This window comes from Prunus mume, linkage group LG4 (assembly GCF_029339155.1).
Source record: "Prunus mume cultivar Tortuosa linkage group LG4, ASM2933915v1, whole genome shotgun sequence".
Lineage (NCBI taxonomy): Eukaryota > Viridiplantae > Streptophyta > Magnoliopsida > Rosales > Rosaceae > Prunus > Prunus mume.
This window is the reverse complement of record NC_142701.1, coordinates 8633059-8704359: the sequence shown is the minus strand read 5'-3', so window position 1 is coordinate 8704359 and position 71301 is coordinate 8633059. Positions and strand designations below refer to the sequence as shown.

The 71301-nt window shown below is 35.8% G+C and overlaps 8 protein-coding genes across 18 annotated transcripts in view; 3 read left to right on the top strand and 5 right to left on the bottom strand.

Annotated features, from left to right (window-relative positions):
• Window positions 1-688: 688 nt before the first annotated feature.
• Window positions 689-3259, bottom strand: PLMT (phospholipid N-methyltransferase). The gene is made up of 2 exons (XM_008230575.3): window positions 2957-3259; window positions 689-1207 (listed from the first exon to the last, which is right to left on the bottom strand). The coding sequence occupies exons 1-2, from the start codon at window positions 3199-3201 to the stop codon at window positions 958-960; spliced, it is 495 nt and encodes a 164-aa protein (XP_008228797.2). The 5' UTR covers window positions 3202-3259; the 3' UTR covers window positions 689-957.
• A 4781-nt stretch (window positions 3260-8040) lies between these two features.
• On the top strand, window positions 8041-10627 carry LOC103328201 (putative N-acetyltransferase HLS1). Its single transcript, XM_008230597.2, has 3 exons — window positions 8041-8257; window positions 8542-8669; window positions 9589-10627. The coding sequence occupies exons 1-3, from the start codon at window positions 8042-8044 to the stop codon at window positions 10475-10477; spliced, it is 1233 nt and encodes a 410-aa protein (XP_008228819.2). The 5' UTR covers window position 8041; the 3' UTR covers window positions 10478-10627.
• Window positions 10628-12203: 1576 nt separating this feature from the next.
• On the bottom strand, window positions 12204-37715 carry ABCC13 (multidrug resistance-associated protein 11). Of its 10 annotated transcripts, none has more exons than XR_016126064.1 (36): window positions 37556-37715; window positions 36797-36837; window positions 36614-36701; window positions 35071-35226; window positions 34827-34958; window positions 34265-34365; window positions 33776-33839; window positions 31713-31961; window positions 31031-31100; window positions 27919-27979; window positions 27624-27711; window positions 26627-26745; window positions 25200-25297; window positions 24704-24770; window positions 23877-23994; window positions 23638-23754; window positions 23458-23538; window positions 23108-23362; window positions 22470-22571; window positions 22316-22383; window positions 20544-20675; window positions 20282-20429; window positions 19224-19513; window positions 18814-18970; window positions 17794-17969; window positions 17599-17710; window positions 17449-17502; window positions 16569-16691; window positions 15463-15561; window positions 14822-14914; window positions 14568-14678; window positions 14337-14498; window positions 14066-14253; window positions 13707-13896; window positions 12927-13180; window positions 12204-12546 (listed from the first exon to the last, which is right to left on the bottom strand). XR_016126064.1 is itself a non-coding variant. In XM_089050257.1 (36 exons), exons 1-36 carry the CDS (start codon window positions 37595-37597, stop codon window positions 12466-12468), a joined length of 4401 nt encoding a protein of 1466 aa, XP_088906383.1. In that variant the 5' UTR covers window positions 37598-37715; the 3' UTR covers window positions 12204-12465. The 10 variants fall into 10 exon arrangements, 9 of the variants coding, with proteins under 9 accessions (XP_088906383.1, XP_088906384.1, XP_088906385.1 ...); XM_089050257.1 differs by having other exon boundaries at window positions 12927-13094; XM_089050258.1 differs by having other exon boundaries at window positions 12927-13094; window positions 31713-31949; window positions 37556-37693.
• Window positions 37716-38637: 922 nt separating this feature from the next.
• Window positions 38638-39847, bottom strand: LOC103328203 (mitogen-activated protein kinase kinase kinase 20-like). Its single transcript, XM_008230599.2, has one exon. It carries the CDS (start codon window positions 39766-39768, stop codon window positions 38677-38679), a length of 1092 nt encoding a protein of 363 aa, XP_008228821.2. The 5' UTR covers window positions 39769-39847; the 3' UTR covers window positions 38638-38676.
• Window positions 39848-43494: 3647 nt separating this feature from the next.
• Window positions 43495-50550, top strand: LPA3 (Low PSII Accumulation 3). Its single transcript, XM_008230578.2, has 12 exons — window positions 43495-43901; window positions 44558-44588; window positions 44951-45043; window positions 45122-45184; window positions 45538-45649; window positions 45922-46007; window positions 47008-47066; window positions 47156-47258; window positions 47346-47406; window positions 48661-48743; window positions 48832-48912; window positions 50170-50550. Exons 1-12 carry the CDS (start codon window positions 43558-43560, stop codon window positions 50227-50229), a joined length of 1176 nt encoding a protein of 391 aa, XP_008228800.2. The 5' UTR covers window positions 43495-43557; the 3' UTR covers window positions 50230-50550.
• A 1603-nt stretch (window positions 50551-52153) lies between these two features.
• LOC103328204 (mitogen-activated protein kinase kinase kinase 20-like) lies at window positions 52154-53419 on the top strand. Its single transcript, XM_008230600.2, has one exon. The coding sequence runs from the start codon at window positions 52231-52233 to the stop codon at window positions 53308-53310; it is 1080 nt and encodes a 359-aa protein (XP_008228822.2). The 5' UTR covers window positions 52154-52230; the 3' UTR covers window positions 53311-53419.
• Window positions 53420-57477: 4058 nt separating this feature from the next.
• On the bottom strand, window positions 57478-58823 carry LOC103328206 (mitogen-activated protein kinase kinase kinase 20-like). Its single transcript, XM_008230601.2, has one exon. The coding sequence runs from the start codon at window positions 58687-58689 to the stop codon at window positions 57610-57612; it is 1080 nt and encodes a 359-aa protein (XP_008228823.2). The 5' UTR covers window positions 58690-58823; the 3' UTR covers window positions 57478-57609.
• Window positions 58824-70378: 11555 nt separating this feature from the next.
• Window positions 70379-71301, bottom strand: part of LOC103328178 (putative cyclic nucleotide-gated ion channel 8) — a 6014-nt gene continuing 5091 nt past the window's right edge. For both annotated transcript variants that reach the window (XM_008230577.3, XM_016794086.2), the window contains exon 8: window positions 70379-71284. In XM_008230577.3, coding sequence (XP_008228799.2) covers window positions 70535-71284 — 750 coding nt within the window. In that variant the 3' untranslated portion in view covers window positions 70379-70534. The remainder of the gene's footprint in view (window positions 71285-71301) is intronic.

The following is a 71301-nucleotide window of genomic DNA, read 5'->3' as shown; positions in this document are numbered from 1 at the left end:
GGTTTACCCACGGATTGGTTCAATCGTCTCGTTTCCAAACTTGTCACGTCCCCGGAGTCAAGTTTGCGGGGGAGTGTTAGGTAGTTACATGAGTTACCACCAAATCAATGAGATCAATTCAATGATTTGTAACAGTGTTCAGTTATTAGAAATCCCTGTATAAATATTGTATTCTTGTATCCTTCTCAAATCAGTAAAGATAAACATTTTCTACACTAATCACTGTGACCTTGATTGAATCATAAGAGACGTCTCAGACTCCATGCGACAGCGATCCACAACTCAAACTGCCACTCTGTATTTGCAGAGACAAAACCCAGAAATTAAAATAACTGAGAATCAACATAAGCTTCTTCTCTCCACCCTAACCAAAACACTTCATCTTCTTCTAATATTTATTTATCGTGTATGCTTTTTAGTTGACAATAGGAATTGGCTAGCCATACACTTTTATAAGCCTTGCTCCTACAAGAATATGCTTTCTTTTGTACCTATATTCAGAAACAGCGATGAGAAAGGGAAGGGGGAGAAAGATGACTGGGGAGGAAGGGACAGGGATAAACATGTAACCCTAGTTTATTATTATTAAGTTTTTGTTTTTTGGGTTAGAATGGTTAGAAGGATTGTATGAGTATGAGTAGAACAAGGAGTATGAATGAGGGTTTAAACTACTAACAACATCTGCCGCTAGATTAATCCAGAGGTTTTTATTAAATAGTTGCTCATAGGACTTTATTTTTAGGTCCTTAGGTGAGCTTGACCTCAATAGATAGTACCTTACGCAGGATTAATGAATTAATGTCATTACATAAGATGTTATGGCAGAAGACAACGAAAACCCAAATTCGACATGGATGATGCAGGACAAAAGAGAAGAAAAACCTACTGCAATCTCAACTCAACAACTTTTGGTGTTCTAAACATGACTGATTCTCTGGTCTAATTCAAAATGTTGAATTATGATGTTGGCTTTGCACGAGTTGCAGGATCTTCCTTTGACTCCACTAGTATCATTACAACATAGCCCAACGTCCACAACAAAATGTATCGAAATGGTACCCACCACAGGCATGCGAGAAGACTTAAAATACTTCCCACATACTGAGGATCTTTTATGTACCCAAATGGAAATTCTGTCACCCAGGGAATGTTCTTCCCAAAACGTACTCCATAATAAGTACCAGATTCGCCGAGCAACTGATAGACCCTAAAAATTGACAGGAAAATAATCAGATATACATATTTGGAACAATCAATTGACCAAAGAGAAACAGAAATAATTAATCTTTACTTGGCAGCTTAAAATCCCTGCTGCTGAACTCTTGGATAGACATAAATTACAGGCTACATTTAATGATTAAGAGATTTCATAGTTCTTTTATACATTCCATGCTATAGCCTCTTACGGTTGAGACAAACTGAGCTTCAAAGAGAGATTTCAAATCAAGGACATTTTCATGGTACTTTAACAACCAACGGAATTAATGAGTCCTTCCTCTCTTTAGGCCTATCTTACTATCAAGGACCCTTGCGCTATTCTCAATATGCTTCCCATTATGCACAGTTCATCTATTTCAACTGTTGCAGATAAATTTCAATTTACTGAACAAACTAGTTTATTAAGAGTAGTAAATGCAGTAATGCCTTAGTATAGCTACCGAGTGGAGTAGGCTGATAGGGGTCACCACTCCCCGTCCAAACTCTTCATCCTCTGTGTTGTCTTGAGCAGCGGGGCAGAATGGATCATCGGAGGGTGGAAATTTCCTCCAATCAGATTTATTCTTCATGGGCAAGATTCTTGCCGCAAGAATAACTTCACAAGATGCTACTCAGTACTCACTTCTCCTTATCTCCCTCTTTCTTGCATTACCCTACAAGTCTAAACCCGTTTTCTTTGGGATGGGAACATAAACTTTACCTTAAAAAGTTTAACTGACAGGGATAACACACAAAATTTGTAATGTGTTCAAGCAGATGTTCATCATGAAGGAACATAATGGTGCATCAACCAAACACCAGTTCTAGCATGTTGATTCTTCTAACCGATGCCTACTAAGGAGAATCATTACACCATCAAGGAAAATCATTTCCCAACCCTCATGAAAATCACTATATTTAACTAGCCATACCAGAACATTTCATTCACATGAATTATATGATTTCACAAATTCAATGAATCTTTCTTCTCTCAGTCAGGATTTTTACACAAAAAGGCCTCCTTTCCCATTAACTAGGATTAGCTGTCTATAGAAGCACAAGAAGAAAGAATGGCCTGTAATGTGCCATAACCTTCAAGAAGCATTTGAAAAGGGATGTTGGTAGAAATGATGACGGATCTCACATCACTTTATCTATTCTAGGATCACAAATACGAGCTGAACCACGGTTGGTGTGGACTAAAATGCACCCTGCCCTCCACATCAGACATGAAAAATATAGGCATCACCAGTACCCATCAAGGGAATTCATTTTAAAAGCAAACAACCTGCCATAGGCTGCAGCTGTGCAGCATGACACATAACAATGGCCAACATGAAAACCATTTGCCCTGAACCATCAGCTCTAGAACAAGAACTAATTAAAGATGATTAAAAGGAATTTTCTCAATCCTATATGTTTGACAAAAAGAAGATGGGCAAGAACCTCAGTGCCCAAACAACAGTAAAGACCTCTGCAAGTTTCATAAAGATTCAATTCAGGTAAATTAATTCCTGCCATTAAAAGACAGAGCTTCACAAACTGCCTAATCAATGAACCCATATATAAGTAGCACATGGGTCAGTGAACAAACAACTCCTCTCCAATCTTTCCACATCAACACATCCAAATTAAACTGAAAACTACCCATGTCCCAAAATCTTGTCAGTGGCAAAATGAACATATGATATAGTGAGCTTCCGATCACACAACAATTAAAAACACCTGAATATGTGTAAATGAATATAGCTGGACTGACCTGAAGTTGAGGAACTGGCCGAAGGCAATGAGGGGCCAGAAGTAAAGAAGGGGAGGCCAAGTGAAGGTGGAGACTGAGAAGAGAGAGAGGAACTGAATCAGCTTGAGGAAATGAGACACATAAGCCATCACTGTGCATGGGTCACGCCCTTTCCCACACAGGTCAACCCATGTTTGTGGGTAAGTCCATAGCCAATAGTAGAATGGGAAAGGTGAAAGCACTCCTAGTGCAGCTGCTATCCCCATTTCTTTTCACCTGATTTTCTCTCACTTTCTCGCGAAAATCTGTGGTGCAGCGAATCTGAGCTGAGGTATTGTGTGTGTTTGTGTGAATTTCGAAATGGGACAAGGGCCGTACCATGGTCGGGTACAGAGGCCCATTCTTTATAGCCCAATGTTTAGCAGGCTTCGGGTTATCTCATCTTCGGGAACCACACGTAAAGGGCCCGGCTATGGATGATGCAGTCAAGGGACATTGCTTAAGGAGACCTAAGATTACAAGTGGACAAGGTATTAGAATGTGAGGATCTAACGCATCAACAGTAATGATGAGTAAAGAGACTCAAAATCATTTAACTATTATGTAAGTCTATAATTTCCTGATGTGGGATTCACTCTCGACACAGAAAATCGAATGAATTGTTCAAACCAATCAAGCCAAACCAATTTGTTATTTGATTCAGTTTTCACATTAAAATACTTAATCTTGGATTCTACCCAACCAAACTATAATTTTTTTTTTTTGGTTCGATTTTGCCTATTCTGAACCGCCTAAACCAAACCAAACCAAACCAAACCATCTATGTTTTATCCTACACATCAATATCAATCATTAAATATATATATGTATATTTTAAAAAAATTAAATTAAACTTACAATATGATGCTCCCTTTGGTATATGTAAGAGAATAGAAACTATTTGCATAATTGCTTATATGATAGGGAAATAATCAAACCAAACCAAATTGAAACCTCACTCCCTCATGATGTTGCATTTGTTCATTGTACGATTTGAGGTATAAATCAAACCACGTCGGGCCACCCCTATCCCTAAAAATCATCTAAATAAAAAATTAGTTACTCATCTATAATTGCAATGAAATAAATAGAGAAAACACTTTTGTTTTCATAGAAATAATCCTTGAAGTATCACAATAAAATAGACGGTTTTAATTATGAAACCACGCACTACTGAACGAGGGAGAAAGATAAGAAGATAAAAGATAAAAGGAGAAGGTAGTAGCTAGTCTCTTATTTCTTTTAGCAGATGATGAGTACCACATACACGCACCCTTTCAAATTAAGTTTGAACTACCAGCTTTCTCAGGAAACCTAAAACTTTTTAAAAAGTGGAGGATGCCAAATGCCTACAAGGTCATGGTGCTAGTCAATGAGAGCAACTTCACATAGTTTTCCATCTTCTTTCCGATTCATATAGGCGGCGCCACAAATTTTTATTTTTAGGTGATGATCATGGACCACTTGTCCCATGTGATGCCAGGTGCCAAGAGAAAAAGCCTACCCCTTTTTTGGATGATTATAAATACTAATTGCTTTGTTGAATTAATATTAACCAAAGCAGGACATGCATGTACCTTGCATTGCATACATATATTCATTTGAAAAGTTTGAAAACGTGTTATGGATATCTGCATGATTTCACACTGCTATGGCGATGTGATCAAGTGGAAACCCAACAACAAGTTTTCTCTTTTGAGGCTCTACCTATAAAGAATATATTATCTAAATCTTGTCAAGAATTTATGAGCAACTCGGTATGAATAATTTTTGTGCTTTTCATGACGTTTAACAGATAAAGAAGAAAATATACGTCTAGACGTCGATATAGGAGAAAATATATATATGTTTTTAACAAATAAAGAAGAAAATGAGAAGTTATGAAAATGACAGGAGACTTGTATAATTTAGAGTTCTAGGAATTCTAAATTATATATGATGCATTGAAAACTAACCATACCTATTAGATCTCTTGGAATTTTTTTTCTAAACCATACGTATACATACCGTTTGGAACCAAGGACTTAAACCGCGCGATTGCATAATGTAAAGCAGCTTTATAAAGCAAGGGACTTGAATCGATTCCATGGCATTTCCTTTGTATGTTCATTTATATATATATATATATATATATATATATATATATCAAATTTCATTCTCAACTTTTTAGGATTTAATATATGTTAGAACCAAATTTCCTATAAACCATTTGTTTCACTTTGCTTCTAGCTAATCTGGAATATTATTGTGAACTTTTACCGTCAATATAGTCAACCCAAATTGCCAATAAATCTTAGACCAAAACGTTTAGTTCGTTATTACAATTATTCAACCAATCATGTGAAAATTAATCAACAAATTGGTGGTAGTAATAATTGGATCACTTTAAAATAAATATTTCTCGGATTATGTCAATTACATATTTCCTTTAGTACAAAGGACCCACTAGTATAGTGGTTTGGAGTAAATGCTCCCTCTAGAAAAGGTCTTGGTTCGAGTCCTAACATCTGTGTTGTGTGTGTATGAATTTAATATGTTATCGCTCATCTCAATAGGAATGATCTTTTAAATAAATAAAAAATATTTAGTAGTAAAAAGGAGCATGAGGATAAGATAATGCAAAGCATGGTCATTTTGATCATGTTTGTAAAATGAGGGCATATTCTCAAAACAAGAAAGAGGGCAGATACATACAACACTTCTTTTTTCTTTGTTTTTGCCATACCAATAGTGAACAAGAATAAAACTTGCATGCACCTTTATGCAACTAGAAAGAGTGCCACATATTGCGGAGATAATGGTTCGATAATTGATCAACAATGCTCTTTGGTGAACATCTCCAATACAAGGCAAATGGGCAATACAAATTTACCTTGTCAAAGGCTCTCGGCTTAATGCTAATTTAATCCACTGGAGAGGGTAGGATCTGTCATTCACGAAACCCAATTATATAGATAAGTTTCACATGCGCATGCATTCCATCTTTATAAAAACAATGTTTTAAACACTGGATTTAAATTAAAATTTAAAAGCTTCTTAAAAATATGCTAACAATATTGTATATCAAGTTAACATACTCCCTCATGTGCAGTCACATCGTGAACTCAGTTGGACTTGTATGATGACATGTTAGACAATTATTTGAACCCCGAAGGCATTTTTTATTATATGAGCGATATTAAAAAAAAGAGGAATCGAATTTAAGACCTCAAGTGTAAAAATAAACGCTCTTAACCGCTTTAACTACAAATCCCTTATCCACCTTAAAGACATTAATTGTTAAAGAATTAACCAAGAATGCATAAGTGGAAGTGTGGTACACATGGATGGTCATAATCTATCCAGTTGGATATTTTTTTGGCCTTTTTGTTGACAATGACATCCTCTCTTTCTTTTTTCCCCGAGTGTGCTGATGATGTCTCATTACAATTTCGTATTACAATCCTAGTAAATACGTCAAACATCAAACGACCATATATAGTTGAGACTTGAGATAAAACATTAATTCTTTCCTAAGATAGGCTTTTGTTTAGGAAAATTGAATCACACAGGTACACAACATGTCTCTCGCCAAGTGCTCTTGAAAGAAAGACCCAGTTAATAAAACTTACCAAATAAAGAAGGCTAAGAAAGCAACACTTGTTTACAAATTACAATATATGCGCTGAGAAGCAAGCATCATTCCTTTTGGTGGTGATGATGTACTCACAGGACCATTTCACATGCTTAACAATTACGTGGTGCTCGCATGCTTCCCTCTCTCTCTCTCTCTCTCTCTCTCTCTACCTGCACCAATAATTGGTGAAACAAAATTAGTATATTATGTTTATATTTATATGATTTGGGAATGGTTCCTATGTGGTCATAATATATAGGCTTTTAATTTTATGCATTTTGGTAATCTTAATGCTAGCACACAAAAATTTGGGGGAAGGAGAAAAAGGAGAAGAATATGATAATTGGATTAAATTGTTATCCAATTAACTATTGAAAAACAAGGATTACATATGGATTTTGGGTGATTAAAAGCGTTCATTTTTGTTTCGTACGACAAGATATTGCGTTAAAATTTCCCCTTCCAATTATTACTTGTCTCGAGAAAAAAGATTACCTAATAAAATATTTTTATTTATTTATCCAACTAGCTAGATTACATTTGAGTATACCACATCAATTATATTCATGTTGCATTTGATTACATTTTTCACAAAGATGAAATAGACATAGGCATATGAATCTCAAATCTGCAATGGATGTGTGATCCACATAATTTTATTTTATTGACTGATTTTGTTGAATTTTACTATACTTACAAAACAAAACCATACCCTCACTATATATTTTGCCTATATAAAAAGTGCAATGATCGATGTATGACCACAGAGAATCCTCTGTCATAAAATAGTACGTAGGTACCTATGTCATAAATATGATAATCATTAGTCATATAGTTATATCATAAAAATCCCCAGTTGACACACTCCTCCACATGATAAATCCTATCTCTCTCTCTCTCTCTCTCTCTCTCAATTTTCTATTATATGTTGTGTGCTTCATAGATATCATGTACCTTATTTGGTGTCCATTATTGGACTGAATTTGATAACTTACTAAATTTAAAGTATGTTGAAGGAGAAAAGTAAGAAATGTTGTCCAAATTGAAGATAGATGGTTTATTTATGAAGGAAACTTATCCAATGAAATCCTCACAAAATGGTAGAATATCAACATCTTATAAGGTATCGCTAATAACCCCCTTTAAAATGAAAAATATTTAGCATCTACCTTCATTTTTTTGGTTCGACATATACCTTAAATTGAATAGTGAATTATCAAAGCCAGTCAAATCCTAACACCAAATCAACCTTATGAGCCAATAATTGAAACAACATCCAGTCAATTCCCCAATGGAATGGTACATATCCTACGGCAATGTGCACTGGTGGGGTGCCACATCAGCACACCTCTAGTTATAAATAAGAAGAGAGATTGAGGCACAGAGAAACACACTAGAAAGATAATACCAACTATACTTTGAGCATCATAGTTCTAATTTCTTTCTCTACTATGGTGCCAACTAAGGTAGCTGCTGAAAATTCGCCATCTCTGGTGCTGCCGCTTGAAGTGGTGGTGAGAGAATATGACAAAGAAAGAGATAAGGCGGCGGTGGAGGAGATGGAGAGGCGGTGTGAGCTTGGGCAGCGGGGAAAACCTTCTCTAGTCACTGATCTCATGGGTGACCCTATATGTCGCATTCGCCATTTACCAACACACGTTATGCTGGTAATTAACCTCTTCATCTCCATGCATGCCTAATCACAAAATTAAATGCATGATATATTTTGATTTGGAGGGCTCATAGGGTTTTTTGCTTCTTGTCTAAAAGCCATTTTGTTTAATATTCTAATAATGACTGACTTGTTTGTGAAGAAAGAAAAACGTTAGGCACGACATATATTAATATTATATATAGTAAAAATACTTTATTTATTTTTAATTTGAGTGTTTTTCCTGGAATTAACGAAATGTAATTGGTAACCCCAAAAAAATATTGTAATTGTGAACAGGTTGCAGAGTATGGAGAAAATGAGATTGTGGGTGTCATAAGAGGTTGTGTAAAAGAGGCCACAAGAGGAAATTCAGTTTTTGTAAAGCTGGCTTATATTTTGGGACTAAGGGTCTCTCCCACGCACTGGTCTCTCTCTCTCTCTCTCTCTCTCTCTCTCTCTCTCTCATTTCTTGTACTTTATTTGTCGCGCATTAATTCATTATTTTGTTCTACCTGCATTAGCTTGCAGATCATGTATATTTATAGCTCTAAAATATGTTAGGAAGATAATTTTCACTGAATGGTTAAGTAATTCTTATGCATGAAACTGTTTTGTTTTTTCTGGATGGTAATAGTGAAAGCAAGAAACACAGTAATTAATTTTCACTTCTTTATTCTTTTTGGCTTCTCTTGCGCTTTTGTACTCCAAGTTTGCTTCTTGTACTACTGAGAACCTGTTTTCTTGCTTTTGTACTTCCATCTCTACATTTCTTAACACAAACTCTCTCCTCTCTCTCTCTCTCTCTCTCAGGTGAATAATCTTAGCTTGATTCTAATCCCACTCCCACCCCACATACAGAGAGAGAGAGAGAGAGAGAGAGAGAGAGAGAAATTAGATTCTAGCATAAAGAGAAACGTAATGTTCCTGGTATCATGGAAAGGAGCAAAAGCATGCAAGTAGCTAGCCTGTCATCGACACATGTATCCACCAGCCGCTACTTTTGCTAAAGAAAAAAAAAGATCAAATCTCTTTTTAATGGAATGTACTCCTCCCCATCCCATTCTCTCATCATATTGTATGCACGATTTGCTACTAAATTGCCTCATCCACACAGTGTGCTCCATGATCCAACCCCCACTTTTCTTTATTTTATTATTCTTATGTTTTCATCCTTTTCCTTCGTCGCTATGTATCTAGACAAAACCTCCATGGATGCATGTTAAAGAAGCATGCAAGAATAAATTGTTACTTGTGTATATTAGCGCTTGGAAGATCTAGGGTATACTTACGTAATATTAACTAGTTATACATTTTGATTGTAATTGCTGTGAATTTTCCATGCAGGAGGCTAGGCATTGGCACGAAACTAGTGAGACATTTAGAAGAATGGTGCAAGGAAAAGGGAGCCGAGTATGCATATATGGCCACAGACTGCACCAACGAGGCCTCAATCAATCTGTTCACTATAAAATGTGCATACAAAAAGTTTCGTACACCCACCATTTTGGTCCAACCAGTCCACGCCCACTACAAGCCAATATCTTCATCAGCCAATAATAATATTGCAATTGTTCAGCTCCCCACAACCCTAGCAGCCTCAATCTACCGCCAACTCTTTTCCCAATCATCAGAATTCTTCCCCAAAGACATAGACTCCATTTTAGCCTGCAACCTCAGCTTGGGTACTTTCATGGCCCTACCAGAGAAGTCCCTCGCAAAATGGGACCCAAAAAAGTGGACCCTACCCCCAAACTTTGCCATCCTTAGTGTTTGGAACACCAAAGAAGTGTTCAGGTTACAAGTGAAGGGAGTTTCAAGCCTAACATATGCATGCTGTGTAGGCACAAGGCTTGTAGATGCATGGCTTCCATGGCTCAGATTACCTTCGTTTCCTAATTTCTTTAAGCAATTTGGGGTTTATTTCATGTATGGGCTGCACATGGAAGGGGAGCATGGAAATCGGCTGATGAAGGGTTTGTGCAACTTCGTGCATAACATGGCTAGGGATGATCTTGGATGTGCTGCTGTGGTGGCTGAGGTGGGCCAGAGGGACCCAGTTAGAGAGTCGGTCCCACATTGGAGAAAGTTTTCATGGGCAGAAGACACGTGGTGCGTCAAGAAGCTTGATGAAGCAAAGCAAGGAGGAGAGAGATCACCATCAGATCAGTTTGATTGGACCAACACTCCATCTTCTTCTTCGTCTCATATTTTTGTTGACCCTCGTCACTTTTAGGCATGTACTCACTTGTGTCGAGAAGAGAAGGGGAAAAAAAAAACATGTTCATAGTTACATCTTATAGAATTGCAAGTGTAGTACGTATAACCCTATATCCAATCCACTGAAATTACATGTTCTCAGAAATAAAAAGAAAAAAGAAGCATGTTACCAATGAAAAGCAAGAACCTTCTACATTTTAGGTGACTATAAAATAATCAGAAATAAAGAGATCAATTGCCATTCCCACCATGGGCGCAATTGCGGTCCCAGAATCTTTGTTCAACAAAAGCTGGGGACTTCGACATTTGTTGTGAGGGACCAAAGCAGATATGCAGCTAAATTCTGGGTATTATTTTTCTCGTGATTTTTTGTTTTAAGTACTTTTATGTTAAAATTCATACTCTTTTTTTTTTTTTTTTTTTTTTGGAGATTCACTATCATACCCAATACCATAATTATTTTTAAAAATAAAAAAAAACTTACATGAAATGGACTTTAGAAACATACCCGAACCCTATTTACAACATAACAAAGAGACTTTTAACTTCTTATAAATTACAAAACTACCATCAATTTCTTAAAACAAGCCCAGCCTCAAAACCTCATGAAAAAAAACACTCAAAACACTCAACAAGGCATCAAAGTAATTTAATATTCAAAATTAAATTCGAAAAGGTCAACTGTCATTTTTTGAGTTTTTTTTATAAAAATTAAATTGTGTAGAATTTATTTATATCATTAGTACTAAGAATTGATATATGACTAAATATCTTTTTTTTTTTTCATTATATTTTATGATTCTTACGTAACTTTTTTAAAGTTGGTCCTTTCAAATGGTTGGAGACATTTTCTTCCCCGTGTCCAGTGGGGACCAAAGATTGCATTATACTGTAATAGCACGTTAATGATGGGTTAAAAGGTTTTTAAAGGTGCATCAACACAATCTTATAATTTAATTACAAATGGTAATTAGGCCCTTGATTCTGTTGCTTTAGTCAGTGGACCTAGTTTTAGAGGTGTGGTGTGACTACAGGCCTACAAATATATGGTCCTTAATTATATTTAATTGCCAACAAAAGAACCTCTTCTTTCTCTTTCTGCTTCTTTGCTTTTTTTTTTTGGGACTCTTATGTTATAATGTTAGACGTTTTCTATTTCTTGATACCCTCATAGATCTTCAATTGTTTAGAGGAAGGTGAAGTCTTGCCACACCCGCTTCAATCAGTTATTTTGTCGGAAAGCCAGACCATAAAGAAAGGGAGGAGCTTGTATATCACGAGGATAGCCATGTTTTACTATCCCCAACTAATCACCAAAGCACAAAAACCCAAAAACACTAATCACCTATCACGTTTCATCATGTCAAAAAGTTATCACGCTTGGCAGAACATGATTAGTTTGGATGACTGAACAATTATATCCCCGTGATATACAAGTTTTTCTGTAAAGAAATGTGTTTTAAAATATAGCTAAAATGCAACTTCAGCAGTTTTCTACTTCTTTTCTTCCTTTTTTAATGGAAAGGCTCTGTTTGTAAGATAATTTTATCCGTAGTCTCACATTTGGCCAACTGATAGTTCACCCAAATAACTATTCCCTGGTATGATCTACATCAGCTCAGGATCCTTGGTTCCTACGCAGTTGAAAGCATTCAATATGAATAACTCAGATGACCATGGAAATCTTTATACCACTGTAGATGTTATTACTAAGAGAACTTCATGCTTCTTCTAGACCTCTGTGAAGGGAAAGTCTGGATTTTAACATAACTTTAATGGGTGGCTTTCGGTCTTACCTTTCCCAGGCAGCCGACCAGTTAAGGTCAATTAGAGATTCATTATCGCATGTTAAACACTACTTGGCTATATAGCTTGTATTTAACAGTGACCTTACGGTATTGACAACTTAGGCTACAAACTTACAATAAACTATGACCTCTATTGCACATCAAACTTGCAGATTGCGAGAAGTCAGCGATGAGCACAGCAATACTGGTTTGGAAATCACATTGTAGAAGCTTTAGCAAAACTTGAAAATCTGGAGGACTCATTTTCTAGGAGAGCCTGCGGATTTCCTTGTTCAACCTACATAGGTGCAAAGAACAAGATAATCGATTTTATCAAGTCGGTGATTTCAGAAGGCAAGGAAACATTTTAGCCACTCAGTCAGTACTGCAACTGTAGATGACAATCTAGTAATGTAATGACAATGAGGTTGACATTTAATCAGCAATCTGGAAGACAGAAGGCAGCCGATTTATTCTGTTGAAGCTATATTTAATCTTTATAGGTGCTGTGATATTGGCCTTTGCAACCAATATAATCTAACATTTTAAAGATGTCTTCACTTTTCTTACAAACAAACGTTATTTCTGGATGCAAATCATAGAAATCAAATAATAACAAAAAAGATATAAGGAACACAGGAAAACACACAGGTAGATACACGGGAAAGCATGACATACCAGGATACCATGGTCAAGGACCAAGACACTGTCCATATTTAAGACAGTGGAAATACGGTGAGCAATTGTGATAACTGTCATCCCTCTGCATTCACTAGATATAGTTTTTTGTATTATTGATGCTGTTTGCGTATCAACATTAGCCGTGCATTCATCCAAACACAGGACCTGAAGGTTTTCAATATGATCAGTCTTTATCTGTTAATAACGTAAAACACCCCTTCCCCAAATGATCCATGCAATGCAACAAATTCCTGTATAGAACAGCCATACACATGTACACTTAATTTTAATTTCAAGGTGGAAATGTTTACTTTTCCATCTATTTCTTGTTTTTTATTTATTAATTGTAAATTGACTAAATAGATCATATAGAATTTTGAAATTGTACTGGAAGCATAATCCATTAAATTTCTCAGAAATAACAGGAGAGACATATAGACATAAATAGAGGTACATATTACCAAAGAATTTGATCAAAAAAGAAAAAGAAACGAACATAATTTGAGTTTGACAAGAACATGGCTGAAAACTTGAAAAAAGTGGAATAAAAGGAATATAGCCGAAATCCAGTAATTCATCCAAAGCAATCACTTTAACCAGATTGAAATGGTTGCAAACACAACTGGCACGTTCTGTTGAGTGATGTTAAATGGATCCTTGGAAATTTTTATACAATTGAATAATCAAGAAACTTACAGAAGTTCATATTTCACAAATATTGCAATTTCGGCAAATGGTTAGTTCATTGAGCTGTCCCTGAAGTATTTATCACTGTACCTTTGAAGACTTTAGAAGTGCACGTGCAAGGCAAAGAAGCTGTCGTTGCCCAACAGAAAATGACATCCCTGATTCCTTCAGGTGAATATCTAGCCCTCCTGCTGCTTCTACTTCCTCTTTGACATGGCATCTCTCCAAAGCCTTCCAAATTTTTAAGTCATCACTCAGCAGGAATGGATCTAGATTGTCCCTAGAAATTTGGAAGAAATGCATGAAAATCTACTTAATAATTAAAGTAGGTCATCTGACCAATATTAAAGGTTACAGGGGTAATAGAAAGTATGAGATCTAAAAAGTTAACATCAAAAGAATATACCATAAAGAAAATATACCACAACTATGAGGACTTAATAGAGCACCTTAATGATCCTTCAAATAAAAAAGGAGTCTGAGGAACAACAGAGAAATGTCCACGAAGATCTCTGATTGGAGCACTAGCTATGTTTATGCTATCCACAAGAATACATCCTTTACAGATTGGTGTGAGGCGGAAAAGGGCATTCAAGACACTAGACTTTCCAGCTCCTGTCCTTCCAATAAATCCGACCTAATTAACAATAAAGGGGAAATAATAAATGAGCATTATCACATAAGTTCTAACCTTTAACATCAGGCTGAGTATGTACCAACCTGCATCCCTCCCTCGATAGTAAAACTAATATCACGGAGTGCAGCTGGTAAAGATGGCTTATATCTCAAGGTTACATTCTGGAATTCAATCTGTCCTTGATGGGGCCAACTCGGATGTAAGGATTGGGATCCATGCAGTTCTTCTTGTGGAACGTCCATATACTGTGAAGCATAAAATCAGACATAAGTAATTTGTAGCAATCTATATCAGACAAAGATCCATCTTTGTACCTCAAGAGCTCTTTCAACAGAAACCATTTCCTTCTCCGTTTCAGTGAAACTTGTCAAAAAGCTTCCCAGAAAAGACACAACTGGAGCTGCATAAGACAGAGCCAATCCTACCTGTAAAAGAATGCACATCCTTTAACTCTATCTCTAAATTGACAACACATGGAAATGGATAAAGACTTCAACTTTGACTCAAATCTCAAAAATGAAATTTAATTGTAATAGGTTGAAGATAGATGAAGTTCTACAGAACTTACCAACCCTGGAGTACTAAAATTGATTGGTAAACTGCCATGAGATCCAATAACAGCCATGACAGCAACAAATGAGATGATAAACGCTGCTAACAACTGAAAGAAGATCATTGCCAGATTGTCAGAGCAGGCTATGAAAAACTTTTCTGGTTTGCCATAACTTCTAGCAGTTATTTATATTCTAAAACACTCTGCCTTACATGGAGCTCTACTACTAGATCTAGATCCCAACCGACAAAACTCAACTAATACTAAAAGGCTTCAATTGCAAGGATTTGAACTTAGGATTGCCAGTTCTGATAACCATGATAAGAACTTGTGGGATTAACTGCAATTTGCAAAATATTAAGCTGTTAGGATGCGGGCTTACAAGTATTTTATATTCTAACAGGTTATACTTTTTTCTCCTAAACTATAAAACTTATGTTCCCTCCTTCTAACCATACAATTTAAAGCCTTAAAATCCAAGCATATAGTCTTACTGTTAAGAAGAAATTATGCTTAGAAAGTTCACTTCACGATTAACTTGTACCCCACTTGCTTCAGATTATTTTGTTCTTATGATGAACAAGGCTCCAGAGTATAAATGTGTACTAGTAACTAAAATTGACTAAAAAGGGTGGTTGTTAAATACTGAGATATACCTGAAGACGCAGGGAAAGCCACAAACTTGCTGTTAACTCTGTGTAAGAAGTTTGTTGATACAATTTGACCTGGTCAGTGAATCTGGCGAAAAAAAGTTCCTGTCCACAACCAGAATTGATTGGTTGCAATATGTCTATCAATTTTAGTATAAGCAAAAATCATCATCAAGACCAGTGAGAATAAATGCAACAAACAAGCCAGCTTGTACATACAATAATACCAATAAACAAATAAATAAAAGCAGATATGTACTATTTCACTCTATTTCACTCAAGCTATTTTTACTAAAGCACTAAAATAAACTCTATCATCCTGATGGGTAACTATAATTTCAATGATACTAAGCTATGTTTCTTGTTTAGTTGGGCTTCATTTCTTCTGGTTGGAGTGATCCTGATTGTAATTGTCCTAATAAGAGTCTCCAATAAAGGATACTAAGCTATGAATCCAAGAAATCAGAACACAATAATACTTAAATCTCGTGCACCTCATACCACTTCCACTAAGCCCATTATGAGCTGTCTCAACATTTTTTTCCTGAACTATCCCTTTAAATATGTCCCTAAAGAATTTCAAAATTTATAACCACGCTCATTTTTTGCTTCATCCTATGATCCAAACAGATTCATTTGTTATATGAAATTATGAATGTTCTTTTGATTTTTACCAATTGGATAAATGAGAGCAATCCTCTAATAACATCTTTCACAAGTTATTTAATGTGACTGGTGCAACTGGGAAAAGTGATGCTACTACAGAACATAAGTATTCCCAATATACACTCGCTTTGAAAGGGGAATGGAACATTTAAAAGTAGCAGTAGTTTCTAAACTTCATTTAACAATTTGAGGAGCAACATACCACCTATTAACTGCAGAAAAAAGAGGAAGCAGATATTTTCATACATTTTTAAAATTTTGAGGCTGTATACTATTTTGACTGCACATACAACTCATTTACGAATGTCATGGTGCACCTTTGTTCATGCATATGTATCCCATGAGTATCAAGGACCTTTGAAGCAATTATACATTCTTCCCCATGATATCATCATATAAATAATGATCGTCATCACTTGGCAGTCAATCTTTTACAAAATATGTACCTCAGACTTGAATGCTCGAATAGTTGATGAGCCATCAAGTGTCTCTGTGAAGGATGTATAGATGGGAGATCGAGAAACACTGTCCAGCCTTCGCAATTCCCGAGATGTTGATCTGTAGAAGAACTGTATAATTCTTCACCAATCAGATTATTCTTCTTTTTTTATATATAAAATAAATTTTCTAAGCAATGGATAGACCATAACGTTGAAAGATATCATCTGCCACATTCTTAGAATCAAATCACATTCTGTTTTGATGTGATCCCAAATTATGTTGTATTCTAACCATCTCCTCCCATATTTGGTGTACACTATCCCTGAAGAGTTGTGCAGGTCTAACACGTGGCAGTTTCAATGTAATATAAAGGCTTTGTCCCATATTTCTTTAAAATTCTAGGTTCCAATGGTGTTTGAACTTTGAAGTATCATGAGTCCTCCACTTGCTTTGTTTAAAAATCACACTTACATTTTCATGAAAACAAGATATTCAGTCCTAAATTCCTTTGTTAAGATATGCTTGAAAATGATCCAAAACATGGAAATATTTTACATCTTTGTTAGACAGGGAAAAAAAGGTAATATTACAAGTAAAATTTCAGATGAAAAAAGAACCAGCTTACCCTATAAAAAGGGGGAAATCTATCGTAACTCTATGTAGAATTAACAATTTGCCCTAGTCTCTTAGAACATTGCATTTTCCATAACTCGATTTCCCAACCTATTTTATGAAAAAACAAGTATAATACAACTTTCCATGCGCCCAGTCGCAAGTTTCATATATTAATTGAACATTCCCAAAGTTCTCAGTGGTTTGAACAGTTCATATCTGAACTATGGCTCAGACAGAAAAAAAAAATGAAAAAAAGGGCACAAAGAATACCTGAAGTTTGCTGTAGATATACCAGAATGGCAATAGCAAAAGCAAGAAGAAGACCTAGAGACAAGCATAAACCTTTAGAACAACATTTCAATGAATGAGGATGGCCAAAAGTTTGGAATTCCAGAAAAATGCCTCACAAACTTTGGATACCTGTACGTATGACAAAACTATTGCAATTCCTAGCAGGCCAACAAAATTGGCTAGGAGAATGTTAAGAATGAAGGGGAGAGAATCATCAATTGTATATAGATCTGAAGAAAACCTACAGGGAAAACAAATACGTAGAATTTAACAAATTATAGCTAATAAAATCAGGAAGATATTGGGAAGGAATCTTATAATAACCTGTTTAGTATTCTTCCGCCAGGTGTCTGATCAAAGAATTGTACTGGTGCATTGATAAGCCTTTTCAGCAGTGTATCATGCACCTTAACAGCAGCTCGTAAGCCACCAAATGCAAATGAGAAAGCCCTCACTAATGTAAGAATTGAATTTACAATGCAAAAGATGCAGAGTATAACCTGCACTAATCCAACAAAAACAGAAACAAACGTCTTAATAAAAACTAAGGCCATTTCCTTTTCTTTTCTTTTTTTGGAAAAAATAAAATATCATTGACCTTCTTACAACATGAAGCTGTCTATAAGCTAAATTCATAATTTCAGCAACAAGAGTAAAAGATTCATAAGCTGGTATGTTTATCGATTGCAGTACACAGTATGGATAGATCACTTCAAAGTTCAAACCAAATTTATAACCCCCAAAAAAAACACGAATGACAACTTTTCCCTTCTTATATTTTAACCGTACAAGGGATTCTAAAATTAGTGTTAGAAAATATTGACAGAATAGTAAATAATTAGGATTCCAATTCTTGGAATCCCTTGTTTAAGGGCGTGCTCTATATTTTGTTGTTTCCTAATTTGGTTGTATATCATAAAGTAGTTTCCTATTCTGAATAGGGCTGTAAGGTTTATGATAGGGTACAACTTACAACCCTAGAACCAAATCCGAAAACCGGATCACAGCCCTGATTCAACCCAAATCTTCCTGGAATCATAATCATAATGTAATTTTATTCCAACTATCAGAACTCAAAAATAAACAAATAGAGTATGAAGAACTATCTATTTATGACATATTACATTTAAGTCTTCATATTTTGACGATCTGATTATCAAATTTGAATGCATAATTTGGAGCTACCATACTGTAAACCTCTTGTAAAAATCTGCAATTTTTGGGCTTTCTGAAGGCTTCTACCATTTGAGAGAATCAGGACTCTAGGTAACCTTTTAATTCATCAAAGTTTATTTTAAAACAAAAAATCATGCCATAATATGGAAAACTGTGGAAGTTGTTTACCAGATAAAAGGATGTGGAATATTCTTTCCGACTGCTTCTTGTTGCATCAACCCAATTTGACAGCCACAGATCATTCCCATTACGAGAAGCTTGCATTAGGATTGCTGACAGGCATATTACAACTGAAATGAACCAACCAGAAAATGTGGCATAATTCCTGCAATCATAATTAATATTAATCCTACAGAATAGATAATGGAAACCCCAACTATATCCACAGCCAATACAAAATTCTTGTCTCTTGCATGCAGTGAAATGTTAAATCATAAACTTTCCTGTAAAAGATATGAACTATGAAGTCAGCAATTTTTTTTTGAAGAGAAACGATATATTAAACTATGAAGTCAGCAAAATAAATCAACGGAACAAAATTGATATCGGTTTTCAATGCAGTGGAGTGTGATACTCACTTGTAGATGGTAAGTTCTACTCTGCCCTCTTTTCGTGCCTCAACTTCAATGATCTCTTGTGTTCTATCTGAAGCAGGCACAGTATCTTTTTCTGGCACAAGATTTTGTTGGCTTTCAACATGAATATCTTCGACTGCACTGCATTCTTGGCTTTCATTGTTTAAACATATATCAATTTCATTCAGTGGAGAGAATGTTGAATACGAAGAAACAGGGCAATCAGCTGATCTTCCTACCCACTTGACATGTCCTTTGTCCATAACAACAATTGTATCGGCTGAAGATATTGCCTGTGCAGTAACAGATGGAATCATTTGCAAAAGAACTGGAGATTGGAATTATATGTGGAACAGTTTTCTATGACTTGAAGTGCTTTATAGTTTTTCATAAACCAGAAAATTTTGCAACTAAGATGATAACAACTTCGCCAACTGAAACAAAATATATTTTAATAATACGAAAAAAAATTGTATGATGACAAGCAATCATGCATCAAAATCCATTCAATGTAAGAAATTCCAAACAAATTCATAGAAAATGTTGTTCTGGTGTTTAAGTCAAAATTGATGTAGGATATGGGTGAATTGAGTATTTGGGTAATTTAGAGGAAGCGAAAACGATGGAAAAACAGAAAATAGGTGGTAAAAGACGCCTTGGCTTCACACCAAGGATTCTCCAATCTCTGGAATCTAGACTTTTCTTAATATCTCAAATCTCAACTCCATAATGAATTACATGAGAGAGGTATTTATAGCAAACGAAAACCTAGAGACAATAGGATAAAAAAATCCCTAGCTAAAACAGAAAATCTAACCTAAATAAAATAGGAAACTTAGAAATCCTAGTAAAATCTGGAAAACTTAAAAATCTTACTAAAATCTGGAAAACTTAAAGAACAAGTTAGAAACGAATCGCAGGAATAAAAAATTGCCAGATTTAAAGACCAAATTAAATGACTTCCTCTTCCATCTCTTTCTTTTGTAAACCCTAATGGGTTTGACAAAGATGTCCTCAACAAAATAAATAAATAAATAAAACTCTGGGGAAACAGGTATAACCTGAACATTGTGGGTACAAAGTACACGAGTCTGTTGTTTCATAAGCGGACCCAAAATGGCGTTATACAAAATACACCGAGCAACTTGTGCATCAACTGCACTTAGGACATCATCAAGAATAAACATATCGGAGCCATTATACATGGCCCTGCAATTGCACAAAGTTACAAGAAATTTGATCAGATTCAAGGAAAAAAAAATAGAAGAAAGAATTGAGGCCCATTCATAGCTAGCCATGGTGGGTATAGAGAGAAGATGTAACCTTGCCAAAGCAATTCTAGCTCTCTGTCCACCTGACAAGTTGATTCCTTTTTCTCCAATGTAAGCCATGTCACCTCCAACCATTAATGAAATATCAAGGTCTAGAGCACTTGCCTCCAAAGTATCCGAGTATCTACCAACAAAAAGGAAAATCACAATAAGAAAATTGGGGAGAACATTCCCCTCCAAGATAAGAAAAGGATCCACTTGCACAAAAACTGGAGAAAACTCGTTCATAACCAGGGTCAGCCCAAAGTAAGGACACAGTGAGTAACCTCTTTACGCCCCCACATCAGAGGGCTGGAAAAAATTAATCTATATGTATGGTAAAAAAATATATATATACAAGCACCCCAAAAAATTGTATACGTACAGGGGCCCTTTTTCTTTCTTTTAGAGAGAGGCCAAAAACGTATAATATGTATAGAGATATCATACAACCAAACTCAAACTTTTGGAATTACTCTAGTTACATTGGGTCATTCGAAAATTTGAATTTCGAATATACTTCTTAAACTTATTTCATATCATGATAGATGCCATAAGCCTGCATATGCTACATTATTTTATGGGCACTAAGATATAGTTTTTCCTTTAAATAAGGTTTGAAACATTGAACTACAATGCAGAGTGGGGCCCATAATGTGTCTCTTAAATAATCCTATTTAAGGGATCCCTCAACTGAAGCTGACTATGTACATATGCACATGTGTCTGAAAAGATGAGGTTCTTCAGAACCCTCCACCTGACTGCCCTGTCAGTACTCATGGAGTGGTTACTTTCTAAGTTCAAACTCATGATAATAGTTGGCTGGACTTCGGGTGCTATCCACCATCCAATCAACGGCATCTACTGTAAAACCCGTGAGCCCTAAGAGCTGTGTATTTATATTTCAAGCATTAAACTAAACCAGGGCTGCCTTAAGCTTATTATATATTATATATGAAACGTCTTCTAACCATTAGGGAAAATAATTCTTGTGTGAGACCGTGGATATGTACTAAAGAACCCCATTGCTTGTTGTGGCCCTAGGCCCAAAAAACTCAGGTTCAGTCCTGTTCTCAATTCTAAACTATCCAGAAACGGGCCTGATGCAAGACGCGTAGGACCTAAATTTATTAGTTTCCTAATATATTTTTTAGTTTCCTAGATTCTCTAGTTTTCCAAATTCTAGTAGGATTTCTACTTTTCCAAATTTCCAGATTTCTAGTTTTAAGTTTCCTATTTCATTGAGGTTAGGATTTCTGTTTAAGCAAGGGATTTTTATCCTATTATGTCTGGGTTTTAGTTTGCTATAAATAACCCCATGTAGTTCTTTAAAATTCAGATTTGGATATTGAGTAAACCTTCTCTTAAAACTATGTGATTTCTGTCCTTCCTTCTCAGTTCTCTGATTTCGGTCCTTTCTTTCGTCCCTTCGATCTATATTTTCGTCTCCTCGACCTCCGATATTCTTCTTGTTCTGCTGTTCTGCCCTTTCTTTCATCTTTTCGATCTATATTTTCGTCTCCTCGATCTCTTATATTCTTCTATGTTCTATTGTTTGAGTGCTTAATCTAATACCTACGGGCTGTACTACATCAGGGCCCCTTATATTGGGAGCAGCTCAGGCAGTCCTGACATGCAATATATGATCTCTTTGTAACTGGCCGCCTTCATTTCATAAAGAGGAGCAGGATGTGTTTACTATGAAACTAGCACATTCACAGTAAAACACAAAATTGAAAAATTAATATTAAATCAGACTACTTCATCATTGGAAAAGGACCACACCTTTTGGGATCATAATGCTTTCCAAACAGTATGTTGTCACGTATTGTTCCAGATAGAATCCAGGGGACCTAACATTTCAAAATGCGAAGGACAGTCGATAAATTTTATTTCATAAGAGCGTAACTATAGAAACCACACTAAACTAATCACAAACCTGTGGTACATATGCTATAGAACCACATGAATATACTGATCCATGGACAAGTCGCATTTCCCCCAAAATTGAATTCAACAAGGATGATTTACCTGAACCAACCTGAGAGAATTCAACAAACACACTGAATGGTGAATGCAGCAGATGTCAAATTAATTCCCCCATCACGAAAAAGAACTATATCACATATTCTAGTAGTAAACCAAATTTGATATATCTAGTTACAAAACTCTTGCTTATAATAACATTCTTGAAAAACTTTACATGGAATTTTATTGGCTTCACCAAAGCCCCAATTTCATGCACTACAGAGTCCCTCATCGCCCAACAGTAATATTTAAATCCATTACAGATTGCAATCTTCTTCTTCTTCCTTTTTTTTTTTTTTTTTTTTTGGGAGAACTACAATGTTAAATTGTTTTGCTTTGATAACATCTAACAAATGATGGGAAGAAAATCTGAACAGCATTAGAAATAATCATGTCTTGCTCAAAATAGGGAACTTTTGTGAAACTATTTTCCATTCATAAACAATCTAACAAATAAGCTAAGAAATTCGGTTCTGCATCCAAAATTGCAGATAAAAGGTATCAGATATGAAATGATAATGAGGATATTTTAATCTTCACATAACTGACCTCTCCAATCACTGCAATGAAGGAACCCTTTGGAATGCCTAGAGTTACATGTTTCAGCACCAAATCCAAGTCTTTTTCATCGCTGCTTGACCAAGCACAACATGAATCATCGAATACAACAGCCTTATCTTCATGGAAAATTTCAGATTTGTCATTTGAGAAATATGGTGAAGATGAACCAGCTGTTGTTTCCAGTTTTGATTTGGACTGAGAGCAAGATAGAAACCTGCTCAACCGCTTGATAGATATGATGGCCTGGGATAGAGTAAGGAGAGTACATGCATTTCAATCAATAATTAGAGAAGTATGAAAAGACTGTACTTCAAACCCACGGAACAAGGAAAACTTACATCAATTAATCCATTAATGACCCATGGAAATGAATTTAGAGGAGATATCAAAGTATTAAACAGAGCAAGACAAGTGAAGACCTGCATTTGGGGTTTTAGAGAGGTAAGTTTTTCTTGGAAATTGCTTCATTGTCTGAACAATATGAATTAAAATCATTATGCTCAGGGAACAGTGGGTACCGTTGCAGCATCAAGTTGATGCCCCATCAATGTGAAAAGTCCAAATGTGAACAGGGAAAAAAGAGTTGGTGTTGTAGCCCAAAAAAATACACACCAGGCATCCAAGTATTTCCGCGTCTAATCAATGTAGATAAATCAAACATTATTCTATGCAGCTAACTGGAGCACTGGAAGAAAAGTAAAGATATCTAATCAATTGATTGCTCTTGGGTATGCCAAGAATAAAAGTAGAGTCGTACAGTTAAGTGCATAACTTCTAATGATCTTGTCTCCATCAACCAGCTAGAAAACAGAAGCTCCCACCCATGCATCTTCAAAGTGCGGATATATGTCAACAGTTCTCCTGTTCTCCTTATCCTGCCGAGGAGCACAGTTACTGACTATAAATATTGAGAAAACATAACACTACTCTGCAGTTTTTTTTGGGTATTAATATAGCACTTACTACTACTGTTAAAATACCGATTTCCAAAATAAATCATTAGTGTGGAGAAATACACCAGTAAATAGACATGAAATAAATAATAATAATAAAAATTGCTGATCCAGACAAAAATAAGAGTCACATGGCTAGAGTAACGATTTTAAACAGAGAAATCTGTCATTTCATGACAGAAAATAATTTTTAGATTTAAATAAACATATAACCGAAACTATAGTCATTCTTGTTATCTCCTAAATTCCCACAGTAGAATACCCTATACTTGAATTTTCGAGCAGTACATGGCCTGTTGGCTCTGTTTTAAGTTATTAATTGGATTATTTCCAATATTTGTTGGGTCCGGGTGTGACCTGTTGGCACTCAATGGAGCTATTTCAAACAGATGTGGAAGAGTTTCAAAATTCAAGAATTCCAAGATGAAAAGGTTGGTGAATATTTTGTTCAATTTTTTTATACTGATTTTATTTTGTGTCTCAGGACACAAGCAATTTCAATCCTCGACATGACTGGGAGTGTTAGTATGTATGCGCCTTCTGTTAGGCTTGATATACAACAAAATACAATCACTATGTTCGGAGCAAATTTAAATACTGCACAATATAATGAGATAAAAAGTACATATACCTCTCATCTTTCTGCTTCATCATTTTCACTGTAGCACTTGCAATCAATGTAGATATCCATTTATTCACTATAAGGAGAAAAAAGAGTTTCATTCGGATATATATTGAAAGCATAAATGAACCTAGAAAAATTCCATCTCTAATTTAACAATGACGGTACCAAAACAAATATGGGAAACCCACTATATGATGGGGATTACAAACCTATACCCAAATATATCCGAATTCAAATACAATTCCAAGTCACGCCCAAAGTCATCCATGCAACCAACTCTCACCTCAAGGGGAATCAGCATACTCTTTACACACTTCTAAGTAAAGTATTGCCGCCCTTTAATTACTATTTGATCGAACAAAATCTGACTTTCAATAGATGTCATAAATGTTTTGCATCATCTTCACATCTTACAATAAATATAATTGCATAAAATAAAATAAGAACAAGGCTGCTCCTTTTTTCCCAAATGCCGTGTAAGAATTAGGATATTGAGAGGTACCTGGTATCAGGGAGATGGTAATTGCAATCCCAGCAACAAATGCAAATTTGACTTGTGTATACAGAAGGAACAAAGCCACCCCAATTTGTAAGGGTAAGCTGAAACATTCATTAAAAAAATAGGGTTGATCAGAAAATCATACTCCTAAGATAACGTCATGGATTCGCTTAATGTTCAGAAGAGTGGTGGGAACATAATGATCTAGTTTTCTGATCTCAAAAAGAACATTTAATGGCATGACCCATGCTAACAAAGAATTAAAAATTAAATTAATTATCCAACCTTATGATTTACAGAAATGAGAATCGTCATCATAAATAGAACAAAAACAAAATGAATGGGATCCAAAGAAACATTGATAGGGTAAAATATTAAACTGATAAGAACACACATAAAAGAAGGAATCATTTGAGGATCGATGAAACACGGAGCCAGAGCCCATGAAACATACTTTTTCTATGTGAAACAATATTTTATCTAAGAGCTTAAAGTCAGATTACAAAACTTAGTGAACCAGAGGTCCACCTAAAAATGATGCAAACCTCAAAAATAGATCCCAAATATACCTTTTTACATTGTTTTAATACAATTCTAAAAACTATCCTAAAACTGCTCCCCAATGAAATAAATTTACAGAAATGAAAGACCCCCAAAGGCTGAGAGAGAGAGAGAGAGAGAGAGAGAGAGAGAGAGAGAGAGAGAGAAGACCATAAGGAAGCCCCAAACCTGACTTTATTTATCCCAAGAACTCTCCTCTATATGTAGTTTTAAAAAATTATTCTATCTCTCCAAGCAAATTACCCAAGAGACACAGCGCAATGTGACAAAATTCTTGCCTTCCTTCCACCACCAAAAGACCATACTTTTCATAAAGAATGTTTGAAAGGTGACTAAGGAATAACCTAATTAGCCCCTGCCTCCCTAACTAACAGCCAATACCAATTCTCATCTTTGTTTGGAGCACGGTACCAAAGCCCATGTATGGTTGAATTAGTATGTCTTAGTATATTCAAATCACCTCCCTAACCATTCTGTAAATCTTGTTCCTTCTAGTTGACAAGAGGACTCGTTCAATACTCCATTAGATTTCATTGACACTGATCTCACTAACGGAAGTGTCAATTAATGTGATGGAATTCTTTAGAATGGAGAAAGCTATTTATTTTAACGAAAATGGGATCTTCCATTCGTGAAGCCTCCAACTTTATCAGATGAGAATATGGCAAAAAAATTCTACAGTAAACAACAAATAAAAAGAGTACTAAACAATAAAACAATTATTTCTTAAATTAGTTGTACCTTAGAAGCAAGGGTATAATGCAATAGAAAAAAGGGGCCTTAGGTTATGATTGATTTTTACACTCAATTTAACATTAGTAGCTCCAGAAAGGAAAAAATACGGGTGTTGGTGTAAAACGAAACGTTACCTCCACATATCATGGAAACTGTTACACAAGTTGACAGTACGATCAGAATCTATTGCCATGAATGTCTGGATTTCCCCCTCAGTAAATTTTGATCGCTCTGCTAGATTGATACATAGGCACTGGCAAGAGCAAACTTAAGATAAAGCAATGGGAGTTCTTTTAAAGTAGACCAATGGCCTACCCGTAGAAAACAGAGGAAAAAAGAAAATCCCACAGATACATGCACATTGAGTTTGCCAGCTGAATATTTAATTGCAAGTTCCAACAATCCTTTCCCATAATACAGAAATCAATACCTTGATACGTAGGAGGAGCTTATTTCAAAGTAATCAATCAGCATGCATGCAAGAAATTTACAATCCGAAGCATAATTATAAATGTCAGTTGACAGACAGCAATATATTGCTACTTGAACAAGGGCAAGCTAGACAATGCAATGAATCATTTTTCTTTTCAGAATATCTGGAAGAACCAAAATGGCATAGAGCTTCTATACTGGCCTGTTATATCCTCTTCTTTCATCAGCACTGTTGGCTCCATCTTGAAGGGGCATTTTCTGTTCAGTACTTTCCTTGACTGTTTTCTTGTAAATGGCAATCATTGTTGGTAACAGCAATGAACCTATCTTTTAGTTGATTTTTCACTTTCATTTAATTTTTCTTTATTAAGCCAACCCAGACCAGAAGATAAAATTAAAAAAATTAAACAGAAACTCTTTTCATATTTTCGATTACTCATAACTGCAAAAGTCAGCAGGCAAGTGACTATGGAAAAAGTTGAGAATTTTGAGAAATGTAGCATTTCATAGAAATCACAAACAAATCCTACATAGCAATGTCCTCAAGGTCATCTCAAGAAAGATAAAGTAAAAGACAATATGGTTCTCTCAAATCATATGTTACAAATTAGAATAATAGTCCACAATTATTTCATTTTCACTCAGGTACATAATTTCATGTCCAAACACTTCAATGAAATGGATATAGAAAAAATATACCTTCTGATAGATAACAGTTATGATACTAGATCGTAGCTTTAGCTTCAGTCTCGAAAGATGAAAACTATATTGTGTATCCAAAAACGACCTACAAAATTGGGAAATTTATTCAACAAATTTTACTGTTTTTGACATGTACTGCAAAATAAATAGAGACTTGCAAAATTAAAAAATATATATTATATAAAAGAAAAGGACCACACAAAAAAGGTTCCTTTGGATAAAAGAGGTATGCAGCTATGGAAAACACATCAAAAATAAAAGGACATTAGAGTTCAAGAATCAGAATTCTTACTTAAAGATAGATACGAGGCCCAAGGATATTGCAAGAACATAACCATCCCAACTCTCTGAACCTGATAAAAGAAATAGAATAGTGAGTCCACAGTATAAGTTCAAATTCAATTAAGATTTCACAAGGAAGCCCTTAGTGAGCAACAATCAAGGGAACAATAAGGCCGCCATACGTAGTTTAAACAAAAATGCCATGAACTGGAGCTCAATTGAATGTCAAAATCGAGAAGAGCTCGTCCATTGGATAAGATATCCGATGGCAGCAAGGTCATCAAATGAAATATTGTTTTGTATTGTTTTATCAGATTCACTAAGTTTTGTATTTCAATTTTAAGCTCTTTAATAGAATACTGTTTCTCTTTTTTTTTATTGAGAAGAAACGAAATTTATTAGCAAAAGAACACGGATGTGGATAAGGCAACCACAACCGAAGAACAAAAACAACACAGAAAGAAACAAACAGCACCCACCCCTCCCAAACTAACAGGGAGGAACAAAACCGAAAAACCACAGAACAACACACCCCCCAACCCTCAATTAACCACAGCTGCCATATCCCTCATAATAGTGGAATAAGAGTAGTCTTTAAAATCTTTTGTTACAGAAGCCCACAAAGCTAACCAGTACTTAACTCTATCCCAAAGATCACTCACTCCCACTCCCTCATAGTCTTCAAAAATTCTCCTATTACGCTCCATCCAAATGTTCCAGAATACAGAGTGGACCAAACAGCCCTATAAGGTTGAAGCGCGCTTCCCCGATCCCCAAACCACAAAGTCATAACAAAGGAAATCAGAGCACCCTTTCGGAATCACCCAAACAGTCCCAACCTCCCTCCACAAGAGCCCCCAAAGACTTAAGGAAAAAGGGCAATGTAAGAAAAGGTGGTCCACACTCTCCTCACAATGCTTACATAACACACACCATTGAGGAGACATATACATAAATGGTCTTTTCCTTTGGACAAGATCCGAAGTGTTAACTGTCCCAAGCGCCACCAACCAAACAAAGACTTTCACCTTAGGGGGAGACTTGGCCTTCCACACAAGAGAGAAAGGAGGAAAGGTCACAACCCTCCCCTTGTTGCGCAAAAAGGACTGAAAGGACTTGAAAAGAAAAGATCCCGACTCCTCAAGATCCCACCTTCTCCTATCCCTTTTAGAAGCACACAATCTGAAGCCTTCCAGAATTTCCAACAACTTAATCACCTCGACAGTCTCCCTTTCATTCAGATTTATCCTAAACCCAAAATCCGAATTATGAGGAAAAACCTGAGAATCAACAAAACAGTCAATGCTTAAGGAATGCTTTGAAGACAGGACAACCAAGCGCGGAAAAAAGCCCTTCAACAAACCCTCCCTCACCCAACTATCCTCCCAAAACCTGACCATATTTCCATTTCCCACCTCGAATCTGCAGCACTGTAAAAAAGTTTGATAACCCACCGAAATGTCCTTCCAAGGGTTAAGAGAGGTAACCGTAGTAGCGGGATTAGCATCCCACCCATTAGTAGCTGTCCCATACTTGCTTTTAACCACCATAGCCCAAAGAGAATTAGGTTCCATGGGGAAGCGCCATAACCATTTAGCACGCAAAGCTTCATTATTTTCCTTCAAAGAACCCACACCAGGCCCACCTTCCTCCTTAGAATTAGCCACCCTCTCCCATTTAACCAAATGATCCCTCTTTCCTTCCTCCACACCTTCCCACAAAAAGGATCTCATAAGCTTCTCCATTTTGTTAACAGCACTGGCCGGCATTTTAAACAGCGACATATAATAAGTAGGGATGCTACTCAACACAGCTTGAATCAACATTAACCTACCCCCTCTATAGAGAAACGCTCTTTTCCACTTTTGAAGTCTCCTTTGAATCTTCTCAAGCACCGGGTCCCAAAAACCAACAGCTCTGGGATTACCACCGAGAGGGAGACCCAAATACTTCATAGTCCAGTCCCCCACAGCACACCCCCAACCACCAGCTAGGCGATTGAGGAAAGAAGGACTGCGCCCAATCCCCATAAGAGAACACTTAGATTTATTGATTTTCAAGCTGGAGATAAGGCAAAAAAAATCCAATAAGTCCAACAGATTAAACCAGTACTTCTCTTTATCGCTGATAAGAAAAATAGTATCATCAGCGAATTGGAGATGAGAAACCTCCACACTGTCCCTCCCAGTAAACAGACCGTGAATCAAACTAAACTCTTGAGCCTTCTCCATAAGCCTACTCAAAACATCAATAACTAGAGTGAACAAGAAGGGGGGTAATGGATCCCCTTGTCTCACCCCTCTAGTAGCCGAAAATTTGCCACCTCGGCCGGCCATTGATCATGACAGAAAAACTGACAGATTGTAAACAGCCCCTAATCCAACTCCTCCATCTCCCACCGAAACCCTTCCTATCCATAACCTCATCGACCACTTTCCATTCTACATGATCATATGCGTGATCAAAATCAATCTTAAAGACCAAACCCACCTTATTCCGCTTCATGGCTTCCTGGACAACCTCATTAGAGAATACTGTTTCTCATCAACAACAAAAAATACTGAAAGGTCATCAAATGACAAATTGGATGGAGGCGCTCGCTAGAGCTTTCGCCTTTCCTTTTTTTCTGAATCCAAACCTTCTCTCTCCTTAGAGCTCTCACTTTACCTTGAAGAAAACATTCTAACACATAAATTATAGGATTAGTTTCATTTTAGTACCCTGAAATTTTCACAGAACGGCATGTTAGAATCCATGCTTTCAATTTTTACACTTTAATACATAGATGTAGTGCTCTGGACCCTACTAGCATACAAGTTACAATGATAGCAACTCTTGCTCCACCTCTTAGTCATATAGAATCAGAACTAGTACTAAAGATAAACAAGAGCTCCTATGACCTTATTTGTAGAAAACACATAATATCCTGAGCTATACAACTGTAATTACAAAATAGACACACACACACACAAGGTTGAGAAAAATATTCATACATTACTGTGAGAGTCCACTACACCCTACAAAGTATTTTTCAGAAAACAAAGTGATGGCATCAATAATACTATAAATCATTTTCCATAAAACACAATAAATGAAAAGGAACCCATCAAATTCTGCAAAACCTTGTTGAAGGAAGCGAATCAGTTTATTGAGAAGCAATGGTGCCGCAAAACCAACACAATCATTGAGTACCTGGAAAAATTGAAATGTTACATGATCTTTTTTCCAATTTGGAGTCCATTTTTCAATTATTCATTGTTATGAAATCGGTACCATGACTTGCCTATATACAAAGTGTCTAGAAAAGTATATCATTGTTCAAATATCTGACTATCCCACGTATATGGACTAAATAAATTTATAAAGCATGCATTGCGCACAACCACAATGCTTTTACTGTTCATAATGGCTACCCTATATGCTTCTACAATGCAATTCTTCTATTTCACTTCTGTAAACATAAGCATCAATTTCCAGTAATTCTATAATATAAGTGGAGACATTATATGCTGACATGAATTATAAAGAACAAATATGTGAGAAACCGATTCTACAAGTAACAAACTGCCAAGGACACAGTTACGTATCTCAAAAGTAAAACAATTTCTGCAAAATACTAGTGTTCTTTTCAGTTTATTTTGTTTTACCATGCTACTTTTTTTTTATCACACTGAAGAAAAATTTATGACCAACAAAAAGCGGTAGCATATTAATTAACCAGAAATATGTTTAAAATTCATCCCCTTCGCATTTTATTGTACTTCAAAGAAAATAGGAGGAAAATCCATTAGCAGAAATAAGTACCTTCAACAAGCCCAGACGAAAGTATGGCCATCCATATGCACAACAGATTGCCCTAAACAGGGATGGATCAGGGCAACTACTCTGTTGGGATTGCCAACAGCTAAGCAATGTATCATGACACGAACAGGGATCCATATCAGTAGGAAGCTGAAGCAAATCTTCAAAATCAAGCTGCTTTGTGACACCATGATTCATCACAGAAGTGATAGATCTGAATGTCATAAGATCGAAATAGCTCTGAGCGTCTCCCTTAGACAATCAATAAACATTGTAAGTATGAGCTTAATAGTTACAACTTCAAAATCAAGACTACTAACAAACAACATAGAGGAGGAGGCATCTCGTTCTCAATGGTTACAACTTTAAAACTGAAACAACTACCTAAGGAAATAACCAGCATCAAACCCTTCAGTTTAATTCATCTTGATTGTGTGGGATGAGCTGAATGTAATGTAGTTACAGCTATTCTCTGGTCTGGTGAGAATAAATGGACATGATACAGCTCCCACTTATTTAACAAAGGTTTTAAATGGTGTGTTCTTCATACAAATGTGAACTAGAAAACCGCCAAATCATAAACAAAAGAATATGAGAAAGCACATTCTTGGACTATCATATTAAATCATATGCTCAATGATGATTGCTATATGTGATGCAAAAACTGTGTTGGCCAACATGATATGTGGATGGAACATTATTGTTTGATTTGGTTTATGGTTTTCTATGCTGTTCACCTTTCATTCATAATTTTCTTGCACGGTACTAAATCATAGATGTAATCATTCATCAAGAAAAACCATTAGGAATTACTGATTGGAGCATGTCAGTATCTATATTAATACTTACTACAATGTAAAGTGGAACTTGAAAATAGCGTAGGAAGCCAAAGGGAAAAATCAAATACCCAAATTTAATGAAATTTTTTTATAACACAAACATTATTAATACAAATGGAAGAAATATATAAGTAGGATGGATGAGAAAATCCACGATATCCAGAAAAACACCCTCAAGCAAAGAACACATATTATATTCAAATTAAAACTCTCCCCAATCACGATGAATTACACCAAAAGGAATATCTCTAAAAGTTTCTGACCAAGACACCCAAATTATACACACCCAAAATCATAATAATAAAATAAATTTGATGTCTGAATCTTATTGTCGTAGGCATTTATTCAGTAATATTTTGATAAAGAATACTTGTAAAGGTAAAAATATATGCATATAGTTGTCATATATACTACCGCAATAAAGGTTACAGAATATAACTCGACTGAACCATAAAAAATCTAAGATGGAGGAAGAGCACATCTTTAATAAAAGAATGAATGGTTAAACAACAACGTTATATGTGAAAAAATAAAATAAAAAATAAAATAAAAAATAAAAAAATTAGATATATGTTGTTTCCAGAAAAGATGCATCGTTACCAGTATTTACTTACAAGCTACTTGTTAGTTGTTAGGTGCTACCCTTGAGAGCAAAATTTACCAAACAATAAAAAATAATAAAAAGGATTTTTCGCAGCTATGGTCTCTCAACTATACCCGTAATTGCATTTGGGTCACTGAACTCAATTATTAGTTGCAGAGGTCACTCAACTATGTGTTTCGTTGCACCAGCAGTCCCCGTCAAGTCTGTTAGTTTTTTCCGTTTAAAATGATGACGTGGCAAGATCTATCCAATTATTGATGGGCAAATGTGACTTTTCAGTTAGGATTATTTGTAGCAATGATCCCTCAACTATACTCGGAGTTACGTTTTGATCACTTAACTCCAAAAAATAGTTATAGAGGTCACTCAATTAGGTGTTGTGTTGCACCATTAGTCCCTTCCGTTAGAGAGACTTGACGGTAGGGACTAACGGTGCAACGAAACACATAGTTGAGTGACCTCTGCAACTAATAATTGAGTTCAGTGACCCAAATGCAATTACGGGTATAGTTGAGGGACCATAGCTGCGAAAAACCCTAATGAAAAATATACATTCAAGAGTTTAATATCACACCATTAAGTGTAATAGCTAAGAAAAAGTAGCATGACTGTACACAACTTACAGATTCATTAAGGCAGCCTTCCTCAACATCTGTGTCAGCAGAAAGAAGTGAATCTTCCAGAGAACTGCAATTTAACCAAGCAAGCAGGACAGTTAAAGTATCTGAAATAAAGGATTAGGATTAGGCTGTGAAGGGATCAAGTCTATACAAGAAGAAATTACACAGAGAGAGGGAGAGATCTGAAAACACCCCAATGAAAGGAAACTTGCAACTTTTGCTTTCCAATACTCTCTAGGTCATACTCTTCATTGCATTGATGAGTTATTTTTTGTAGAGTATAGTATTTCATCATTTTATGAATTTCAACTCCCTACTCCATCAGGTTGAACTCACGATCATTAGGCTACATCTGTGGTCTTATCCAAAGTTTGTATCATGGATGTAATTCGACCAGTATCCCAATTTACAGTACAAATTGCACACAATGTTTTCTTCGCAACTATGATCAGAAAGAAAAAAAATTAAAGGAAAGAATTAAGTAGCTGGCACCTTCTCTTGTATGATGCCTGCTTTATTCTGATAATGTTTATTGATATGCCAAAGATGATGTCTAATGAAACAGTACAGATCTCTTTAACGCATAACAAGACCTGTCAGAAAGAACTTCTGAAAATTATTAATTCCATTTTAAAAGCAAAATAATCAGACACCATTTCTAGAACCCAAGTATTTAAATCAACCTCGTAGAGTTGAGACTAGACGCCACAAAGAACCATTATAACCACTATTTATTTCTTTGGAACTTTATGAGAAGAAGATTGATAATTAAACATAAGTACCATAAAATATCGAGTTCATTCAACAACAAAATTTATCTATCTAATCTTAACCTGTCAAAAGCTGGGCAAGTTGGGTACGTCTTATTACCAAAGCTAACCAATTGCAAAAAGAAAATGTCCACCTTACCAGACAACATCCTTTATATAATCTCTTCTTTCAAAGAGTTTATTGGCCTTATAATCTTGTCTTCATCATGGACTGGAATTTTAACAAGACGAAAACTACATTGAACAACAAAATGGCAATAAAAAGCTGCTAAAAAGGAATGTACCTGGAATGAGGGATATGCTGTGAGCAAATGAAGTATTCCCAGAAGCAGTTTTACAATCCACCAGAAACACAAGATCCGGTTGCAAAAAATGTAGCAACCATTGAAACACTTTGAGAAGAGTATGATAAGAGTCTACATTTTTTTTTTCAAAACATGACTAAGTGAAAATTCTGAAAAAATCATAACATGCTGTTAACATGTCACTGCAATAAAAAGGGAAAGAAAGGGGGAAAAAATACCTTACCCATGATGCAAACTGAGAACATCTGAAAAACCATTCATGATGTGCAATAAAGAAGCCATGATGTGCTTTATTCAATAGTAAAGCAATGTCCAAAAAGGATATACATGCTCCAATGGCAGGAAGAAAGAGAAAGAAAAACTTTTCCAGAAAATTCATCTGAGGAATAATTGTGAAGCCATCAGTATTATGTAAAGATCTTCAAAGGAAGTTATAATGTAGAGTCCTTGTCTCACAACTCTAGAATTCTCCTTTTGTTATAAATGAGAATTTGTAGAAAAATAAATAAAAATATATAATATACACTAGAAGGAGGACATTTGACAAGCGAACCTGAAAACACCAACTAAAAACAGAATACATGTAAAAGAAGTAAAATATCTAGAGGCTTCCATCCAAATTAAATTTAAGCTCATAGACTAGTATGCTCAGTATGGATAACATGTCTAATTTAAAAGAAATTTCTTCTATAAAAAATTAATAAATTGGCAGGTCCAATATAACTTGATACTGCTTCTATAACGAGGAATAGGAGTATAATAAGGATTAAGGATGTAAATATCAAGGTGAGATTTTAGACTACTAGTTCATTTCTTGTTATGAAGTGTAATAAAAAGTTAAGGATCAGCACATGGTATTGAGGACTTGAAGGTTTTTTCATGACCAAGGTCATGGCTCATAAGCACTTAACGAGGTTTAGTGAAATACATGATACTTATAAATCAGATCAATCTTAAGTGATAAAGGCTTAAACTAGGTAGAAAGTGGAGCTTCAAGCCACATGCACTGTTTCTAGGAACAGTGACAGGTTAATTTCAAAATAGAAATCATGTCATCTATTTAAAAGTTTCATAAGGTTGTAAAACTAGATAAGGCATAAAGTTTAAAGAAGTAGAATCACCCTTTACATACATCTGAAAGTTGAATTAGTGATTTATTTAGTGGATTATCCCTTCATAAAAAGCATTATGACAAATAGAAAGATAGGTAAACACATTCAGACACAGAGTGAGAAGTGAACAAGAAAGCGTGCAAGACAGAGGGGGGTAATCATTTAAGACTAAAATTTTCAAGTATATTCGGATAACTCAACATCCGACTGTTCAAGCGATGAATCTGCCTTCCAGAAGAAGAGTTGGGAGTCTTCAAAAAGGAATTTATTATAAACTAAAACATAAAGCATGTGAGCTTCAGTTTCAATAGAAATGTTAAAAGAAAATTAAGAAAATAAAAAGAAACAACAATAGAGATTAAGTTTAGTACTGAAAAGACTTTTCACAATGAGAAAATGAAATGTGCCCGTTTCACTATCTTTGTCGAGTGTGCATTTATGTAATGTTTGCATGCATAATAAACCTTAAACTCAGGGAGTGGCATGCTATGGTTCAGAGAGTCTTATTGTAATTGGCTTTCCTTATTTTCTTTCATTTTTTTCTACATTTTCTGAGAAACAGAAAAAGAATGCTTCAGGAGAGTGTAGTTATAGCAATGCAAGTAATATACTCTTGCATTCTCAACAACCAAGAACAACATAAATAAAACCCACCCTCCGACTTCTTTTGCCAGTCCTTTGATTTATTCCAAGTACAGCAATCATAACAATAGTCACTGCATTTGCACCAAAACCTAAAACAGTAGGGACTGTTAAGGAGAAGCAGTTAATAATTGACATAACAGGTTCATCTTATCAAACATAAATTCACACTAAACACCAAACTCCAAAGGATATATGTTTCCAAAACACTTGGAAAGTCTGCTCCCATCCCATACCTGAAAAAGATGGCAGTAATTTACAATGAAAATCAGTTAAATTCATTACTGAAAGAATGGAATTATATTATTCTGTATAAATTCAGAAAACCAATTGAGCTATTAGTTTCCTTGCCTCAATAAAGCGCATAGGAAATACAATAATTACAGTAATTAGAAACATCACCAAAAACTGAAACAGAGACCAAGTCTACCTGGCACTGAAAACTGAGGAAATACAATAGAATAAATTATTAATCTTTTCAGTCTTAATTTAATAAGGCTTTTGGAGAAGATATGAATTATCACTTTAAATCAACTCAATTCAGTGTAGACCAATTTATATTCTCTGGGTTGTCCCATAAAATTAAAAAGAACATATAGAATTTTAAATTTCTTAAAAAATTTCCTCATTTTTTTCAGCAACCAAATGCAGCTTTTTTTTCCTTCGGGTGATCAAACTGACGCTCCGCGTTTGGTTGATGAGAAAAGGAAATTTAAAGAAACAAAAACTACAGTGAAAACTGAATAACAAAAGAATAATCACACTGAGTTCACTTCTTTTCCTTTCTACTAAAGAACATTTTCTTAGCTTCCAAACACAGCATATGAGAGAAATTTTAAAATTTAAAAAAAAACAAAACAAAACAGAACAGGAAATTATGCTGACTAAATTCAAAGAAGATGAGCGGAAGAAAGTAGAAGAAGATAAAAATAGAAATGAACAGAGAGAGCATACGGATGGAGAATTAGGGCAAATCAGGTTCATGAAATCGTCCATTTTCTGTTGCTTCGTTTCCTTTGCAGAGAAAAAGTGACCGGTTTCTTCAAGCCACAAAGCTGCAGAGTGGCAATTTTACAGGACCCAAAAGAAAAGGAGAAAAAAAAAGTTAAAAAATAAAACAAAAACTAAAAAACAAACATAAAAGCCAAAAACATAAAAAAGAGTTTAAAAAAACAAGTGAGCATATTCGATGTCACGTGGACTGGGGATGGGAGGAGAATGTCGACCAATAAATAAATAACATAACAATGTGAATGTCGTCGACCAAAAAATCAATAAAATAGGAATGCGAATGTGGACCCAAATATAAATAAAATATAATCTAAATTAGAATGAAAATCGAGAGATTCAGAGAAATGAATTAGAACGAAAAGGGAAATTGAAATGCGAATTAATAATAAGAATGAGAATATAATTAGAACGAAAAGGGACAAGTCTTAATAGCATTGTTTGGTTTTGATGCTTGTGACTTGAGATTTGAATTTTGGGTCAAGCCTAGATGTGAAGTTCGACTGAGTTATTGTGATGTGAGAAATTGAAAGAGTTCTAGTGGTATTTAGCCCCGTTAATTGGGATAAATTTGGGGAAAAAAAAAAGAAAAAAAAAAGTTTGTGTAATGCATTTATATATTGTTTTAAGAGAAAATGTTCACAAGATTCCCCTAGCGATATTGGAGAGGGAGAGTCGAACACGTTTAGTTTAGACTCCAAATTTGAATACCTCTTCTTTGGCCAAAAAAAAAAAAAGATGCATTATTTATTGTGGAGTGATGAGTGAGGGTCAATTAATGAGATTAACTAGTTTTAACAATCATTAAGCACTAACTATACCCTTGTCTCCCTTAACCTTGTCAGATTGGCTGTAAAAACACAATGGTTTTCTCAAATCATTCTTCTCGCGAAAGAATTTAGCACTGTGAGTTCATATGGTATCTATAAAAGAGTACTTATACTTTGCATCATTCAACTAGTATATAAATTTGAATTTTTTTTTACAATTTCGTGGTTATGAACTTGAAATGAATAATTTCAAGTCATCGACTTTACAAATAAAAAAATATACAAGAATAAAGAATCCTAATGTCCAGCTGGTATCTCAAAACCCGGTAGGGGATGAATTCTGGGAACAATGGCAGTGCTTGCACGGTAATCTGCTTTCGGTTTGAAGTAAGAGACACCATATGCATAGCCCAAAGATGAGTTGACCACCTTCAACTTGGCATGACCCGCTTTTGATGGTTGAGGCGGCGCTACGAATGGATGAGACAAGAGCCTTTCCGCTGTTGATCTTTCACAGGACCTCATGGCAAGGCAACTCTTGAGAAAATCCTTGGCCACATCTGAGATCTCAGCCTGAATTTTGGAAGTACGTAGATGATCAAACACCGTCACATCGACGGAATTGTCAAGATCACAACCAGGCTTCAAATCCCAGGGGGAGTTTCCGGTTAGCATCTCAAACACAATACAACCAAGAGCCCAAATATCACACGACTGATCTTGTTTGTTATCAAATAAAGCCTCTGGGGACAGATACCTAGGAGTGCCTCTCCACCGACTATAGTTGTCCTTGGTTTTCTTAGCCAACCCAAAATCTGCAATCTTGGCTACAAGACTAGTTGTAGCACCAGACCTAGCTGTAGTAGAAGTTGTGGTAGTGGTAGGCACAAGCAGAATGTTGTCCGGCTTCAAATCGCTGTGAACATAGTCACACTTGTGAATGTGTCTAATCCCTTCAAGAATTGACCTTGTATATCTTCTAACATCGTATTCAGGCAATCCAAGACCGTTCGATTTTTGTATGAGGCCATCAAGGGTTCCTCCAGAAGCAAATTCTAACAACAAGTTGTAGACCTTGTCACCCTTGTCTGTGGTTGTGGTCTCTTCACCAAAGCGCTCGATAATGAAAGGGCAGCCCTTGATCTCAAACAGAACCTCTGCCTCATGTTCAATAGACTCCGAAGCAGACACCTTTGCCGATTTGACAGCCATCACTGCAGGCAAATTGACCATACGGCTAAACTCACCCCTTCTTCGTTTCTTGGGAGTAGCAAGAAAAACAGAACCAAAGCTTCCTTCTCCAATAAACTCCCCTCTCTGCCAGTGCCCTCCATGACTCCACATGCTGTGCTTTTCCCCTTCTAATTCTTCTTCAACCTTTCTTTTCATTCTTCTTCTTCTTCACTCAGTTCTCAGTTCTCTGTTTTCTCTCTCCAAGGAAATAAGTATTTCTCTGGAAAAAAATTAGCGACTTGCTTGATTGATTGTGCTCTATAATGCTTTATAGTACTGGTTTAGGGAATAGGAAGATGTATGGAATGTGTGGTTTATTAGGGTTAACGAGATGTATAAAGTCGGTCAGGTTTAATTGATGCTTTTGTAGGTTTTGATTTGTGACGTAGCCACCAAGCTACTAGCTAACAGACAAGAATTTCCACAATACCTTATCTTCGTTTTTTTTCAATATCGATTTGTTATTGGTATGAAGTTTTTACCGTTTAAAACGGAGAGAGGAGAGAGGAGATTTGACAGCTGTGGAACGCAAAGATGGAAACCTTTCCTAACAAGAAAAGGAGTTAAATTTATTTTATTACTTTTTTTATGGAAGAAAAGAAGTTCAAATTTATTGAAGAAACATTACCCTCCGCTTACTGACAAGGGAAGGAATTACCCTCCGCTTATCACAAGATAATATGGTAATTATCTACAAAACCATATTTTATTGTAGCAAGATTTTGGAGACTTGGATATCAATGTTGGAACAAATGGATACATTGGGAAATCTTTCATGACAAGAAAACGAGTTAAAATTTTAGTCCAAGCCACGTAGGCACACAACGACATTCTTGATGATCTCACTAACGGAGTGAGAAAAATGTAAGTTTTTTGGGAATTTGAGTATGGAGTTATAGCAATGCAAGTAACATACTCTTGCATTATCAACAACCAAGAACACATCCCCATCATGAAAGCACATGCTCTCTTTGGGCATCCTCATCTTCTGACCATTTTGCAATTTTTCTATTTGAGATATGATATATGTAAGCCACAGGTTAGTGTCCTAATTGTATATTTGTTAAAAATACCAGCAACATAGTTTGACTCATCAAATACAGACTACAAGTTGAAGCTTCAATGAACTTAAATTACAACTCATGCATTATGAAAAAACAGAAACATTATAACAATCAAGCATAAAAATGAGAAATCCTTCAAAATAATGTAAATAAAGCTCAAATTCTTACTTTTAAGAACTTTTGGGTGCAGCCATGAATGAAGGATTCAAGAAGGCTTGCTAATTGAATAAAATCAAACTTTTTTTTTTTGGTTGAAATAAAATCTATTTATTGTTTGATAAAAATAAGAATATAATTCTCAAATAATATACCTTCATTAATATGATGAACAATTTTGATTGAGAAAATGTTATCTTAAAAAAAAAACAAATTATTTCTTTTGTTTATATACATTATAGATAAATTTTCTCCTTTTTAATATTTGAAATAGGTAATCAAATCAATCATATTACAAGAAAAAAAAATTCATAGCTTGCTACATATTTTTAATTTTCTAGCACGTCAAATCATCCTAAAATTTGATACGCTATCAAACTTCAAAGTTTAATAAGTAATATAAATTAATAATTACCACCCAAAAATTCAAATTGAAAATCCTTATCGGGTTATTAGCCAATGAGAATACTATACATCTAATATAAAAATAAATATACAAGTGGTTGGTCTCGTTCAATTTAGGCCAGTTAAATCTCAAAACTACAGTCAAATCAAATTGGGGACTACAATCAAACAATCGTATAGAGCATGGCCCTATTTGGTGTCAAATCCTTCTCACATGTCATGGCATGAGAGCCAGTAAGATACAGTGCAAACATGTAAAAAAGACTGATTTTTTTGTTATTATTATTATTATTATTTTTTGGTAAGGAAAAAAACAATACAAATTTATAAATAAACTCAATCCTAGACATGTATTTATAAAAAAAACCCAAACACTATTTAAACATAGAAACACACCCAAAATCAACCCCAAAGTCAACAATTGTATATTTTTTTGGTGTGTTTATAAATGGGTTTTAAGTGTGTGTAATGATGGGTTTTGGGTGTGTTTATAAAGTGTTTTGGGTGTTGGGTTTTTTTATAATTTCAGCTCCCATTTTGAGTGTTTTAGTGAAACTCCCAAAAAACAATAGCAAGACCACAACTCCCAAGAGACAAAACAAAGGAAATAACTAGCAACCTAGACATAGGCGAAACTAAAAATGAAGTCTAACAAAGGAAGCCTAAAAGCCAATTTCCCTCACACTTATACAAACTTTCCAATGTGCCCTAACTATTACGATAATAATAAAAATAAAACTAAAAATGTTTGTGGCATTCAAGGTTTGACTTATATATATATAAGGTCAGGCTTGGATTTGGAAATTGTATATGATTAGATATCTTGTGAAGCTGTGAGATATTTGTTGCGAATAAAAATGTTGAGGAAACGCAAAGAGCTTATAGTTTAAGTGGACGAAGAGGAAGAAACAAAATCGCAAAAATATGAAAAAGTATTATGTAATGGATGCGGAAAGCCTATTTTAAACAATATATAGACCACTAAAACCTACAACAAGTGGAAAACAACTCAAATATTTGTATTTCAAATACAAAGTGATAATGTAACAACTCAAATTATGATTTTGGTCTTTGCAGGTTGGTTAAGCTCCATTTTGGTCCCCCTATTTTTAATTGCGACAATATGAATCATTTAGTTTACAAATTATTACAATTTAAAGACAAAGAATTAATTATGAAAACTTTTTATATAGAATTAGCATACTATATGCGTGTCTATGATTTTTTCACCCTTAGAGCAAGTCCAGCAAATAGCTGAACCCAAGGCTTGGGGAAAAAGTTGTTCCAAGAGACTGCCCGGGGAGGTGTGGGACCCACCAACTCGAGCTGGCCCAAGGCGGCTTCACTGAGGTCCAAAACGAGGATGTCGACGTCACCGCTACAAGATCGCTACTGATCACTGATTTATTTTTTCCCTGTTGCCATGTGGCGTCGTCTGGGCTCTCCGATCTGATTTTTTTCCTTCAATCCAACGGTAGCCAATTTTTTTTGCAATAAAATAATGAAAAAAATTCAGAAATTTTTTTAAAAATACCCAAAAATTAATGAATTTTTTTCTATAAATACCAGCCAATTTTTTTAAAATTTATCTGAAATTTGAAATTGAAAATTTTATTCGATTATGAGATATAAATAGTATTGACACATAGGAACCCAAAAATATTATCCAAATTAATTATTGAGGTAAAAAAAGTTGTGAAAAAAATTAAAAAATGAATAGTAATTGCCCTTTGCCATGGCAACGGGTGGAAACGAAAAATACTATTTGCAAGGGCAACTACTATTCACGTGAATAGTGGTTGCCCTATCTCCCCCCTTGCCATGGCTAAGGGCAAATGAGTGGAGTTGCTCTTACAAGAATCCCAGTTAACTCACTTAATAATTATGTAAAAAAGAGTGACGTAATTAAGTTATAGTTCTTAAACTACAACAATTTATGAACTATAAATAAGTCTTAAGTTACAACAATATTATTCATAATTCTCTTCTAATTGATGCTTGTAACTGGGGTTAGGCATTACATCTTCCCGTTCTTTTCCATTTAGTGATTAATAAAGTTCCCTCATAACGTCGAGGTTCCTACAATTTGATTTAAACTATAACAACCAAAATCGTAATTTGACAAAATTAAAAATTAGAAGCGGTAAATAAAACACTCAATAAATTGTCAAAAGTGTCGAAGTTCAGTTGTCTCAAAGTTTGAGGACCTAACAGCAACAAAGTCCATAAAGAATTCCTTATCATCATCTAATCCATTTCGGCATTTTTTTCCCTCCTCTTCTGCCTCACAGCAAAACTAAATCAACCACAAAACACAGAGATGGCCATGCCCACCATGGCCTTCTCATCGTCACCTTCCATTCTCTCTCCACATTGCTCAATTCACCACCCTCTTGTTCGCTCCCACACTTCTCTCTCTTCATTACCCAAAATTGCTACTGCCCTCTTCAGCTTCTCAACTTTTCAAACGCTTCCAAAATTCCCGTTGAATAGTAACAAAAGAATCCAATGCGCTGAAAAAGGCTCTTCAGCTTCAAGTCTTGATCCCAAGTCCGGAGTTTCAGTCTACAAGCCCAAGTCCTATGAAGTTCTTGTCGCTGATGCTGCAAAATCGCTTGCTTATGCTCTTGAAGATGGAAAGACCCGCTTGGAGATTGATTTTCCGTAAGTTTTTTTGCCCTTTTTGTTTGGATTTGTTGAAAAGTTCTGGGTTTTGAGAAAGTCGATGAGAATTTGTGGAAGGTTTTGAAGTAGATATTGTTTGGATTTTCGGTCTTTGAGTTTTGTTTGTTTCTTGGGCATTAACCAAAATTGATATGGTATGCATGATCCATAACGTGTTACCGTTATGATGTTGAGCACACTGCAAGTTTGGTATTATGAATAACTTGCCATCTAGAAGAAATATGGAAAATATCTTAAAAAGGTTGAGAACTTTATGAAAATTAATAAATAGAACAAGACGTTTGGGAAAATTGCTTGATGGAAATAAAGAACCTAAATTTGGCTAAGATAGGGATGCCTGATAAAGAAAAACATTATCTTGGAGGTGCTTTAACTGTAATTTAAAATGTTTGCGGAAGCTTGTTAACTAGCTTTTATATTTAATAGAAATGAGGTTATGTAATTGAGAGACTACTATATCAAGGAATTACTTTTCCTATCAAACCATAGTAATGTGAGTTCATTCCTGTTTGGTATTCCACTAGGAAATTTTGGTTAGTTGTATCTTATTGTTTAGGCGTTCTAGTGGCTTTCATATATTCTACTAATACTTGTTCTTTTTCATGTACCTTATTTTTTCGAGCTTGTGCCTCCAGACCCCTGCCTAGCAACATATCTTCTTATAAGGTATCTCTCTTTGCTACAAAATTATTAGATGGCTGGATGACCCATCATGGTTTACACCTGCTTACTGGAGATTGTTTTCACATATTGATTGTAAAAGCATCCTGCTTTGACTCCATTTAGTCTTCACAGTTGTTTGTTGATTTGTTATTTTTCTGTCAGTCCTTATTTTTGATATAGTAAAAGGCTTTATAATCATGCTATGCTTATGCCCCAACCCCAAAGAAAAGATGCTATACTATACCCTACTATCATTGTTCTTCTTTGATTTCCTCTTATCAGTCACAGTGATATAGCTTGTTGATGACACATAGCAATCTGAATACATGAGACATGATTTTCTCAACTTCCTAAACATGTAAAAGGGGTCTTCAGATGACTTCATTGATGCCAACGTACAACTGGCCTTGGCTGTTGTAAGGAAGCTCAAAGAAAAAAGGGAAACAAGAGCTTGCATTGTAAGTTGAATTTTTGTTTCATATAGACATTTTATATCTTCCATTTGAAGAGTATGTTAACAAGATTTCTTTCTTCAGGTGTTTCCTGATAAGCCAGAAAAGCGCAGGGCCTCTGAGCTGTTTAAAACAGCTATTGACACGGTAAAAAAAATAACTCATGATTTTACTAATCGTTAATTCTTTTTATGTAATCAAGTGTATCAGAATCTCCTCAGCCAACAAATTCAGAATTGGTATAGTGGATTGGGATAAAATTTTGATTCACAGAAAAAGGCTAAAAAAAGTAAAATACATTTCGTAACATGCTTTTAAATAAAATTTGCATTTCTTATGAAAGAAGTAATGTACACTTGTTGATTTGTAGAGATTTTAAAATTTACCAAGTTTGTTATGTGTTTATACCTTTATCTTATAGCCACGAGAACTATTCACAAAGCAGATTACAGTTCAACAACTCCTTGTATCATTGTTTTCATTCTGATTTTTTTCTTCAGCTCGATGACATAACCATAGGTTCCCTGGATGATGTCCCTGGTGGTCCAGTCACCAACTTCTTCAGATCTATAAGGAACACACTTGATTTTGACTTTGAAGATGAAAATGAAGGTTGGTCATAACTTATAGGACTCAAATGCTTGCTTGTTTTCCCTTTTCAATTGATTGCTTGTATCCCTCTTCTTAGCCTTCACCTCAACTGAAGAATTTTCATGCTAATTTGATAGTTTTTTTTTTTTTTTTTTTTGGTTCAATGCATGATCCATCTATATAATGAAGAGTATTAACTTTTTTTTTTGGTGAACAAAATAATCATCCTACAACACCGGGCACACATTGAAGAGTATTAACTTTCATCTCTATGTCATCTCTTAAAATTGCAGGTCGTTGGGCATCCAATGAGCCTCCCTCTCTTTATGTATTCATTAATTGTAGCACCCGTGACCTTGCTTCAATAGAGAAGTATGTGGTATGGTCTCCTCATTGTTAGCTCTCTCAACCATTTTGAAGTTTTGACTTTCAAATATAATTTCAATACATTTTTTGAATGAATGCTCTTTCCGACCATTAACTTTTGTTCTACCTATATACGGTTTTTATGCCTGATGATTGTATACTTGTATAAGAATTAACTATGATCTTACAACTTCAATTCTTTTAATGTTTTTTTGGGGTGTGATGACTTGTTGATACTTACTAATTACATTAATTAATGTTTCTCAATGATAATATTTTGGTAAGAATCAGTTTGATATGAGTTCATCTCTCTAGTGATGCAAATTCATCTATTGGAATCTAAAAACCACTGTTTGATCTAGAAATCTAGAAACAGACCCAAAAAGATATAGAAAATCAGGAAGATGGGCACAATTGGGGAAAGATTTGAATGCATGTACATATTCTTATCTATATGTTTCAACAAATTTATTTGCATTCAAATTCAGCCATTTCGAGACTATGAACTTGAAATTTACAGCTCTAGAAATTGAATGTGCTAACACTGGTTATTTGTGATATATTCAATATGTGCTCCCATTTGCATTCATGGATCTGTGGTGTGTTGTTTTAAGACTAATGTTGGCTGTGTTTCTCCCTAAAATGTAGTGTTATGTGTATCTTTCAACATGCACGTGCTCTTTTTTTGTTGTTGCATATTTACTAAACTCCATTCAGGGGAAATCATATGATCAGTTTATATTTGCATTTGCTGGCTGCCTGAAATTAACCATGTACAATAAACTAAGAAAATTGTAGTTCGTGGGCATCTGAAAATGTGCAGGCATCTTATGCTGTTTCCTGGCTACATAATCTTATTCCAGAGTCTAATTAAGTTTAGCATAGAGTCTAATGGTGTCATTGTTTTACTCTAAGTTTGAAGTTGTATGTAGCCTGAATTTGACAATTTCACATGTTAATCATGAGGATAATCTGGTTCCTCTTTTCCTACTCTGACACTTCGAGATTTGCAGGAAACATTTGCCATTTCAACCCCGACACTTCTATTTAATCTTGAACTCGACACATTGCGGTAATCCTTATGGACCATACATCCAAATTTGATTTTGCTATTCTCTGACTATAATTTTCATTTTCAATTAGAATCTGTTAATTATGCAGTGCTGACTTGGGCCTTGTGGGCTTTCCAACCAAAGATTTGCACTATCGCTTTCTTTCTCAATTTATTCCAGTGTTCTATATCCGAATAAGAGAGTACTCAAAGGTATAATTTATTTACCTTTAATAATTATTAATTGTTTTCTTTCTTGATTTAAATTTTTTGGTAACCATTCATTTGTTAACTCCTAAGACAGTAGCAGTAGCACCTTATATAGTGAATTACAATGGAGCATTGTTTCGCCAATACCCTGGTATGTATTAAAAGATTTCTTATATACTGGATTATTGCTTATTCTTTATCTTAACTTTCATAGGTTTATGAATCTATTTATCCCAACAAATTGGACGACAGTCCTTAGATCGTTTAGATGATATGATAAGGTCTTCTTGGAAGAACGATTAAAGAATAATCCAAAGTTATTTTAAGTTATGCTAATTTATGCAAGACCTGTTATTCACATCATAGTGGTTTCTCAGCACTGATGCTGGTCTGGACTTGATGAAGAATACATTGTCAATGTTTGAGAGTCTTGATCAAGGGATTTTGTTCAGAAGTCATCTAATACTCACCTTCATGGTTGGCCAGATTAGGAAAGGACAGGTGTAGTGGTTACATGATGAACAAAAGATATAACCCAATATTAGCACATCGTGCAATATTTACTTGTTTTCTTTGGACAGTTTAGAGTTTGATTATTTTGGGACCATTTGTACAGCTTGCAGAGTGAATTATCTTTGTTTTCTTTACGTTTGAATATCTATTCTGCAAAATAGAATTTGTTTGGAAGAAATATTAGAAAAATTAATGTGTTCGGGAAGTAACTATAGTTCTACTGTTAGCTTCTCTTTGGGCATCTTTGTCTAAACACTTTAAAGATATTCCTTTTAGTGTTATTCTTCTTGATTTGGGGGAGCCTTGATTTTTTTGTAGTTTAAATTTGTACTTAGGGTGTTGATTGACATCTCTTTCGTCCCATTAGTATCATTTTATTTATCAACAAAATTTTGTTCCTGGGAGAAGAAAAAAAAAAAGTTCCCACTTTTATTGTTTTTATAAATTTCAGAAGTTAGTAAATTCACCGTATAGTTCAATTGTTTCCTTCTTTTACTTTTTGGAAAACATGACAATCTCGATAACATGCTATGCATTGTACAATTGATAGATCTGATTCTCACTGGACATTTACAAAGTTTTACCATGCGACTGCTTTCAGTGTCTCTTTGAGCCTTTGTCATTTTTCTACTACTCTTGTTAATTATCTCCTAATCAGCTGGCATGGATTTATGTTATCTTCTGTGCATTAGCTGGAATTGATTTTATGTTTTCATTTTGGATGCGCTTTTGTAACCCCAGGAAGGTATTGCTGTACAATCAGCTTGTTTGTGGTTGTTAACCATGATTTTGTTGCACTTTATTTTTCTAACGCATCCACTGTTTTCTTCAGTATGTGTGTGTGCTTCATTCAGCATGTGGCGGTGTCTCATCTTTTCTCAAATTTGTGCAGGGCCTTGGCAGGTAATGCTTAAACAAGCCGATGGTTCTTTTGCTTGCGTAGCAGAGAGTGCAACACGCTTCACTCTGGGTGAAGTATATATCTTTCTCAAGCTCCTACTTTCTGTTAGTTGCTGGGAATACTTTGGTACGCTTTCAGGCTGATTATTTGTGTGGTGTTTAGACAAAAGAAGAACTGTTGAGGGTCCTGGGACTGCAAGAGGAACAAGGAAGCTCGCTGCAATTTCTTCGTAGAGGCTACAGGGTTAGCTCTCCTTATCTAAACGTTTTCCTTTATCTATAGATAGTTTTTCCTATTTTTGGTCTCACTAATTTCTTACTATAATAATATTATAAATTTAAATTGGCAATCCCCAACCTTAGTTTTCCCTATGTTTTTAAACTTTTGGAATTTAAATAACCAACCCCCAACGTTCATTCTCTCTCTCTTTCTCACATTCACTCACACGCTCGCATGCATACACACACCCTGTCATGTTTCTTAGTGGTTCTGCAATCTGTGGCTTTGTAAAGGTTGTCCTTTTCCATTAGAAAACGGAAGATTTAAAGGAAAGCTCAATTTGTGAAATTAAGTAATAATTCCCCTTGATCCAATAAGGGCCAAATCATTTATACGGATTCCTAAAATTTGATTCATCTAAATCAAGTCAAGGCACTCGGTACGGTGTTTTGGATGACAATCTCCTTTGTTTATTGAAACCTTTGAAATTTTTCTTAGGTGCATTGTTATGCACCATATTGTACGGCACAGTTACTGAAATTTGCTGCTGCAATCTGGGATCATAGTAAACTCATGCTCCCCACAATAGATTTTGGCAATGCATTACTTCTGCAATCTGCTTTTCTGAAATTTTGTATAAAAGATACGAATATGTTTAAGATTATGAAGTTTCTAGGAAAAAAAAAAATTCCTTTAGCAATGTTACAAACTCAAAACTACCCAAGCATTGAGAATTTAAATCCAAAGCCCAAAGTGGTGTTTCCATGAAAAAGAACAAAATTGTTCTACATTGATGTAACAGAATAGTTCTGTGGTTGTTACACATTCTTGCTTCATAGAGCATACCATGGGACACATTGTAAATAGTGTATCTTGATTGTAATGCATTGTTGGTAAGTGGAGTGCACCATGTTCCAGTTGCTGTTCTGTCTACTGCTATTGTCTACTTTCCTCACAACACCGTTTCATATGGATAACCTAGGTTGCTGGTTCTGGTTTGGAATTTCTGACTGCAAAAATTTCAATGTCTTACAAGCTGTTAAATATGACTAACTGAAATGCTATTGAACTGGTCGACTTGATGAAATGGACTAGAAAATTGAATGTCATGGAGCACCTTTTACCTTGTCTATGGTCATTTCTCTCTCTTTATTTAACCAATTTCAGAAGTTACCAGTTTCCCTCTCAAATCATTTAAACATTCAAATGCAAAAACATATTATGAAAGGAAGAACAATAACTTGAAAATCTAATTGGATGGGATGTGATCTAATATTGCAGAGCGCTACTTGGTGGGAAGAAGATGTTGAGTTGGAAGTATCTTCTGCTTGGCGTAATTGAGCAGCTGAAAGAGATGAATGCCAGTTTTCCAATGGATCCGGGATACTCAGTTGAGTTGGATAATGCTTAGATGGAATCAAGGCATGACGTTTTTTTTTTTCGGGATTTTTATGGTGAAATGACCCAAAATGAAAACCAGTACGCAAAATAACTCATTTGTTTCTGAAGTAGAAAATTAACCATTTCTGTATTGGGAAAGACCATCGTGTCCAAGCTATGAGTTGAGATGGATTGAGATGAGCATATAAAGCGCTTTCCCCATATGCAGAAACAGTTGGTTTTTCAAACTTTTGAAAGAAGAGTTATTTTTCTTGATTTTTATTTTGGGTCATTGGAGCATTAAACCCATGTTTTCGCCCCCTATTTATTTTATTTATTTCATCAATTTTATTCATATATTGTATTTATAAAGTTTGTTTAGTACGTAGAAAATGTAAGTAAAATAAATTCTATCTCTACAAATTCTATCTTTAAACGAGAAAACTGAGGGAGCCATGAAGCAGACCTTCAATCGAATTGTGATTTTCACATTTAAAAGAAAATTGGCATTTAGATTGCTAATCTAGTTTTGGAGGTTTTGAAAAATAGCAGAACTTTGTTATGCAAGTTCTGTTGACGGGCAGCATTTGGCCGTGCCCTGGGAAGGAAAGTTGCAATTGCTGAGGACATCAGCTTCTATCAAACATGAGGTCGTTAAGCCCAACGCCAACATGAGTATCTTTCATAGCTGGTGGACTCTAACAGGGCATTCTTCCCTTTGATGAATAATATCATACAAGGAAGACTGGCTACCATTTAATACAGATACATAATGTTGGCATCCATTTGATTTAATGACACATAAAGCCTATAAACATATAATAAACTACCACCACAATCATGCTATGAAAATTGTTTGTGTGAGTGTCTGCCTAGTGGTATACATTTTATCTGACGGAGCACCAAACACAATATAACTTAGTCAGAATATTTTATCCAAAACAACACCAAATACTTTATAAATAAATTAATACTATCCTACAAAAATTAATTAGTACAGTCTGACATACCAAACAAGTCATAAAGTAGATCAAATATCTTACTCGGATGACTTTTTGGAGGAGAGAATTTGAACTTAAGACTTATGTGGGTTGAATTATCTAGACTATTAATTGAAGCTACAAGCCTCCACTTCAATTACACAATAGACAACAAAATCAATCTGATTACCTATTCCAATTATGATTATTTTTTGAAAGAAAATCTAGGCAACATGCTTTAAATCGAACTAGCCGTAATTTACAGAAAAATAAAAGGTTTTCTTATTAATCAATGAAATTTCCAGAAACTAAAAAGTAACAGAAAATGATAAAATAAAAAAAATGTTTTTCATATAAGACAAAATGTTAAAATAGTCCAGCTCCCCCCAAAATTGGACAATCGGTCCAATTGTTGTCCAACAATTACATGAAAGAGCTCTTATGTCACTGTTAGATACTCACCCGAGAATTGTTTAAGGTACTGGACAATTTTATTTTGGTGTCTTTCTATTTGTTCTTATATGATAAAGCCCCAAAAAGGAATTGGTTGGTTTGTAACGTTAATGAATTATTTATGAAAAAAAAAATTAATTAGTTAGAAACATCTTGACCGGTTTTCCGTACTCGTATTAGTAGATAAGTATCCACCGGCTTTACTCTTTCCTTGGTTAAAAAGTTTCCAATTTTTCCGTTCTCTTTCTTACCTGGCTGTAATTGGTAATTTCGCAGCTGTCAAAAGAGCTAACTTCGTAGTGGTTTGAGTTAGCTTGGCGTTCACGTCTCAATTCAAACCAACCAAATAAAACTTGACCGTTGGAAAGAAAATCCAGAACAAACTAGGATTCCTACTTCTCCTCAAACTCTAAACCGACACATTCATGTGCCCTATCCCATATAAACATTGCTGATTCTCCAAACGAATACCCTTAAAATTCACCAAACAAATTAAAATTTCCTAAGTTTCTGCGAAGGAAAAGAAACCATGAAAAGGAAGTCCGAACAAGAAGAATTTGAAGAATTTGAAGAAGAGAAAAAACAGAGGATTTGGAGTCATGGAGAGCACTGGCTGAGAGGGGAGATGGTTGGAGAAGGAAGCTCTGGTTCCGTTTTTCTTGCCACTCCCAAAAACCCAAGAAGGGGTGAGTTTGGTAGCATGCTAAACTTTCCGGGATTGATGGCGGTGAAATCGGCAGAGGTCTCTGATTCGGAGTCAATCCGGCATGAGGCAGAGGTTCTGTTGGATATTAAGGGTTGCCCTTTTGTCATTGAGCGCTTTGGTGAAGAAATCACAACCAGTGAAGTGGGTGGAGATCACATGGTCTATAACTTGTTACTGGAATTTGCCTCTGGCGGAACTCTTGGTGATCTGATTGAGAAATCCAACGGTCATGGATTGCCTGAAGCTGAAGTTAGAAGGTATACGAGGTCGATACTTGAAGGGATTAAGCATATTCACAAGTTTGATTACGTTCACTGTGATTTGAAGCCGGAAAACATTCTGCTTGTACCAAATCCTGCAACTACCACTGGTAGTTTTGTGGCCAAGATTTCAGATTTTGGATTGGCTAAGAAAACCAAGGAGAATTACGGTCAATGGAGAGGCACTCCTACGTATCTGTCCCCAGAAGCCTTGAATGACAGTGAGCAGGAGCCGCCCTCTGATATATGGTCTCTTGGTTGTATCGTACTTGAGATGCTAACCGGCAAGTCCTTCTCAGATTTAAAGCCTGGTTGTGAACTTGAAGATTTCCACTATATGTTTGATCACGTATGTACTCCCAAAATCCCTGCTGAAGTCTCTGGTGTGGCCAGGGATTTTCTTAGGAGTTGCCTTGCCATGAGGTCTTGCGAAAGGCTGACCGCTGAAAAGCTCTTGCTTCATCCATTCGTTGTACGGCCAAAGCCATCGAAAGCAGCTCGTCATACAAAGGGGAACGTGGTTTGCTCATCTTCAGGCTATGCAGATGGCTCCAAACCAAGTGCAGATTGTCACGCAAGCTCTGCCATTGTTCGCAGAATTCCGCCACCACCCGGTTTTGAGATACTTGCTGCTCTTGTTTGATGTGATAAACTCAGTACAAATGTGTTAGGTTCTTTGTTGTTGTATTCTTTTGAATTGTAAAGTCCCTTACTTGAAACTATTTGTTTCAAGTTTATTAACACGGAATTGTTCGAAGTGATTCAAAATTTCTGTCCTGGTTTTTTGTTTGCTTTTGTTCGTACTGAGTTGTGTTTACTTTTGGTTGCCCTGATTTCTTTGTGCTTTATTAGCTCTAACAAGGTGCGCACGCCCGTAGTTGCGACCTAATCCTAATTAAGCTACTAGAATTTAGATCAGATGACTAATGACTTATTTCAATAATCTACACTCGCTTCTGCACTGGAGATAAATAGATTCACAAAGATTTGCAGTAACTTTGGGACTATTTGTCCTTTTATTGCTTGGCCTAATTCCGGGATGGTGGAAGATTGCTCACTTAACTATTTTTCCATTTTTAAAGTCCCTTAATTGCAGTTAACCATTTCAAAGTTTCAAGTTTATAATGACAGAACTATGCAATCACTCAAGTTTCTGTCCAATTTCTGATGCAGATTCACTCTCCCTGATGAGTGTACACTTCATTTGATTGGCTACTTCTTATTAAAACAGCTGTTTTGGTTGGTACTTGCTGCTATGCATGCGATTTTCCCATAGCTGGTGCTTGTTACATTCTGGATTAGTTTTTGACTTTATATCTGTTGTTGGATCTGTTGTTGGCCTTGGTCTTTTATGTTTATAGGAGAGGCTTTCTTGTTTTTGCAGATTCGAATTCATTTTTCTTTTTCCAGATAATTGTGATTTATTTCTTCCTCTTCTTCTACTTGTTCAATTTACTTGGTGATACAGTTGGTTCATTACTTTACCATTAATGAAGCTTGTTTCAGCCTCTCTCCGCCTCATTATGTTTCGAGCTTATAAGCCACTAGGATTTGAACCACAGGGGTCCTATATCCATCAACATGCTCAGGGTGCTCTTGCTACTAATTCTGAGACCTTTCTTATACAAGTTACCATTGCATGAACAAAATTTAAAGAACAAGAGAGACTACACCAATTAATGTACGTATAAGCTGGACATAATAGACAGCCTAGACTAGCTAGCCTGTAACCTTCTGTAGTCTGTGGTAGCCTGTAACCTTATGCATACCATATGGAGACTCATCTGTAGTCTGTGGTATCTGTGGGAGCGATTTTTCCCACGAGAATATTCGATTGGAAAGATTCGCTTTCCTTCTTCGCTGCCTCTTTCTCCCTGCAAAATTGAACAAATAAAAGGACCACACCCTTCAAAAAAAGTAAAAATAAAAAGAATGGTGTAATTACTCACTTTTTCCCGGAATTAGAACATCAGCTATAGCATACATATATCAGAGTATAATACCTCAAACAGAACACAAATTTGGAGAAAAATTCTTTGGATGCAGTGACCTTTTGGACTTATAGCCTCTGTAAAGATTCCAAAATTAAATGGTGGATTGTCACCTTCAGCGGTGCAGCTCTTAATAAGAACATCCACTCTGATATCTGACCATTCTTTGTATCCTGGGACATTTTCAGAAATGCCACAGTACAAGTAGTTTATTGTACATTTTTTACTTTCAATACAAGCCTCCCCGCCAGCATGTGTCATAGCACTCTACAGCTAACAAGTACCAGGCAGCCCTAGTGACTGTAAAATTTTATCGAACAATGGTCGAAAAATTTCAATAAATTGGTTAAGACCCTACAAGATACTTGGGCTACTAGTATTCAGAAAATAAAAATGCACGAGAAGTAAAGGCTTAAACCATAATAAAAACTTAAGCTTGTCATAAAGATTCAGTCAGATCATTCCACTGTGTACATAACTCGGAATAAATGCTGTGCACTGTCCTTGTTTGAAATATTACATTTTTGTATGCAACTAACACTTTGCTGTGCTGGTCATATAAATCTTACTGCATTAGAACTGTTAAACAAGCACTGGACCTAAAAGCTTAAATTGTTAGGGAATGGGTGTCTAGCTAACACCCTCCCTCACGTGCGGCCTCATCTTGTAAGTAGAGAAGCGAAGAGATAGGACACATGGAAACATATAGGTATAGCCCCACCCGCTACTGCACCTCTCAAACCAACAAAGAACAAGGGAATGGGGTTGAAGGTTTCGAACTCATCACGTTCTGCAACCAGACCTCTGATGCCATATTAGATAAGTACTAGACTTCAAGATTTTTTTTTTTTTTTTTGGTCAAGAGACTCCAATGTTAAGTTGTTAGGAATTTAGCCAACAATGTTTATCAATTTTGATCAAATGCTACACATACCACATTGCTTTTACCCGGATATACAGGGACAATGACCTCCCTTCCACTAATCCCACAAATTAGTCTCATATAATCTCGAAGACATTTATCATCTTTGTAATTTTTAAAACGCCAACTCCATACAGGCCAAATTACCCCAGTCTAAACTCCACATTCCTAACTATACAACTTTTCTTATGCTTTGAACAAAGGCAAGTGAATTTATGATAATTAAAAGTGAAACAAAAAGTTCCAGCACATCATACAGTGTAGCATATGCTTTTGTAGTCAGGGGCCGAGCTAAGCAAACAAGGTATCGAACTAAAAGTCAGATATTTGAATTCATCAGGATATCACCCCATACCTAAAGTCATGATGGTTAGCCTGTTTTTAGTACGTGACAATGCATATATATTGCACAAAGATGGATTGACAATGCTAGAGCTAACTCAATTCTGCATTGCAGCCAACCTTCCTATTCTTCTTGGGAATTGTCTGGTAGGAAATTTCATTAAGGAAAAAGTTGAATGGCTGAAGCATGAAGATCGACCAAAATGTAGAAGGCATAGAGATGACAAAGGAAAACAAAATAAAAAGAAGAAAACACCATCCATGTCTTCTTCCTCGATGGAAAGCAGATAGCCCTTTTACTTGTCAATGTTTTAGTTAGTTCTAAGTATGTTTGTTTAGTCGTACTTAGACAAAGATATAGATGATTCGACCAAAAAAAGACAGATGTAGACAATGTAATCTACCTTTTGGATAAATCTCAGTGATTCTAAAGAAGCAACTCTAATTGATTAACAAATGACTTAATTTCAAACTAGTGGATGATGAGTATTTAAATTCTAGGCATTGTTGAACAAATGGTTTAAGACCTCAGTTTCTGCAATATTAGGACTAGTTAAAGCAAACAAAAACTAGACATGGATTATGCATAAGTAAAGTAATTCAAATGGTAAATTATAAGAGGAGGAAGAAAGAAATCACAAAAAGAGAGGAAAATGGCATTGAATGGATTCTGCAAAAAGTCTCTCCTGAACAATTGGAAGACTAAAATACAAAGCCAGAATGTATAAAATAAAATGAAGGGAACACCCATCTGTAAGCCAAAACTAGCAAAACAAGGACCTAACAAACACACAAATGGTAAAATGATGGACCAACCATATCTGTAAGCCAAGATACTATTCTGCCCCATTTCAAAACTATCAAACCAAGGAGATCCTGAGTCGCTCCAAATTTTTGTCAAACCTGTATACATCGAGAGTCCAGAAGATTCAAATGGTTCCAACACGGTATCAGATTTAAATCCTAGCTGGTAGCTTAATTATAAACTTGCCACTTGTGGTGTGTGCAATGGAATTTCAAGGGACTGTACAAGTAGCCAATCTGAAACCATTCCTTTTCCGGAATTAGGCAAAACAGGACTAATAAAAAGAACAAGGGCTATAATAGTTATAAACTTGCATCATTCAACTGATTAATATCCTAGAAGCAGAATTATAATAATCTCACAACTACGAACTTGCACACACTACTAAAGAAAATAAAGCAACACAAAAATCAGGACTCTTAAAAGTAAAAAGAAATCAGGACTAGCATAAGTAGACAACAACTAGAACAAACAAACAAACAAAGGTAGGCATCTTTGTGGTTCTAGAACAAACAAAAAACTGGTTTAATCAGAATGATCAGAAAATAAAACGGGTCCAACTGGTACAACTAAAGCAGTTTTGCCACTCAAAAAGTTCTTTGTGCTTGGATCAGATCTCCACTGTTACAAATATTACTTAATCTATCTCTTGGATAAATCTCAGTCATTCTAAACAGGCAACAAAAATAAGGACCAATACAAGTGAAAAGAAATCAGGATTGGCAGAAGTAAAGAACTTTTCGTATATATGTTTGAATCATTTTGTACAATTTCGTGGTTATGACCTTGAAATGAATAATTTCAAGTGATCGACTTTACAAATAAAAAAAATACTAGAATAAAGAATCATAAGGTTTGTCTCATGAAATAGAACCTCAACTTCTATAGTCCAGCTGGTATCTCAAAACCCGGTGAGGGCTGAATTCTGGGAACAGGGGCAGAGTTTGTGCGGTAATCTTCAATTGGTTTGAAGCAAGAGGCACCATCTTCGGAGCCCAAAGATGAGCTAAGCACCTTCACCTTGGCATGACTTGGTTCAGATAGTTGTGGCTCCTGTACAAATGGATGAAGTAGGAGCTTTTGAGCGGTAAACCTTTCCCATGAGTTGACTGCAATACACTTCATAAGAAAATCCCTTGCCAAACCAGAGATTTCAGTAGGGATTTTGGGAGTTATTTCCCCAGCAACCATGTCCAGGAAATCATCAAGTGTCGAATCAGGCTCCACATCCCAGGGGGGCTTGCCTGTTAGCATCTCAAGCACAATAGCACCAAGAGACCAAATATCAGAGCACTGCTTCTGCACATTATCAATCAAAGCATCTGGGTCTGTATACCTAGGAGTGCCTCTCCATCCATCCATATCATCTTTGGTGCTCTTAGTCAATCCGAAATCAGCAATCTTGGCCACAAAACTAGAACTACCACTGGTGCTAGTATCACTAGGAACAAGAAGGATGTTCTCCGGCTTCAAATCACAGTGAACATAATCACAATTGTGAATATGTATAAGCCCTTCAAGTATGCACCTTGTGTAGCTTCTCACATCAGACTCAGGCAGCCCATGACCTCTATAGCTCTGAATCAGACCATCAAGGGTTCCTCCAGCAGCAAATTCCAAAGCCAAGTTGAATATTTCTTCACCTGTGTCATCAATGGTTGTGATTTCTTCACCCAAGCACTGAATCACAAAAGGGGACCCTATAAAATCAGAAAGAATGCCTGCCTCATGCTGAACGGATTCTGAATCAGAGAGCTTAGCAGATTTGACTGCCATGACTGGAGCTGGAGGCGTATCATTTAGATTAAGCTCCCAAAGGGGTTTTTTCCAAAAAGCAAGAAAAACAGACCCATAGCTTCCTTCTCCGATCATCTCCCCTCTCTCCCACTGATTTCCATCACCCCACCACATCCTCTGCTTATTCCCTCTTTCTTCTAATTCTTGCTCTGCCTTCCGTTTCATGATTTCTTCAGAGCAAAAACAAACTATTTATTGGGTTAATTGGAATTGTAACTGAGAATGAGCGGCTACACTTGAATTCTTGATTCGGAGAACAGGAAGATGAACGATTGGGGATTAGGGTTTGAGAAATGAAGTTTCTGTCTCCAACGGTCGGGTTTTAAGTGCGCCAATACGCGTGAAGTTACAAATTTATTTATTTTATTTATTTTTGCTTTGACAACGACAGCTAACGAACCTAGCCAGCTGCCATAAAAAGACAAAATTGAAGAATTTTGAAAAATTGTAGGCAAAAAAATCTTTTGCAAAATACGTTTTATACTTTTAACTTTATTGTTGAAATAAAATCTATTTATTGTTTCATAAAAAATATATATATAATTTTCAAAAAATATTCCTTAATTCTCAAACAATATACCTTGATTAATTTGAGAAAAAAAAAATATATATATTTACATTTTTTTTTGTTTTTATATATACATTGTAGAGAAATTTTCTCTTTTTTAATAACTGAAATAGGTAATCAAATCAATCATATTATAAGAAACTTTTCTCATAGCTTGCTATATATTTTTAATTTTCTAGCACCTCAAATCCAGAGGCGGATCTATTAAGGCGCAAGGAGGTGCAGTTGCACCTCCCTTCGCTAGAAAAACCATTGTAGGTGCTTCAAATTGCCCCTTTGCTCAACTGGTGTACAGATTATCTTATTTCCATTTTCAACATTTAAGTAAATGTCTTTGTCTTTTTACTTTTATTTATTTTTATATTACTCCATTTACTCAAGTTTACAATGTAAATAAGGAAGTACCCCCCATTTGGATTCAAATAAAAATACTAGAAAATCAAATTCCCACCAAATCAAAATATGAAAATTCAGTTTTAGTGCAAAATACGATTTAAGCTAAAAATGATGGCTCATTAAGTCAATATATACTTCATACTAAAATCCCATAAATTCAAGTTTTCTTATTTAATGTATAAGGAATAAAAGCCGCCAAAAATTATCTTGAGAAAATGATTATTCCGAAAAACATTTTCATACTTAGTCAATATTGCACCTCCGCTCAAAAATTTCTGGGTCCGCCAGTTCTCAAATCATCTTAAAATTTGATATGCCATCAAACTTCAAAGTTTAATAACTAATAAATTAATAATTACAACCCAAAAATCAATAACTTCAAAGTTCCACCAAATTCAAATTAAAAATCCTTATCAGGTTGGTTATTAGCCAATGAGAATATTATACATCTAATATAAAAATAAATACAAGTGGTTGGTCTTGTTCAGTTTAGGCGAGTTTACAAAATCTCAAAATTACAATCAAACCAAATTGGGCACTACAATCAAACAATATTATAGAGCCTGAGCCTGTTTGATAACCATTTCAGTTTACAGTTTCTAATTTTTCATTTTTAATTTGTAAACAAATGAAAAAAAATGTTGAAAGCAAAAAAAAGAAAAAGAAGTAAGACCCCAACTCCAAAGAGAAGACCAAACAAAGGAAATAACTAGCAACTTAGACATAGGCGAAACTAAGTCCAACAAAGGAAGCCTAAAGGCCAATTTTTCTCACACTTATACAAACTTTCCAAAGTGCCCTAAAATATTAGGACAAGAATAAAAATAAAACTAAAAATGTTTGTGGCATTCAAGGTTTCACTTATAATTGAGGGCATCATTGGATTTGGAAAATGAATATGATTATATATATATATATATATTTGGACAGAAATATAATTAGATATCTTGTGTAGCTATGAGATATGTGTTGTAACTAAAAATGTTGAGGAAACACAAAGGGCTTGTAGTTCAAGTGGAAGAAGAGGAAGAAAAAAAATCACAAAAAACATGAAAAAAGTAATATATAAGGGATGCAAAAAGCCTCTCCTAAACAATAGACGACTAAAACCAACAACAACTGGAAAACAATTCAAATATTTGTATTTCAAATGCAAAGTCATAATGTAACGACTCAAATTATGATTTCGGTGTTTGTAGTTTGATTAAGTTCCACTTTGGTCACTCTAATTTCAATTGCTACAATATGAATCATGTAGTTTACTAATTATTGCAATTTAAGGACAAAAACTTAATTATGAAAACATTTTATATATAATTAACTAGATTTGGGCACAGATCAGTTTGAAACGGTAGAAAGCTCTTTCGTTAACCAAACTAAAGACTTCGTATACCATTTTCTCATCCGTTATCCAAACCAAAGACTTCGGTAGACTTCGGATCGGAACCTAATATTTGGTTCGGATTGGCCGATACGCCGATAGTATTGTAATAAAAACATACTAATAAAAATACAATTTATAATACTTTCACATAACATAAGTTCTTGAACAAATACACAAAATTATCCTTGTAAAATATAAAAATCCAATAGTCTAATTCATCCAAGAATGAAATCAAATAATTTAGTCACTATATCATTCAATATGTACTCAAGATACTAGGAGCCACTTGTGTTTGTTGTTTGAACATTTGAGTGTTCTTTTTATTGAATTCTCTACATTTATATAAATGATTTTGACATTTGTTCCACGTTGGGTTCTTTAGTTTTTCATGCTGAATCCAACCATATAAAGAACATAAAATTTAGATCAACAGTTGAAAAATTACAGGTAAAAAATAGACAAAGGTCGAAATTGAAAAACATAGAAAGTTCATAAATTCATCTCTGACAAAAAAGTGCTACAGTACCCGGGTAAGTGATTCAATTGTGATAAAGAAGTGATACAATGGTAATAAAGCAATGATAAAATGGTGATAAAGCAATGATACAATGGTGAGAAAGAAGTGATAAAGGAGTGATACAAAATGCTGATTGTATTTACCTTTGGTTTCTTGTTTTGTATTTAAATAATAAAATAAGTATAAATATCGGATCAGTACCGGTTTCCGTCGGGTTAGGAATTTTGCTTCCGTTAACCAAACCAAATATTTCCTTACAGATCGGATCAGAATAATTAAAATTAAAAAATAATTATTTAACCAAACCAAACCAAACCGTGGGTATGGTATGGTCGGTATGCGGATAATTTGGATGAGATGCCCACCTCCAGAATTAGCACACTAGTGTCAATGGTGTTTTTACCTTTACGAGAATCCCAATTCACTCACCTGATAATTATGTGAAAAATGAAGGAAGTTGAGGTTCCACCCTAAAACCAATTTGCAATGTGGTCGTTGGGCTTTCACACGTGGACTAATCCGCTCTGATACCCTGAAGGAAGTTGAGGTTCCACCCCAAAACCAATTGCCAATGGGGGGAAGTAGCTCAACTCCTCATAAGTCCATGCTAGATTTCTCAACTTTCCAATGTGAGACTTTTTACCTTCATATTCTTATAAAAAAAGTGACTAAATTAAGTTATTGTTCTTAAACTACACCAATTACCAAACTAGTACCCATTGGCACACTTGTGAGCGTGTGACAATTGGTTTTTTTAGATTTTTTATTTTAAATCAAAAAAGATAACGGGTAGTTGTGTTCCATAAAAATAAGACTCCTTATTTATTTTGGAATTAAAAAAGATAATGTGTTGTTGTATTCTATAAAAATAGGATCCATAATATAATTTTTTTTTTAAATATGAAAAAATGTGAATTTACCATATTATCCTCATTTAATTAATAACTTTAATGCTTAATGTTTACATGGATTATTGACCGAAATGGTCCCCCAACTATTGCTCCAGTATCATTTTGGTCCACCAACTAAAATTTTCATTTCAATGGTCCTTTAGCTCTTCATTTGGTATCAAAACAGTCTGACCGTAAAAGTCTGTCAATTTTATTGTTAAATTGAGGGGTAAAACTGTCCATATAAATTAACATATTAATTTAAAAAAAATTAAAAATTGAATACCACCACAAATACGGTACCTACTGTAGTTGGAGGACTAGGAACAAGGAAGAGATGTGATTCACCACCACCACGACGCTCTCTGTCTCTCTGTGACAGACCCGGAATATCCTCAGAATCGGGCGGACTCGTTTGGTGCCGACATCATACGATGCCGGGCCCACTCACTAAAACCCAAGACAATCTACCAAAATTTTGGCAGAGTCTCCCCTGTAAAATGCTCAAACCAAAAATAAACAACCTGCAATAATTTACATCAATAAACAAGCCAACTGCCAGCATGCTTTTAACATACTACAATCCAACACAAAATGGCCTCCGGCCTCAAGTAGTAGCCTAACATGGGCAATAACAGAGCGTCTACAGAATTTGTTTACAACAAACAGGGGAGTAGAAAGAATTTATACAGACCCTATTAACATTTACAAGTTCGAGCTCGTGACTTGCTCGAATGCCTTCAGAGCAACTACTGTCTGGGCGCAAAAAGAAAGATGTGAGTGGACAGAAATAAAGTTTCACTTTAAAAACAACATAGTAACCCCACCATGTAAAAATAATGCTCTAGCATGCAGTTTCACAATTCAGAAACCAAAACTCAAACACAAAAATCCCAAAGTCCAAAACATCTCCACAACTCAGGCTCACAACTCATTTCCCAAAATATATGCAACTCTCAACACCCGTAAATACCCATATATAAGTATACATATAGCTAGGACTCTAGTATAGTATATATATACTCCACTCCAAACTAATGTACCGGGGAGACAATCCAACCGGGGGATTGTTGGCTGGTACGCAGGATTTTCGAACCGAACCGCGTCCGTGGATGAGTAGTCCAACCGGGGGACGGAACTCCATAGCTCACACGCCGGCACTGCCAACGACACGTGTAGCTCACAAATCTCATATCAAGTCCTACGCGCGCAGACAGTATCATCACCCCACCGGCACTGCCAACGACGTGTGTGATGATACTCAAGCAATAAACATACTCTCCCCATACGCAGCGCCAACGACACGTATGGAAAGTGTCTCACACACCGGCACTGCCAACGCCATGTGTGAGACCCGTAATCTCATGGCCTTCCCACCCCACCGGCACTGCCAACGACGTGTGTGGGAAGCCTAGTAACTAGGGAAGGGTACTCACCTACCATACTCATATCTCACAACCATCCATCAAATTCCTATCTTTCCACAATCTCACCACAACAACCTCTCATACTCTATACATAGACAATATAGATAGCCATCCCAAAATCCATATCAACATAATCATCATACTCAAATATATATGTTCATATTCAAAATATATATATCCAAGATATATAGACATTTTCAAATCATCGACCAAAGACTTATTACATCAAAGTCACCGTCATTTAAAGTATATGCACAAAACTTTCATAAATAAAAACCATGCATATGCTTAAAACAAAGTCCACTCACAAGTAATCCCAAGCTGCCCGGCCCCGTGAGGGTCCCGCCTTGAGAGTGATCAACCGAAGTACCTATTCCAAGATACAAATCCTTGATTAACAGTACGTACTTCCAAAACGGAAATTCACGAAAGAAAATACTTAAATCCCCAAGTTCCCGGTGCGCTCACATCCAAAGGAATATCCTAAGGTTCGGTTACAGATTGGAATTCGCTTCCCAATCGCACGGTGATCGCGTTTTCCCTAAACTTCGCATTCTTGAATCGGAACATCCGGGGCTCCAATTCACGATCCGCGAATTCCTATAGGTTTCTAAGAGTACCTAAATCAACATACTTCAATTTGGAAACGATCCAACGGTCAGAACTTATCGAACCCGAATAACGCACAATATGCGAAATCCGTTCGATAATCAAACGATATCCAAATTGAGATCCGCGAAATCCTACGCACTCGTGACAGCCTAAGGATCTCAACAGGACGAAAAACAACTTCACCCACCTTGCCCACGCGCCGCCACACGCGCCGGCAGTGCGCGGGTGTGTAGAGAGATTTCCGGCGACGGAAAAATCTCCAAACCAACGCTCACCCTTCCAATCCTAGATACTACTCGAAGAATGGAGCAACTTTTTCAACTACGGCAACGTCCAATTCGGACGGCAAGTGGCCGGAATTTCAAATTGAAATCCGGCCAAAACCTAGATATCCAATTCGATTCCAAACTTCAAATTCGATCTAATCCTAACCCAAAATCAGCTAGAACACGTAAGAAGGAGAAGAAACCTCACCTTGCCGGTCTGAAATGGTGGCTGGAGGTGAGAGATCGAGCGGCTGGAAGTTCCGATCGCCCGCCACGATTCTGCATTTTCCGCGAGTCCCGAGGGTTTCGTGTCTTGGCCGGGAAGAGAGAGGGAGAAGCTGCGGTTCGAACGGACCGGTCTCGTCGGACGGGGTGGTCGGAGGTGGCGGCTGTGTGGTGGTTTTCCGATCGGTGAACAGTGACGGGAAGGAGAAAATCGCAAGGAGAAGAAGAAGACGCGGGAGGAAGAGAGAGAAAGTGAGGGTAAATGTGAAAAATCAGATTTTTACCCCAACTTACTTCGAAATAATTACGGTTCTGCCACCGAACAAGTTTTGATCGCCAAAACTTCGTTAAATCTCCGATTCAGGCCTACCGCTTTGTCTACGGTTTCGTCTCAGTACCACCTACGCAACCACACCACTCACGGTCCCAAAATCTTCCCGGATAAGAAAGTGACCAAAATCACCCTTAACCCAGGAATAATTAAATATTTTCCCTAAATTAGATTAAATAGGAAAATAAACGGGGTCGGGGTGTTACACTCTGTCTCTCTCTTTCCTTCCACAAGCCTCCTCTCCCACCAAAAATTTCTCAAGACACCTACTACCTCCTCTCCCAGCTAGATAGATACCATCACAAAAGCAGAATTAACAATGAATAGGAAGGAAATTGGAGAACAAGAAAGGAAGATGGAGTCGACCATGACATCAGTTGGCTGGAAGTAGATGAAGAGGTAATACCCGATCACAAGCACAATTGAAGTTCCAACTCCAAAATTGCAAAAACCCAAAATCGAACTTAGAATACCCACCTCTAATCTGCCCTTAAAATTTATGTTTCCAGTAGCTATGTACCAAAGGGTTTTAGAATTTTTCTTATTTTGTTCCTAAGATAGTATTTGATTCATTGAGCTGAGGCTGCTACATGGACAGGGACACCTCAGATGTTTCGTCAAAATGCTCCACCCATGAATTTCTTTCCATTTCTGGAAAATTCAAGGAATGTGCCAACAACTCTTAGAGACTTTAAATCCATGGATTTGTTCCCTCAACAAGCTGGTTTTGGCTCCTTTGTTCCCATAGAAGAGGTTCCATAGATCCAATTTCTGTAAATTTAAAGGCATTGTTGCAGCAAATGATTTTGTTCAGTTTATTGCACATGGACAAGTAGGAAGTTATATATAGCTAGGTCCGTTATAACTTATATGTGAAGTATTTCTTAGGCTCATTATGGCTTGTTCATCATGTGTCAGTGTGAAGAAATCTTCCCCATGAGAGCCTCAAAAGGCACAAATGACCACATTCTATGGTGGACAAGTAATAGTGTTCAATAGAATAATTGACAAAGAGAGGAATTGGTTAAGTTGCAGGGATAGACAAACTTTGACGATTTTGCCCCTCGATTTCAAGGAATAATTGACAGACTTTGATAATTTTGCCCCTCGATTTCACGGAATAATTGACAGACTTTGACGGTATGACCATTTTGATATTAAATTGAGAGTTGAAGGACTATTGAAATGAAAATTTTAGTTTGTGGACCAAAATGAAATTCGAGCAATAATTGAGAGACCATTTGGGTCAATAATCCATGTTTGCATTAACTAATGACATTTTATAATATTTTGAATGTTTTACCATTCTCTGCCTTTTGTAAGTCTTAAGCTACACCAATATTAATCATGATTCTCTTCTAATTGATGCTTGTAACCGGGGTTAGGCATTATGTCTTCCCGTTCTTTTCCGTTTAGTGATTCATAAAGTTCCCTTGTACCCTCGAGGTTCCTAAAACAAAAGTCTTAAGTTACAACAATTTTTTATTTATTTATGAAGAACAGGTGAATAAAACCAGTTAATTAATTGTCAAAAGTGTCGAAGTTAAATTGTCTCAAAGTTTGAGGACCCAACAGCAGAACAAAGTCCATAAATTCCTTATCATCATCATCTAGTCCATTTCGGCTTCTTTTCCCTCCTCTTCTTGCTCATGGCAAAACCAAATCAACCACAAAACACAGAGATGGCCATGCCACTATGGCCTTCTCATCATCACCTTCCATTCTCTCTTCACATTGTGCAACTCACCACCCTCTTGTTCTCTCCCACACTTCTCTCTAAGGACGGATCCATGCTTGGTTGACTTTGGAGAGAGACAAATTAGGCTTAGTTGTGTAAGCTTAATCCAGAAAAATTAAGGGTAAATTACTCAAATGGTCCTCAAATTTGTACTCGAATTACATTTTGGTCTCTCAATTAAATTATTAGTTCAAATGGTACATAAACTATATATTAATCGTTCCATTAGTCCTACCGTCTAATTTTCTATTAAATTTAACCAAATTTTAGGGTAAATACGACTTTTCATAATTAACAAATAAAATAGGGTTAAAATAAATACAAAATTTGAAAATAATTGAAAAAAAAGAGAAAAAAAATCATGAGACCCAAATCCCCTCCCTTGGATTTCTTCTCCCCCATCCCCCACAGACACCCCATGACCACCACCCTCTGAAAATTATAAAAAGAATGGCAATTGAAATTGTATATGCCGACATTTTCTCCAGATATCCAGATTCTAAATGGTATTGTTGGTGGCTGCAGAGGCCTCCACAGCCTCAACCTAAATTGTCTCCACCTTGACAATTTGTCACTTGGGAGTTATTCTTTCTGGGCCCACATCTTCAAGAACTGAATCTGTTAAGCTTCTAATCCTGTTCATCTTCCCTACCTTGGGAAAAATGAGATTTGACTAAGATTCTAAAAGAGAGAGAGAGAGAGAGAGAGAGAGAGAGAGAGAGAGAGAGAGAATGGCATAGAGTGGGTCGGGGATGGTTGGATGAGGTTTGGGTTGCGGGTAACAGAGAGAGAGAGTGAGAAAGAAAAGAGGAGGATGGGGCAGAGGTAAAAAAGAAAAGAGCGGTGGGTGGTTGTCTCTCAATGACAAAGGGAAATCAAGGGGGAGGGGGAGCTGGGGTTATGGGTTGATGGGGCCTGGGTTGGAGGGTAGTTGTTGGATGGGTTTGGGTGGAGAGTGGTTGTGGGATGGGTTTGGGGGTTGGAGCTTGAGGGTGGTGGCCATGGGGGATGGAGAGAGAGAGAGAGTTTTTATTTTATTTTTCAGTATTTTTTTATTTTTAACGTACGAAATGATCAATTTGCCCTCATATTTGACGGCAACATTGACAGAACCTAACGGTTGGATCAAATAGACGATTAAAATATAGTTTATGTATCATTTGAACTAATAATTTAATTGAGGGACCAAAATGCAAATCGGGTATAAATTTGAGGACCATTTGAGTAATTTACCCAAAAATTAAATAATAGCCCACCATTTTTTCTAGAAAATAACTCATATCTACAGCCAAATACTTCAATTACTAATTTTTTTTTTCTCTCTCTCTTCTTTGTTTTATTCAGCTTTTGATTTGACTCTAATAATGTTTATATATCTCTCTGATTTTGTTTTTTTTTGAATTTATTGATGTTGCTTCTTTTGGAAATATTGAAATATGGACTCTCCTAACTAAACTACTCTGCTGACCCAAAGTCCTCGAGCTTCAAATTGTTCTTCGTTTAAGCCTCTGAATTTTGGTTTTTTTGAGTTTTATTTTTTTGTTGTAGGTTTCTTTGTTCAGATGTCTCTCTGAAAATAATATTTTTCTTTTAATGAATTCTTAAAATAGTTTTTAATCTAGGGGAAATATACTGAATTAGTCAGAAAGTATGCCATTTTCATATATATATATAAAGCAAAAAGTATAGAATGATGAAACATTCAAACTACCAGAAAATGTCATTGGTTAATTCAAATATTAAGAATCAAAATTATTAATTAAATGAGGATAATATGGTAAATTCATAATTTTTTTATATTAAAATAAAATTAGATAATAGGTCCTATTTTTATGGAACACTACTACCCATTATTTTAAAAAATATATATTTTATATAAAGCAAAAGACAAAGAATGGTGAAACATTCAAAATACTAGAAAATGCCATTGGTTAATTCAAATATTAAGAATTAAATGAGGATAATATGGTAAATTCACATTTTTTTTCATATTAAAACAAAATTAGATAATAGGTCATATTTTTATAGAACACAACGACCCATTATTATTTTTAATTCTAAAATAAATTTAAACATTTTATTAAAAAAAAACTCTCACGCTTGCGGAGAGGCTAGTGAAGGAAATATTGCTTATAATTGCTTTTGATATATATATATAAAGGGCAATGATTTCCCCACTCTTATTTTATCCACTTACACTCCTTTTTTAGTTATAAAAAAGGAGTGTAAATGGATAAAATAAGAGAAAAAGGAGTGGGGTCTAAAAAAGGAGTGTAAATAGATAAAATAGGAGAAAAAAGAGTGGGGAAATCACCACTCTATATAAAATAGGGCTTATAATTGATCTCAAAGAAGAAAAAAATTAGCCCACCCCTGTAAATATTCCTGGTCCGCCATTCCCTCTCTTCATTACCGAAAACTGCTACTGCCTCTTCAGCTTATCAACTTTTCAAACGCTTCCAAAATTCCCGTTGAATAATAACAAAAGAATCCAATGCGCTGAAAAAGGCTCTTCAGCTTCAGGTCTTGATCCCAAGTCCGGAGTTTCAGTCTACAAGCATAGCAATCTGAATGCATGAGACACGATTTTCTCAACTTCCTAAACATGTAAAAGGAGTCGTCAGATGACTTCATTGATGCCAACGTACAACCGGCCTTGGCTGTTCTATATGTTTCAACAAATGGAGAAAGATTTGAATGCATGTACATGTACTTATCTATATGTTTCAACAAATTTATTTGCATTCAAATTCAGCCATTTCGATACTATGAACTTGAAATTTACAGCTCTAGAAATTGATTGTGCTAACACTGGTTATCTGTGATCTATTGAATATGTGCTCCCATTTGCATTCCTGGATCTGTGGTGTGTGGTTTAAGACTAATGTTGGCTCTGTTTCTCCCGAATTTTGGCAATGCATTACTTCTGCAATCTGCTTTTCTGAAATTGTGTACAAAAGATACGAATATGTTTAAGATTTTGAAGTTTCTAGGAAAGAAAAAATTCCTTTAGCAATGCTACCAACTCAAAACTACCCCAGCATTGAGAATTTAAATCCAAAACCCAAAATGTGTATTGATTGTAACGTAATGCAAAAACATATTATGAAAGGAAGAACAATAACTTGAAAATCTAATTGGATGGGATGTGATCTAATATTGCAGAGCGCTACTTGGTGGGAAGAACATGTTGAGTTGGAAGTATCTTCCGCTCGGCGTAATTGATCAGCTGAAAGAGATGAATGCCAGTGTTCCAATGGATCTGGGATACTCAGTCGAGTCTGATAATACGCAGATGTAATCAAGGCATGATGTTTTTTTAAAGCATTTTTATGGTGAAATGACCCAAAATGAAAACCGGTATGCAAAATAACTCATTTGTTTCTGAAGTAGAAAACTAACCATTTCTGTATTGGGAAAGACCATCGTGTCCGAGATTTGAGTTGAGATGGATTGAGATGAGCATATAAAGTGCTTTCTCCATATGCAGAAACAGTTGGTTTTTAACTTTTGAAAGAAGAGTTCTTTTTCTTGATTTTTATTTGATGACACATAATGTTGGCATCCATTTGATTTGATGACACATCAAGCCTATGAACTTATAATAAACTGCCACCAAAAATCATACATTTTATACAGCTCTTGGATTTTGGACATCAATTCTTATCGTCATAAGCTGAGAAGTCAGGTTCAGGGGGCTTCTGCAGCTTCATCAGCTCCGTGCTACCCATGCTACTCATGCTACCTGTGCTACCTGTGCTACCTGCACTGCGACGCCTATGACTGCGAAGCGCTTTTGCTGCAAAGCGGGATGCAAAGAAGGTGGCACGAAGCTTGCTTGTGATCGAACCGCCTTGATAATCATCATCATCATTATCATCATCTCCTTCGCTGTAGTCAAAGCCTTCTTCCTCCTCCTTACGCAGTTTTTCTGCCAATTTTCTTCTGTAGTGGCGCCAAGCAGCTTGGATGAAGCAGGCTGCCCAAGTCCTCCACTGCTGGGAGTAGAAACGGAAGGTGTACTGAACCTGTCTGCTATGAAGATGCCTAAACTGGCTGGCAACAAATTTCAACTCCTCTGCTTCTAAGGCAAAAGCCTCAACCTCAGTTATAGCCTTCACGGTTCGAGTAGATGATGGTAAGTTAGAACTAGCTTTAGGATCCAATGCCCATGTTAGGAGCTCTTCTCCACAAAAGTCTCCTTCTTTTAGCACACCACTGTTGAAAAATCCACTCCGACCACCATCGGTCGTCACACTTTCTAGGCGACCACGAATGATGAATAACATCTCACCAACTGGGTCCCCTTCCCGCACAATATAGGTATTCTCTGTGCATAAACTTGGTTTTAGACGCTCACAAATGGCATCAAGCAACCGCTCATCCATATTGGCAAAAAGAGGCACCTGCATATAAATGAGTC

Bases quoted from the DNA above. Each gene is read 5' to 3' on its own strand.
- LOC103328204 (XM_008230600.2), top strand. From the start codon at position 52,231: ATGAAAAGGAAGTCCGAACAAGAAGAATTTGAAGAATTTGAAGAAGAG.
- LOC103328203 (XM_008230599.2), bottom strand. From the start codon at position 39,768: ATGAAAAGAAAGGTTGAAGAAGAATTAGAAGGGGAAAAGCACAGCATG.
- PLMT (XM_008230575.3), bottom strand. From the start codon at position 3,201: ATGGGGATAGCAGCTGCACTAGGAGTGCTTTCACCTTTCCCATTCTAC. The intron at 1,208-2,956 runs GTCAGTCCAGCT...GTCAATTTTTAG, and splicing joins GGCCAGTTCCTCAACTTCAG to GGTCTATCAGTTGCTCGGCG.
- ABCC13 (XM_089050257.1), bottom strand. From the start codon at position 37,597: ATGGACGATTTCATGAACCTGATTTGCCCTAATTCTCCATCC. The intron at 25,298-26,626 runs GTAACGTTTCGT...TGAATGTTTCAG, and splicing joins AGTTTCCATGATATGTGGAG to CTTACCCTTACAAATTGGGG. The intron at 13,095-13,706 runs GTACAGTGATAA...GAAAACCTTCAG, and splicing joins CACTTCTAAAGTCTTCAAAG to GTCCTGTGTTTGGATGAATG.
- LOC103328206 (XM_008230601.2), bottom strand. From the start codon at position 58,689: ATGAAACGGAAGGCAGAGCAAGAATTAGAAGAAAGAGGGAATAAGCAG.
- LOC103328201 (XM_008230597.2), top strand. From the start codon at position 8,042: ATGGTGCCAACTAAGGTAGCTGCTGAAAATTCGCCATCTCTGGTGCTG. The intron at 8,258-8,541 runs GTAATTAACCTC...AATTGTGAACAG, and splicing joins TACCAACACACGTTATGCTG to GTTGCAGAGTATGGAGAAAA. The intron at 8,670-9,588 runs GTCTCTCTCTCT...TTTTCCATGCAG, and splicing joins AGGGTCTCTCCCACGCACTG to GAGGCTAGGCATTGGCACGA.
- LPA3 (XM_008230578.2), top strand. From the start codon at position 43,558: ATGGCCATGCCCACCATGGCCTTCTCATCGTCACCTTCCATTCTCTCT. The intron at 45,185-45,537 runs GTAAAAAAAATA...TTTTTTCTTCAG, and splicing joins TTAAAACAGCTATTGACACG to CTCGATGACATAACCATAGG. The intron at 47,407-48,660 runs GTATGTATTAAA...AAATTTGTGCAG, and splicing joins ATTGTTTCGCCAATACCCTG to GGCCTTGGCAGGTAATGCTT.